Source organism: Strigops habroptila, chromosome 3 (assembly GCF_004027225.2).
Source record: "Strigops habroptila isolate Jane chromosome 3, bStrHab1.2.pri, whole genome shotgun sequence".
In the NCBI taxonomy this organism is placed as follows: domain Eukaryota; kingdom Metazoa; phylum Chordata; class Aves; order Psittaciformes; family Psittacidae; genus Strigops; species Strigops habroptila.
Window position 1 is genome coordinate 85,734,295 of NC_044279.2, and position 60,948 is coordinate 85,795,242.

At 44.1% G+C, this 60,948-nt stretch overlaps 1 long non-coding RNA gene across 3 annotated transcripts; it reads right to left on the bottom strand.

The window, feature by feature from the left end:
* Window positions 1–31,543: 31,543 nt before the first annotated feature.
* Window positions 31,544–60,590, bottom strand: LOC115605792. Of its 3 annotated transcripts, XR_003990729.1 has the most exons (6): window positions 59,837–60,590; window positions 53,639–53,893; window positions 53,303–53,441; window positions 50,554–50,677; window positions 36,862–36,972; window positions 31,544–31,668 (listed from the first exon to the last, which is right to left on the bottom strand). It is a non-coding gene; the product is annotated as an uncharacterized LOC115605792 (long non-coding RNA). The 3 variants fall into 3 exon arrangements; XR_003990727.1 differs by lacking the exon at window positions 50,554–50,677; XR_003990728.1 differs by lacking the exons at window positions 31,544–31,668; window positions 36,862–36,972 and having other exon boundaries at window positions 49,850–50,677.
* Window positions 60,591–60,948: the final 358 nt, after the last annotated feature.

A 60,948-nucleotide genomic window follows, 5' to 3' on the forward strand; every position in this document is an offset into this window, starting at 1 on the left:
GGTTATTGAAGTGAATGGACCATCTTTCAAGGGCCAGTTGCAAAGTGACACCATCACTTTGTCACTCCAGCTTCCCACTTCCAGCAGAGTCGGAAATTCTTCATAAAGAAGCATTCTGCAGATGGCAACATTTGCACATGATGTATATCACCTTTAGGGAATCTGAGAGGTTATACAGTGTTTAGATGTCCCTGGCACTGTCATCCATCACACTATCAAAGTGAGAAAGTCAAAAAGTAACCCTCCTTGGTGGTGAGTCACCCAAGCTCCCTGCGCTTTGCCTAGAGGTACAGAAAACCCTCTCACAGTGGGTGAGCCAAAGGCAGAGGCTGACTTTCAAGGCCTTACTTTGGATGGGAAGTCACATACGGATTAATCCATTAGTGGAAATTTACCCTATGTCTGACTAGCCCAGAAGTAAAGCTTTACAATTCAAGACTGAACTATAGTCTGCCATAAGCAGCAGCACAGTGGGTACACCGAAGAACAGACACAGGTTACAAAGTTGGCCAAGCTCACTTTCCTCCCTTACTGCCACAGAGCACTGATCCTAAGGCAGCAGGATTTACCCCCTCAGCCTTCCTTCAGGTAAATAACTCCTCCTTTTGTGTTCTACTACAGCTTCTTCCTCTTTCAGCTCCTTGTTCTCCCTTCCTTCCCTCCTCCCAGTCAGCCCATGCAGTATAAAAAAAAGGAATAATCATCTTTCCATCCCTCCTGCAAGCATGTGTTTATCTCTTTATTTTTAAATGTTACAGCTTCCCAACATCTGTCTCTGTGTGGTATAATCTTACTGATGAAATATTTCATGTTTTCCTTGAGCTCTCATCAATATGCCTCTGTGTTATCAGCTTAGCAGATGGAGACCCAGAAGGAATAACCTCAGCTTACCTGGCTGATTTCTTCTTAAATACATACTTACTGTACTCCAGGACAAGAATCATCATAATTTTAGCAATGCAACACAACATCTCTCTGTAGCAAACTGAATTCTCTCCTCTTAAGTCACATATGCCTATTTCATTGCAATTTTCCCCTTGGATTCTCCAAGTTGTTCTCACCCAACACTAATATTTCCAACCACATTTCACACATACTGCAAAAGCTCAGGCAGATACCAAGGCCATTGGAAAAGCCACTGGCATTGCCAGGAATTGAACATCATTTTCCCTGTACTAAACCACACCTGTACTGTCCACCTTCTTCTTGCCTCATGTGTTAACTGTGCAAAAGCATGCAACAAACAGTCACTGTGGTCAGGGAAAGAGCTTTGGCTACCCGGAGCTCTACTGATGATGTGAGAAGCAAAAGAAAGCACAGACATTTCCTTCTCAGCCTTGTAAAGGATGCCTGCAGAGCTTGGCTGGTTAAACAGGCTCATGGCTACCACCCCTGCATGCTTCTGAAACATCTCCCCTTACACATTCAGACAGTGCAAGTCATACTAAGACTTCTCCAGTTGTTACTACAAAGCAACTTGATAAAAATAATAATAATTAGTAAAAAATTGACCATGAAATCAACACTTTTCCCACTTCATATTTTGGAGGTTCCTCTCCATTTAAACATTCCAGCAATTATAAAGAGCAAAGAGGTTTCCTTAAGGTTTTCTCACCACTGCTGAATGCCTGCCTTCCTTTTGGCACAGTAGGATTTTGTGTTTGCCCTTCAACAAAGACACTTGACCATGACCTTACATAGCAACAGCTCCCCTGGATGTGACTAATACAAGAAGGCAGGTGTAGGTCTCTTTTCTTTACCTCTTCCCCTCCCCTACAGCACAGAAACACTGCTCTGCACGCAGAAAAGACAAGCAAGTAATAACATGAGGAACCATTCTGGCCATCATTTACTGACCACTGACACAGGTAACAGCCCAAGGCAACGTTTACAGCTATCAAGGTTCTGTCAAAAAAAAGCCATTCCTTGTATTCAGCTGAACAGAGCTTTTGGCCAAGTCACCAAGAACACATCAGCTGATTCTAATTCTTTGTCTTGGAGTTGCACTCAGAATCGAAATAACACGTGCCTCCTATAAAGCCAAGTAAAGGAGGTACACTTAGGAGTAGCCTCACACCCAGCACATGCTGGCCTACCTCTCTGCAACCTCCCCTGACATTTAAACCACGTCCTCCCTATGCCATGCCTGGATCAAGGAACCAACAGAGAGTAAGTGAGAATTCAGCCCAGGGTACTGCAGTGCTCATCCTAACACATCAGAGGATGATTACTGAACTGAAGGTTATTCGTTGTATGTTAGGGCATGTTGGGGGGGGTGGGGGAAGGTTTTTTATTCATTTGGTTTATAATCCTATCTGAATAAAGGTAAACACATAGGGATTATAAATGAAATGAATCTGAAGCAGAATAGAATGGGGGTGGTACAAAAAAAAAACCTCAAGAGGGTCAGGAGATAATGAAGATTATACCTCAATATTGGGATTATGATGTTAGTTCTTTATTTCAATAAAACTGGATAGAGATCTTTTATATCAGGGACAGAGCTTAGCTGTAAGGACAAAGTAATCTTCTGGGAATTATGCATACAGGCTCGACATCATTTTTATTGGATGGCTGATGAACTGGAAAACTCTAGGATAGCCTGGTTTTAATTTGTAATCTTAATTTTCATATAAATCGGTACAGTTGGAGGAAGGGGGGCAAATATAGAGGGACTCTGATGTCGTGCTAATATTGCAGCATTAAAAGACAGCACTTGCATTAAGGCTACAACTGTAACTCATGTAGTATCTGATCCCGTCTTTTTGTCTATCCATCTGTCTCCTATCAAGCGTTTCACCACCAAAATATCTCAACAGTGACCCAAGAGCAAAACACACACAGTCAGTGTAACGTTGCATTCACCAAGAACCACCTCCATGTGCCCAGTTGCTCATCAGGAAGCAGCAGTGTGGAAGAAGCAGCTTCAGACAAGACCCATTTTCGGGATCAACTCCATCCTGACCCTCTGGTCCAAAATAAACCACCAACAAGCCATGAGACTGAATGTTCTGTTTGTGATTTTAATTGTCAGGTCACCTACACATGTCTTCTGAGCCCCATGGGTACTGCAGCCCTGACCATCCAATGGTGCTAGCCTGTGGTGCTATCCACAACTTCTGATGCTAGCCTGTTCAGAAAATGACAGAATGGTTTGGGTTGGAAAGGACCTTAAGATCATCCAGTTCCAACTCCCTGCCATGGGCAGCAACGCCTCACACTAGACCATGTCGCCCAAGGCTCTGTCCAACCTGGCCTTGAAAACTGCCAGGGATGGAGCATTCACCACTTCTCTGGGCAACCTGTGCCAGTGCCTCCCCACCCTCACAGGAAAGAACTTCTTCCTTATGTCCAGCCTTAACTTCCCCTGTCGAAGTTTGAACCCATCACCCCTTGTCCCTTCTCTACTCCCTGACAAACAGTCCCTCTCCAGCATCCTTGTAGACCCCCTTCAGATACTGGAAGGCTGCTATGAGGTCTCCACACAGCTTCTCTTCTCCAGACTGAACAACCTCAATTTTCTCCCTGTCTTCATATGAGAAGTGCTCCAGCCCCTGATCATCCTTGTGGCCCCCTCTGGACTTGCTTCAACAAGAATATCAAGTACAGTATAGAGACTACTCCTGCCTGCACAACTGATGGTCTTAATGAAGCAGGACACATAAAAGATAGCCAGGGAGGCACCTCAGGGGATGGGTCTTTTTTAAGGTCATGCAACAGGGTACTTGCCACTTACACTGCTTGGACTGGTCTACTAAACACTCACATCAAATTCCTGTCCTCTGAGACACGGGCTTCACATCCACTACCTTCAAAAAGTAATTAACAGTCCCAAGCTGCACAACCATCAGGAATGAGTTATGGCCCCGGAGATGAATTATTTCCTCAGTAACACTCCGTGGAACAAGCAACGGATTGAAGTAACCAGGCTATCGCCCCAATCACCCCTATCCCTCTACCTTCTTGATAAGCAACAAAATCCACAGCATTGATAGAACAGCTGCTTTCATAAGGGCAGCAATAACCAGAGAAGCTCCCAGAATTCCCTAGCATTTGAGCATCAAAACAAGATTTCCAGGGAGAAAATTGAAATGCCAGAAAGATTTATATTTACTTATGCAGATATCCTGCAATCCTAGCCTTTAAAACATGGCCTATTATATTGGTGCTAAGGAAGAGAAGAAAAAAGAACCAAACTTACCATTCCATTTCCCAAATATACAGCCACTGTAAAATGCAGAGAATGGGCAAAGCTATTTTTCAAAAGCTACGTGATACCAAAATGGGGAGAGTGAATGACAGAAGAGAATCTGATCTACTTGGACATAATCTTCAAGTGTAAATTTCTTCATTTTATCACTGTCGGAAACGCCTTAAATCAATTCCCACTCTTGCTTTTGTTTCCGAGATGACATCGTGATGTGCTGACAGAAATACTGTGCAAGCAAGCTGCATAGAGGACTCCATTCCCTTTTCCTGTGCCTGCTCTTCCCCTGCCACATACATCTCTCTGCAAGTTCTTCGCTTACCTCAATCCTCCACTCCAGGAGAGCCAACAAGTCACTACAAGGAGCGAGCATAACCATCAGCAGCAGTCACAGCAGCACAATAAATCATCTATGAGCCTGGGTAGAGAGTGGAAAATCATGCCAGATAATGGGATTTCATCAAAATAGAAGATGAAGACGTATGTGATGACATTTTATTTTGGACTTCCAAAAAGCCTCCAAGTGCCGCATAAGACCTTCCAGGAGAATTAAGAAGTTGTGCACAGACATTTTGGCTGCAAGTTAGTCAGAGGGATGAACGGAGGGGCAGAGAGAGATTAGGATCAAATGGTCAATTAATAAAATGGCTCAAGATTAACAAGGAGGTGCCCCAAGACACTAAGACCAGAGTTATTTACAGTTGTTAGACATGATTTAGGAAAGAGGCTGAGAAATGAGGTGGTGACCTATGTAGATAATACCAAATCATCTGGATTAGTCAGATCTAGAGAAGCCTGCAGGGACCACAGAGGAGATGAAAGACAGAACCATCACAGCAGTGAAGAAGAAAGGTAATGAGCATTGGAACAAATAACAGGAATACTCTGGTGCCAAATACTAGGCAGAGACTATTGCAAATCTGAAAAGCCAGCCAGTTTTTTTGACAACTGGACAAGAAACTTCACTCCTGTATCCAGCTCGGATAAAGGAGAACAGAAAAGTGTACTGTAAGAATCTAGGTATGGAAGCAGCTCCAGAATGAGCACTGCAAATGGTCACAGGTTCCCTGTAAAGGGCCTAGATTTGTTTTTTTCCAGTCATTACACATGATCATTTCAGAAAGTGACAGACAAAAAACAAACCCAGGGAAATCTGAACAAACCAACTATAAATGTATAACTACATAATCTGAAGAGACGATTACACTCAGTGAGACTGAAAGGCAGCCACACTAAAATTCAAGATGAACATCCTTTTGGGGTTTTGTTTGGTTTTCTGGTTTTTTTTGGGTTTTTTTTGCTGTTTATGCCTGTACTCAACTTTTTTTTTTTTTATTTTTTTATTTTTTTTAAGTAAAACCAGGACAATTACACATTTGTCTCTATCAGATAGTTGCTTAAGTAAAACTTCCTATTTAAGTTTAAACCCAACCATCTATACCATCATGCGTCAAACATGCTCTCACTTGTTTTTACTACTCAGCCTCTGTCATTTTGCAACTGCCCACTCTGGAATTGCTTTTTACCTTTTTAAGTTTCCCCCAGAATAGCGAGTCTGCTCATCAGCAGCAAGAAGATACAGGATAACCATATCATTCAGTGTAATGTTCTGATGTTCCTGCTGCATTACCTTATGACAGCATGAGTATGCAAAATGCAGGTGACTTTTACGAGATGTGAATTTTATCACCATGCTATATCCAGGTGCCCACAGATCACCAGTGACGTTGAATTAACAAGTTAAAAAAGCATGTCTTAACTAAAAAGCAGGCAGTGAAATTCAGGTGGAGAAGTCAAACTCCTTCCAAAAAGACTATTAGTCTCTATAATCTGGAGATACAAGTGAAAACTACTTAGCAGTGAGAAAAGATCCATTTTTATGCAGTATCTTACAGCCTCCTGGTGTTCCTGTTGCTTACAATAGTTTCGGAACTTCTCACCAAGTTAAGAAATAATACAACAGAAAAATACATCCTGGCTACTCCACCTGCCCTTCTTCTGAGCCCATCACACCATTTGCCAGCTGTGACCAGGACCTGATATCCACCTTTAGTGACATCCCAGAGCCCAAGAGACCCAGCACATGCTCCAGCAAGGCAACAACGCAAACGCTGGCACAGCACCCGGGAGCATGCCCTGGGGACAGGCAGGAGGTACATCGACATCTCCAGGTCACTTGAGCCTCCTTGCAACCTGGCTGGAAGTTTGTTTTGACCTCACAAAACTCTTCAGAAAGAACAGAAGTTCAAGGAGAAACAATGGACCTTCTGATTGCACTTGCCTGCAGATAAACAGAGTTGAACACATCCTGCGCTAGCCATCTACCTTGGTGTGTGTCACAGAGCAGCTCGTAATGACGTATGTGCACACACACCTCTACATAAAGGATGGGGTTTCTGACAATTTCTAACTCGAAGGAGATACACAGGAGCTTAATTGCATTTCTTTAAAAGACTCCCAGTGCAGCATGAGCCAGCTTCTGGAGTCTCTGTTCTAAAATGAGGATAACATCCTTCTTACATTTCTCTCCACTCATACTCATGCTTACACTGCGTTTTCTTTTGTGTTTGCAGAGAGCCCTGCTCACTGTGCAGAGCCTTCCCCAGGCTTGGTTACATCCAGGCAGTGCTTCTATCAAATCCACAAGGACAGGTTGCCCAAAAAAGTGGTAAATGCTCCATTCCCTGCCAGTGTTTAAGGCCAGGTTGGACAGAGCCTTGGGCAACATGGTCTAGTGTGAGGCATCCCTGCACATGGCAGGGGGTTGGAACTGGATAATCTTAAGGTCCTTTCCAACCCAAACCAGTCTGTGATTCTGTGATTCCATGACTAAGACAATATGAACAACCATTTCTCTTACAACCTGTATCACAGTTTATCAGGATTTGGTACCCAGGGTTTCCAGCACAGCATAGGTTTGGTTTTGTCTTTTTCTTCCCCTAACTATTAGAGCCTTCTGCCACGCAGGCTTAGTACACCACATATAGTCTCAATTACAGTCAGAAATATGGTGCACCGCCTCTTCCTGGTCTTATTTCCTGTTAAATTCCCATCAATGGCAAGTAGAAGCAACTAAAAAGCTCCTTTGGGTTCCAGCTGTCATCTTCCCTCCTTGTGCCATCTTTTCTTGCAATTTCAGGCTTGCTCATTCCAAATGCGCTTAGATAAAAGCTCTTCTTTTGGCTCTCAGGGCAAAGACTTGAGTACTAAGTAGCTTTCCCACTGTTCCTGTCTAATCTTCCTATTTACCAACCTGGAGATTCCTCAGCTTTGCTAATCTTTCCTGAGAGCACATAATCCTGAAAGTGATTTCCTAAGCAAGAGAGAGTTAAACAAACTGCTTGCTAATTGCCATTTGGAACTTCTGGTCTTCTTTTGCACATTAAGCTCCAAACCAACCAGGACTATATTGTTTGATACAACACAACTGCAGCATGCCTTTAATTCCCATTCTTTCACGTATTTAATGGGACCATGTCTTTTTTTACCCAAGATAACAGGTATTTTTCTCATAGGAAAACTATCCATCACATCCCTTTTCTCAATAAGCTGATCACCAGGTAAAGCAGCTGTTCTTACTGCTGCGCTAAGCAGGGAAGCTAAGGGAATTCTCACAAGGAAATTCAGAAGTAAAAAAAATTTCTGCCTTCCACATTTCCAAATTTCTCTGCTCTGTTAACATACTGCCAGGGAAATAGCTTACATTTTTGCCTTCTTCCAAGCAAGAAGAGACACACGACTAGGCAAGAATTTAAACACACACCCCCATCTCTGTATAATATCTTTTTAATCAAGAATCCCAGCTTAATCCCAGCTTTCAATGTAAAATAATCATAGAACATTTAATATACTACTCTCATTCCAGAAGTGGACATGAAAATACCTAATCCTGTAAAACTACACAAATTTCTGATCAAAGTATAGCAGGTAAATCAAACCTGAAATGAAAGGATTAGACAAGGTTACTGTAATTCTTTTCTATTAAGTAACACAGGAGCAGATTTCACTGAATCTTGCTATGTAATTCCCATCTGGAAAAGCAGCACTGGAGGATTGAACAGGTTTGATAAATGCATTTTTACGACATCTGTAAAGTAAAAGCCAGCAATTGGAGCCCATCATAATCCTTCGCCCAGCAGCAGGTACTGCGAGAGCACTGATCAAAACCCAGTTGGTTTTATACTTGGGACAGCCACAGTGATTCAGACAGGTTGTGCTCTTCCCCCACCTCTGCCTATAAGCTTTCCAACCTCTCTAATCCAGCTGAGAGCCAGTTGTGTAATTAGAGAAAGGCTTCCTCCTCCTCCTCATGCTCTTCACTCTCTTTGGCACCCACCCACAGCACTGTGCAGCGCTATTGTAGCTTGTGATGCTTGCTAGGCTAACAGGAAAACATGAACAAGTTGCTGCTGGGGGATCCTCACCCAAGGGCCAGCTCCACCTCTTCCACTACCCCTTTTTCATGCACACTTACTTACGAAATGAAGACACATCACTGGAACCTCAAGGAATGCTTGGGAACATGGCATGGATAGGAACTATGCATCCGTCTAGTTCTAAGGCACCAAAAGACAAACCCTGAAAGTTTTCCTCTTCTTTACAGATAATCCAATACTGTCGAAAGCCAAGAGACCACCCTTCACTCGCTTCAGCAGGATCTGAAGAATCCCCAGATGGTCAGCTCACCACTGCAAAACATCCCACAGCAGCTAAGGAAGTCTTCCCCTGCTATGTGTGAAGATACAGCATGCAGAAGTTATTTCTCCTGCTTTTCCTTGACCCCATACAGTTAATGGCCAATTATTTCCCCACATCCCACCTTCTTCTGGTGGAGAATTAACCCACAGAGCCTGGGAGAACTAACTCATATGCCAAGAAAAGGACAAATAGCTTAGTGTACTCCTCTGCTGCCCATTTCCAATACTTTCATCCATACTAACAGTTCTTCTCAACTTCTGAACTACAACTTCAGAAATAACCAGATTTACACCATTCCAAGAGCAGCCTGTAATCATCCTTCCTACTGGAAGGGTTAAAACAGATCCTTTGCCCCAAAGATTCTGGGTTTTTTTTTGGCTTCTTATTTTTTCTGGAGCCCATGAAAAATTGTAAATAAAAATGACCCATTCAAAAATGGAAAGCTAAGGATTTTCTATTATCCCTACTTTTGGTTTTGTTCAATGGTCCTCATTTAGCCCCAACTGTGAAAATCAAGTGCGATTTTGTGATTCAGAAGCCACAAGAAGCCACAATGAGTTTGCTGTAGTTTACAAAGAAGAATAAAGACCACCTAAAAGATTCCAGCTCTAGTTGCTTCAACAATACACCTCAGAGGTCACCCAAGAGCCAAAAAAGCTTCCCTGCGCAAAACACTTCATTGTCATTAGAATCAACTAGGTTGGAAAAGACCTTTAAGATCATCAAGTCCAACCATTACCCCAGCACTGCCAAGGCCACCACTAAACCATGTCACTGAGGGCCTCATCTGTAGATGAGGTTCGTGAACACTTCCAGGAATGGTGACTCTGCCACTACCCTGGGCAGCCTGCTCCAATGCCTGACCACCCTTTTGGGGAATAAATTGTTCCTAATATCCAGCCTAAACCTCCCTTCATGCAGCTTGAGGCTGTTACCTCTTGTCTTATAGCTTGTTACTTGGGAGAAGAGATCAACCCCACCTCACTACAACCTCTCTTCAGGTAGTTGTAGAGAGCGACAAGGTCCCCCCTGAGCCTTCTCTTCTCCAGACTAAACCCCTTCAGTTCCCGCAGCTGTTCCTCATCAGACTTGCACTCCAGGCCCTTCACCAGCTCTGTTGCCCTTCTCTGGACCTGCTCCAGCACCTCAGTGTCTGTCTTGTAGTGAGGGGCCCAGAACTGAACACAGGATTCAAGGTGCAATTAGTCACTGTTTGTTGTCAGGGTCTTCTGAACTTTGGGCATTTCTTGGAGAAGCCTTACTGACAGATCCTGAGCTGTTCTGTCTCTGTTGGTCTTCCCCCTTCTCAAGTGCCTCCAAACCAACCACCTCATCCCAGCTGTGGGCAAGCTCCAAGATCTGGGCATACAGGCTTGCCTGAGGCATCAGCGATACGTGCAGTTCCCTCAAACCATGGCAGAATGGTACCTCAGTACAGCACTCCATCACGGCTTGATCTTGAGTTACAGCCCCAGAAGCCCTCAAAGCTCAAGGCTCCTAACTATCCCGTTACCTGAAGACTGAACAGGGAGGTGTTAAGTGCCTTGCTTCTCTCTGCATAACCAAAACCAGCAATTTCTCTCGGCTTTTCCTGTGAGTCAAGCACAGGTACAGGCTCATTCTACTGTGCTTCACCTCTTGTTCTTCACAGCTCAGTACTAATCATCAGTCCATAACGCAGTGCCGAATTGCCAGCCCCATCCTGATGATGTAGTTATTTCCAATTGGCACTTGGGAGCAGTGAAGATGGGAGGCATTACTCATCGCCAAGAGTACAGATGTTTCTAATTGCTTTCCATTACCAAGAATAACAGCTGTTTACATCTATCAGCAAATAACTCACAAGAGCTCCAGACTATTAAGATAACACACCCCACCTGGTCACCATCACAAGTTGTCAATGCCAAGGTAGTGGCTGCCAGAAACCCCCTTCTGCATCTCTGTTCATCAAATGACTGCATGTGTCACCTTCAGATATCCTTATGCTACCCCACAAGCCCGGTTTCTTGGTGGCCTGACAGATCAAATGGACATATGGATTCTTCATGGCTTCGCAGTAAATGTTTTATGGTTATACTGCAGCCAAGAGCAAATGACAGAGGAGCAAGGGACTTGCAAATAACCCACTGAAAGAAATACCCACACTTTTAATAAATTAGTTAGCAAAAAAAGTGTGCCTCTGCAGCTGTGCGCAGAACAGCCTTTAAAATACACCAAGTAGCTGATGAAATTGTTGGTTCTTCAGCTCTCTTGTGCGCTGCCCAGGGATCAGGAAGGGAGCCTGCAGAAAATGGTCAGCAAGGGAACTCTGCTGCTCACTTCAGTGCTCAAGTTCTCTTTTCTCAGACTACCACTGATGTCACTGTGGTCCCCCACCACACCAGGCTGTCAGCACTGTCCTCTTCACAGCCCTTCTCAGCTTGGGGCCCAGGTCTATGGCAAAGGCTCCCCACCACTTCTGCAGTACAAACAGATAGCAGCCAATTAAAATTAATCATTAGGAAACAGGCAGCGTAACACCCTCCAAGCGCCTGGTATCTATATAAGTTCTTCACTATTAACCATTTCCCAATCATCAAAGCTGCATTTTCATTTGCCTTACAGAGCTCTGTACATTCACATGTCTGTGAACAACAAACTCGACAACACAAATCAAAGCCCATTACTACCACAGATTGAGCCAACTGGACTGACCTGATGAGAAACAAAGGAGAGAGGGAAGAACAACAGTAAGGTCTCCATCAGATGTTTTGGTCCACACATAAACCCTTTCTCCAGCCATCCTCTGGGAAACCTTTTTCTCATGTATAAATCCAGACTAGCTGTCTCTGGAAACAGTAGGGGTACACCAGGATCTTCTCTTAACAGTACTTTACTAAACTGTTTCCACTTAAGATATCTTTCTTGATTACTATTTTATGCCCTAATAACTATATCCTTAAAATACTGACAAAAGACATGACCCTACTTCCTTTGGGGCCATGACAAGCAGCTTATACTGCTTTAATTAGATTAGCACAGATGTGGCACAAACCCTTCCAAGTGTTAGTGTGCAGTTCCTATGAGTTCCATACACCAAAAGGGAAGATGATTTTGAGAAAGTACATCATTTGGAAGCTGCTCCCGATTCAGATGTGTCACCTGTGGTCCCCTCACCCCCTGCCACATCCTTTATGCTTTAAGTTACAAAAGGCTCTTTCCTGCAATTACAAAGGTAGTACAGGTACATCCCTTTAATCTACTTTGGAAAACTTCATTTAGGAATGCATCTCTTTGGTTAGTCCACTACTTTCTTTTTGCCTTGGGAACATCAAGACAATTAATTCACATTTCTTTTGCAAGTTCATTTCAGCATAGTGATCCCAAAAACGGAATTACTCAAATCCCTCCATGATTTTTTGGTCTCCCAGAGCTGTCTAGCTATTGTTGTTCTCATCATTTCTGCTATTTCAGGGCAGTGTCTCCTGCCCAGGGATTCCTGCCAACAAGAGCAGAATGCCATTATGAGAGAAGGCTGCTGTGAGCTGCCACCATCACAGGGAATTTATCACTGTAAGCCACAAGCATAATGGACTCCTTCACCAAATGACTTTGGATGCACAGGGCTTTGGCACCAAATCTGCCATCCACACACAATTATTAAACTGAAAACGCATGTAATAGGAGCAGGGGACAGGGACATCACATCAGTGCAGGCAGCAATCTCTCACAAGCTCTGCATGCAGAAGCAGAGGAATTCACTCCAAAAGTCCAGACTGCCTGACAGGAGGACAGGAAAAAACCGAAAGAGACAAAAAAAAAAAAAAAGAAAAGGAAAGGAACTCCAGAGGTTTGCTAAATCCAGCAGCCTGGGAAGGGTGTTAATATTGAACGCTTTTGGCTGGGAGAATGGGCTTAGCCAGAAAACTCAAGCTGCAGAAGCTGCAGCATTATTCGCAAACCTTTGATGCCCCAACTTTTCATCCTTCCCTACCCTCTGCTGGATTATGTATCATTACATGAACTCTATTAAGCACAAGGGGAGCTTCCCCAATATTCATTCCCTAATCAGGCAACTAATTAAGTGGTTGATTTTCCAAAGTGTTCAGCAGCTCAAAACTCTCACAGTACTCAAAGAACAAACTTTTCCCTACGTGTGGCCTTGTGATCCTTCTAGGCCAGGATAGTTAAAGAAAACCTCATAGCTGTGAATGCAGAAAGACAGTTGGATATACAAAATGGAACAGCAGAGCACAACTAGAGAATTCACTGAAGTGTCATCTCGTGCCCACAAGCCATAGGCTTTCACAGCTTTGCTGGGAGCTCCCAGTTCTTCCAAAATGGTTACTACCACCTCTTATGATTATCTCATTTCTCCTTCAAGCACATGTCTCTCAGACCGCCTCACTCACAAAATAACCTAGGTATTTTCATTTCCTTTAGGCCTGTATGGAATTTCCCTGTCTTAGAAACTCAACTAGCCAGCTACCAGAGACACATGCAGAGGCATGAGCACAAGGAGTATATCACTAACCACACAACTAGGGTCTTGTGCTGTCTTCCTTCTCTCACCCTCAAGTCCCCATAGGTTCTCCCACTGCTGTTCTTTAGTTCCTGACACAGACTTGGATTCTTAAAACGCTGAACTAGGAGCAAGAGGTGCTGCTATAAGTAGCTTCAGCCCCCACTCACACCATTCCGGCCCCTGTGTAGTTTCCTAGAGCCTTATGGACCTGTCAGATTCTCACACACTTAACAGAGGAGAAGATAAGATCTGGATTTTGGATGCCTGGCTTCTTAGGTTATTTCTGTTGCTGAGGTGCTAAGCAATCTCAGATCAGCCATTGAATGAGAGCTGCCACGATGCAAACCACAGGTCAGGGGTTGAATCCCAAGTCATCTGATCACTCATTTCCTATTTCAAGTCCCTCTTATTTTCCCCAATGTTTTTACCTTCCTCCTTTGCTTTTTCTTACTCTTTATTCTGCCTCTGCCAGCCGCTGGCCCTTGCTGCCACTTGTCACTTGTTCTCCCAATTCCCTGCCTTTACAAAACTGTACAGTCAGGGTACAGGAGGCACAGAATGTCCATACATGCACACACTGCAGCAAGGCTTCTCTGCTTCAGTGCACGGCAACCAACATGACAGGAAGCTGTGTTTCCAAGTATCTGTGCCTCTGCAGAGTGGTGTGTAACATTCAGAGCTCACAGGCAGCTTCTCACTGCACAGGCCAAGTGTCCCAAGAAGGGGGATGTATACATAGAATCATAGAATGGTTTGGGAAAGGACCTTAAGATCATCTAGTTCTAACCCCCCGGCATGGGTAGGGATGCCTCACATTGTATGTTTATATAGGCAAACACAACCAGCAAGCCTGTCCATACAGATCTTTTGACAGCTAATCAATTATTCAGATAGCCCTAGGAGCACAAGGAATATGGAATACAATGCATTGGCCCTTCCTTAATCTCTTCACTCCTCTGGGAATTGCCACTGGCTGGTGACCAGATTAGCTTCTTCACTTACTATTATCCATGCAATGTGTTCGTGTACCTTCCCCTCAGCCTTCTCTCTCCTTTGTCATATCTTTCTGTACAAAATACATTCCTCTCAGGCACCGGTCCCTTTTTCTCTCCACCTTTCGCTGTTTCCAGTGTACCTCAACACCCTACTCCAACTCATACCAAAACGCTCCATCTACAGATTTCTTGCTGAAAGGAACTAGCAGAATTCTTGGTGCCTTCAATATCCTTCTCCACTCCTCAACAGACTCATGAGTTTCATGCCACCCACAACTGTGCCATATGTATCAGCTTCTACACTGCCCAACATCACTAAAACACAAACAAACAACAACAAAAGCCAAACAAACATCAAGGTACTCATTCTCCCAGTGGCAGCTTCTTAAAAAGCTTCAAAACCCCTGCACTTTTAGAAACTCAAGAAGCAAATTCTGGTGTAGGCTTTTTCTCCCCACTCCTTATTACCGATGTTTGAAAGCCTCAGGATTTCTGCAGCACTAGGCTCCTAGTTCTGCATGCTTGAAGCTGCCACCTGCTGTGAGTGTTGGGAAAGCAGAAAGCTGGAAGTGTAGAGATTGAAGAAAAGCCCAGTAACAGTAGCCAGGAATGCAGCAGAGGAGTTCCTGCCCACGACTAATGCTCCTGGGGGTTCCTATGCTGTGCTGGAAACCACTGTGTCCTGGTAACAGGAGATGCAGAAGACAGTCAAAGCCTCCATCTATCCATAAGGAACTGTTTAATTTACCTGTATGTTTTTGGACTTGAGCATACACTATAGTTGATGTGGAAGATGATAGAGAGATAAACCTAGAATGTTGAGTCCTGAAAGCTGCCAGCACAATTCGAACCAATTAATCTTCCCAGAGTGGATGTGCTCTAATAGGATGCCCAGGCACACACCATTCATCAAGCCACGTCTATCTATCATGAAGCACCAGATACTGAGCTTGGCAGCGCTGCTGCATGACAGTGCACCTCTGAACCAGCATAGCGTAGTTTCTTTACATAGTTACTTCTATTTGTCCTGAGAAAGAGAAGCCAAAACCTCTCACAAAACACTACTTATTTCTTATGAAGACATCAAAAGAAAAACAAATCTTCTTGACACAACTTGCCTGACAAAACAAGCAGCTCATTTGCAGTAAGCTTTTTAATATCTCTTTCTTTTTGAGGATGGGCTGCCCCAAAGAGATGCCACAGGGATGAGTGACTGTACTTCCAAACTGTATATAAATAGCAACTGTTATGTCACCCCAAGCAGTGTTCCTACATCTGATGGTAAAGCAGCTCCTCTCAATTTCTACTTGTTCTCATAGCACTCAACATAGCAGAAGTAAGAGATCCTGGTAAGAGACACATGTATCAATATAGGTATATAGGAAAGGAAATAAGGCACTGCTTATGCCTATCACAACAGTTCTCTAAGGAAAAGGGCAAATGCCATCCTCCAGGAGAGATTTCCATTGAGCAAAGTGGATCACATAACCCAAGACAAAACAAAGCACCCGTCACCTTTTTCTGCAAAGGACTTTCTGAACTCTCTTGTCCACCTCAATTCTACTTTTATAGACCGGCCATTTTAATTCATAAGAAAGTTATATAAAGGTAACATAAAGGAACCACATACTCCCATTTTACACTCCATTTAAGCTAATAGTGAAAAAAAAAAAAGCAGCATAAACCCTCAGATTACTGGGGATGGCTGAAACAAACTGAAGTGACGGAAAAGATTCTTTGTTAAGAAAGACTAAACGTTTATTCATGCTTTAATCAGGAACACAGAAATTAAGTGACCCAGATGAACAAGTTATTCTTAGTTGTTTGACATGTACTGGAACAACCAAAGAGAAAAAAAATCACTACTTCAGCTAACTAAAACAAACTTCTTCCCACCACATTGCTATTTAAACTGCAAAACTCACCACTCTTTTCTTTCCCTTTACCATCATGCAAGGCATTTCCTTTAACTGCTCTATGCAGCAAAATCAGCTTCCCAAAACCATGCAGAATTTTCATGCAAGCACAACACAAACTGTAGCTCTGATGCCTTCTTTTAACTGACAAAGGGAATTTGTTCAGATAGGAAATTATTTTCCTCCATGGAACAGGCCTCCTTCACCAAGGTGACAGCAGCCAACTCAGCAACAACTTCCACTTGAGCAGGCTATTCAACACCAGAACAGCCCTTCTCTCGCGCTCCTTGGGAATTATCTGGCGCTGACTCTCACCACAAAAACCAGGGCCATAGGACAGCATCTTGAAGAGAAAAGAATGAAGAGCAAACAGCATTAGGTCGAGCCTGAGTTTCAAATGGCATTCTTCCTTGTTAAGAATTACCAAATCGTGTCTTTCTTTTACCTACACTGCTGCCTCAGACCATGCTGAAACATGTGTTTTTTCAGCCCAAGCACACATTATCCCTGCACTCTGAGCCATGGAAAGCAGCTATGGAAACATCTGAACTCATATTAACCATGGCTGTGCACTGTGCTGCTGCTTCACCAAGCCTCTGACAGCTTTCCCACATGCTTTCCCACCTAAACCTAACAGCCTGTTGGCACATTTTTACAAGGGAACTTCAAAGGCATCATTCCCTGGTGCATTCCCAAGTGGAAACTCCAATGCATCTCTCCCTGTCCAAGTGACTACCATTTTTTGTTTGAGGCTATATGAAAAGGCAGCCTAGCTAATAGGAGCACAATACGCAAGGTGCCAGAGCAGCTCTGTGATTTACAGCATGTCTAATGAGCAAATCCAATGATGAGGTTTGTTGTCTACCATAAAACCAGACGAATGTAAGCAGTGATTAGAAGCAATTAGCTCCATGCAGCACTAAATAACTTTCCATTGTTAAAGTATTCTTTTCTCCACACCATTAGAGGTACACAGGCAAATATATGAAATAAGGCATACTCCATCTGAACCTCACCTATTCATATGCTTGGGTCAGGTGGAGGGTAATGGGTAAGCAAGAAAAAACAAGAGGATGGAACTAGTTCACATTTCAAAGCATACACACATGTAGCTGAGTGACTTGGAACTCCCAAGCCATCTCTACCCACCTTCTTCACTGAACTAGAGCACTGCTCGCAGCAGTAACAGTGTAACCAAGCCACCCCATGTTTGCAGCTCCCTGAAAATTACGGATGTGTTGATCAGATTGTCCAAAGAAGCAGCAGCTGGTCAAGTAAACACACACATCTGTTTTAGACAGGGAATTATTCACTGAAGTTTTGACCATGGCCAGGAATGAAGATCCCAGCAGCACCCCAGGTCCCTGTTCAAATGCCTGAACACACTCCCAGGGAATTTGTTTTTCCCTGACATCTAGTTGGAATTTCCTGTGTTCCATTTCATCCTGCTCACCTCCCAGGAGAGTCTGGCTGTGCCTTCTCTGCACTCTCCCATTTGGCAGCTGTAGACAGTAGCAAGATCTCCCCTACTCAACATCTCAATAAGGTCTTCTGATACCCTAAGTGTACCCATCCCCAAGAGGTTATGGTTAAGAGCGTCCCTTGTCAGACTGAGGAGTTCAGTTGCCTGCACCTCTTTTCCTACCCTACACTCCCAAACACTCATATGATACTGTATTAGCAGAGTGGACCAAAGCTTCTGGTAGCACAGTGTGGCCGAGTGCCTGTCTGGGCCAGCCGCCTTGTCTCAAAAAGACCACTTAGAGAGCCTGCAGGAAGACTTCCTGGAGAGCTTAGTCTTTCTGAAGTGCTGCTCATGACAAGGATTTCTGCAGTCCCAGATTCCCTGCCTTTCCCCTCCTTCCCTTCTGAAAAGCCACAGAGAAAAGGCAAGGGGGAGATGGAGCAAAAAGCTGGCGTGTGGCGGTTTGAAATGAGCAAGATGTTAACTAATTTTACTTTTAATCTTCCTTTTTGCTGCAAAGTGAGCCATTCAGGCATCACATCTTCTGCATTTTTCCTTGCCTCTTTCAGATAAGCATATTGGGGCAGAACTTGCCAGCTGTCTGCCTCCTTCGCCTTCTGCTACCATTATCCTGAGGTACCACCCCACCTTCTGGCCCTCCAGCTTGTGGGGGGGTGGGGAAGGGAAAGGGAAGAGGGAGGAGGATGGGGAACACATACTTATCCTTACAACACATCACATGGGGGAGAACCAGAATGAACCCACATCAATATCCCAATAGGACACAGCAGATACGGAGAGCCAGAGCTTTTCCAAACAGTTTACACCTGCCCTCATCTACAGGCACGCACCCACACAAGCACAGCAAGAGCCCTGCAGCTTTTGCTGTAGCTTGCCTTGCAACTTCATCAAACCTTCCCCATTCAGAACCAGAAACCCCTTTCCCCCCACGCCTTGGAAGTACTTGCTAACACTAACGCTCAGCCAAATCAGTCGAGTCAGGCTTGGAATTACTGCAGTTTCACACTTGCAGGCTCTATGTACGTACAGCATCCTGAGAATCAAAGCCCTGATGCCTCATCTTGTCAGTGAGTAGGTGTAGCTGTTTGCAAAATACGCAGCATACAGACCTGATGTGTGGCAACAGCTCTATATTTACAGATGGATTCCAGTGATGTGGAGCATGAGCATGTAACATCAGTGTATAATTTTCCCTAGACTAACCCACCATACATGAAAACGTGAAAAAGAGGAAATAAAGGAGTGTTTACGTATCCACTTAGAATCACAGAATTACAGAATGGTTTGAGTTGGAAAGGACCTTAAGATCATCCAGTTCCAACCCCCTGCCATGGGCAGGGACGCCTCACACTAGACCATGTCGCCCAAGGCTCTGTCCAGCCTGGCCTTGAGCACTGACAGGGATGGGGCATTCACCACTTCTTTGGGCAGCCTGTTCCAGTGCCTCACCACCCTCATAGGTAAGAACTTCTTCCTTACATCTAACCTCAACTTCCCCTGTTTCAGTTTGAACCCATCACCCCTTGTCCTATTGCTAGAGTCCCTGATGAAGAGTCCCTCTTCAGCATCCTTGTAGGCCCCCTTCAGATACTGGAAGGCTACTCTGAGGTCTCCACGCAGCTTCTCTTCTCCAGGCTGAACGGCCCCAACTTTCTCGGCCTGACTTCACACAGGAGGTGCTCCAGCCCCCTGATCATCCTTGTGGCCTCCTCTGGACTTGCTCCAACAGCTCCACGTCCTTCTTACATTGAGGACACCAGAACTGCACACAGTGCTCCAAGCGGGGTCTCACAAGAGCAGATCAGAGGGGCAGGATCACCTCCTTCAGTTGCACTTCTTATGAAGCAGCAGCAGAACACCACCAAAGCAGACTATCCCACAGATCAGGCTATTGACCAGTGCAGAAACCCGGGATGCTCCACGAACAAGTATGAGATTGAGAGACAAGATTTATGCGGCTTCCCCTAAATTCATTTGCTCACGTGCTTTCTCTTGTCATACATTAGTACTCATTCTAACTGACACAGCATGCAAATTTCTCCATTGATTTCACTTGTGTAGTCAAAGGAAATAGTAGACTTTTGTATTTTGATGCTGCTAATCTTCATACAATCCTTTGTGCCTACATTCTCACACGTTTAAGGACACCATATTACTCAAGTGCTCCACAAGTTCCAGAACTGAGCTGTAGTTAGGTCTGCCATAACTTATCTATTCAATCTAGTCCAAATCTAGTCTAAAACTTACAGAAAAAAATCATTAACAAGATCAGACAGTTGATGACAAAATACAGTGAGGTGTAGGCAAATAATAATGTAAAACTCTCATCTAAATTATCAAGATCCTCACACATTGGTATAATTCTATCCCTCTGGAAGAAACGGAGCTTTGGTTTTCAAGTCCTGAAGACTTCCTCAATCAATAAGCAACCTCTCTGATATACCACAAAGCATCTAGCAAATGAAAAGCAGGATTTCTGCTAACTAAATCAAGCTTTCCAGCCAGAATTAGCAGCCATCTCTGACACTTCCTTCAGGACAAAAATGCTCCAAATAGACTGATAAATCTCAGGAATTACAGCAGTGAAGAAACTCAAAAGGCCTTTAAAACTGCGAATCCTGAGTCTTGTGAGCAAAATACAGTTTTGTTTTCTTTGCGCAATTATAAATCTGCTCCCAAAATAATTCCCAGTGGGGCTTCCCATTGTTTCTCCACCTTTGTTCATACATACCAAGCTATTCCTACAGCACTGAAGCAAACCGCAGTGTAATGGCATTGCTACTAGGAACAGGCCAAGGCAGGAAGGCCAACATAGTTAAAATGTTAGCTATGCATGGTTCAATGCTCACAGAGATAAAACACAGCTCTCTGGGATGAGGTGTGCAGTAAAGTACCTCCCCTCAGACGACCCAAACAGCACAAAATCTTAGCGTTGAGACCTGAACTGCAGCATCAGCTAAAGCCACATCTGAAACTGGATTAGAACCAATGCCTCTAGATTCATTTACAGCAATAAGCAGAGGACCTAAATCCACTGACAGCAAGCTCAGATTAAAAATCGCAGGAAAATGGTTTAAATGCTTCTACCAAAAGAATGCATAGGGATACTGACTGCCCTTCCACGTAAATGGCAGGCAGAGCTCTCACCCTTTTCCTCTGTGCTGCTCTGCTTTAAAAATCGATTCTTGAGAGACTGTGTAATTGCAGACAAGTTGTGCAGGATAAATAAACTATTATGCTAAGGAGCAAAACTCTTAAGAGTTTTCACATTGCTTTGTTTTAAGCTAAATTAGAGACTTGTTTCCTGCCAGTAGAGTATCTCGTAACTTTCTTGTGCTTTTAGAGATCTTTTTTTTTGAGCTATTTAGCCATCTGGCCAAACACACATTGGCCTCAAGTCAAAGTCTGCCTTAAATATCATGAGATAACAGCAACACAGAACTACACGCAACTGAATATGAACATTTCCTTTCTGTTACATGCCTTCCAAGACACCTCCTCTGCTTGATTTAGTGGATGATATGCCACTGAAATCCATGAGGTGGCATCCATTTATACTGACAGTTTGAATAACTACTCAGTATTGGTTTCAGAAGCTGCAGAACATGCTCCTGATATTTCCTGTGTATTTCAGGTATAAATAGGGCACCAGTGGCCGATCCAATTCCAACCAAGACTAAGACACTTGCTTACCTACTGAGCCTGCAACTAGGCTGCCCTAATTTGAGAGAGGGCAAGGAAGTAGTAACCGCTGCAGCCATCCTGTACTTGCAGCCATGGTAGTAATAGTAGAAATAACATCAGCAACCTGTATTTTCTATGTTATGACAGTGAAGATGATAAACACAAAAAAATAGTCATCCTTCTTTTCTTGAGCCGTTCTTCTGTGCAGCTTCTGCCCTTGGTATTTTTCTGGTTTTCCAATATGCCTTTCTACAGGCCTTTGAGAACAGCAATTCTTTGAACACTTCACTTGTGAGGCCCTTTTATTCTGAACTGCTATTAAGCAAAGCAACCCAGGAGACATTTCATGCACACAGCTGAGTGCTGCAAATCAGAACTGAAGGTTTAGAGCTGGCCTGGCTGTGAGGAAAGCTTTAGCACTGCTGATGCTAAGGGGGAGCGACAACCTTTAGTGTTCCTTTCTAGTTAGTCTGATGACTTACTATTACAGCAGACAACATGGAATCTTTTTTACACTGTTAAAATTAGGCTCCCACTGATGAGAAAAATGAAGAATCCTTTATTCCCACTGCAGTGAAAAACCTCTATTTTAAAGTGCCTGCAAAGAATTTTGGAGTTTCACATCTGGACTCTATTATTTAAAAACCTCCCTTACATTTTTCACAGCAATAAACCCCTCTGTTTATGCATCAACAGAACTGCCACCGTTCCCTTTTCTCAGCATGACATACTGCCCATACCTAAATTCAGGCCTGGCCTTCCTATAACTCTAATTTTGGTTTTGAGATATCGTCACTGTCCATTCACAACTGCACTACCACTCACTAGAGGTGTTTGTACAAGCCAGCAAACCTCATTGACCTTCAACACCTCATTTGCACATGGAAACACATGGGTTGAAGGCAATTCCTGGGAACGCATCTAAAGTGACAGAGCAGTTTCTTTCATGCTGTTAACACATTTTCAGAGTGACCTCCTATTTCAGGCATTTTAGTTTCTCCATTTTTCCTCTCTGGATGAATTTAAGAACCTTGATTTCAAGGCACTCCACGCAACTTAAAATTAGCTCTCCTTGTGGTGGAATTGCAGCACTTGGCATTTCATCAAATACAATCAATTCTTTCTGTGTGAATTACCAGAGAATCATAGAATGGTTTGGGTTGGAAGAGACCTTTAAAGATGCTGCCAGGGACAGGGACACTTTCCACTAGACCACATTGCCCCAAGCTCTGTCCAACCTGGCCTTGAACACTGCCAGGGATGGGGCAGCCACAGCTTCTCTGGGCAGCCTGTGCCAGTGCTGGAAACACTCACCACCCTCATAGTAAAGAGTTTCTTCCTAATGTCTAAGCTAAATTTATCCTCTTTCAGTTTAAAGCCATTCCCTCTTGTCCATTCCCTATGTGCCCTTGTCAAAAGTCCCTCTCCGGTTTTCCCGTTTTCCACCTTTAGATATTGTAAGGCTACTCTAACGTCTCCCCAGAGCCTTCTCTTCTTCAGGCTGAACAAGCCTGTCTTTGTCTAGAGAAAAAAGAAAGTAATAGTCAAGATCTTAAGGAGGTTTACCCTACCTGGCTCACATGCCAGAAAACACCTAGTGCAAGTTGCAGAACTAACTCTAATACTTCCCATTGCAATGTTGCAATGGAATAAGCTGATCTTTTTAAATGGCCACCTTCACATTCAGCACAAAGGAAACTACCACTGGGAAGCAGCCTGGGACACACTGCACTCCATGCCTTGGCCACTGTTCATAAAAACTCTATCCATTTTACACTTGAGGCATTGCCTGGCTGAACATTAAAGTTATGCTGATGGAATAGTACAAACCAGATTTTCCTAAATGCTGCCATCTCTTAATTCCTTATTTGTCTTAACAAAATGATGTGTTGTTGCATGGCTCCCCTTTAATGTCTGTGCACTGAGTTATTAAATAAACGATTGTGTGCAATGGCAGTGGCCCATGACACGCAGCTATTTCATACTCACAATGCAAATTCAGCTGGATGGATGAAGCTGTCACACTGCATCCTCGGTAGGATATTTGTTAGCCTCATTTTGCTGCTGTCACGGGCTATATATGTTACTCTGGCCTACTCTCATGCCAAGTAAGAGTTCACAACTCGCTGCCGGAAAAACTAAGCGTGGAAAGCAGCACAGAAAATGAATTCTCAGTTTTTCAATATGGCTTTCAGAAGAAAACAGAGAATTTGTATTACAATGTAGAGAAAATGCAGGTCCAGAATCAAACATGTTCAAGAAGCACAAGTGTCTCACACTAGATTTTGAAGCTGAATGTCAAAATGCTTTTGCAATTCCATAACAGAGTTCTGAACATCATCTGTTCTGGTGCATATCCAATATATACCGATAGTGGATATAATTAGCAGATGAAGGATACAGGAATGAGTATTTACCCTTCCAACTGACAAAAATGGAAGATGAGTGAAGCCAAAGAGAAGCTAATGTGACTGAGCACCTCCATGACACCACCATCAAACAGGACCCCACTCTAACACCAAGCAGCACAGAGAACCACCTGCTATTCAGCCAGATGCTGGGCATTCCATCAGTGCTATTAAACCCAGCACTGAGTTTTGAGGCAGGTACTTGCATACTCAAAACAGTAGCAACACGACCAAAGCCACTTAAGGAATGCTACTGGAAGCTGGCAGCTTTTAAACAGGAGAACAATGTGGATAGGACTTGAGTGCCTCTTAGAGAAGCCAGGATTAGTCATTGTATTCCTCATGGTAATGCAATCCTCCCAAAATAACTGGTTTTGTGCATTCAAGTTCCTGCAATCTCACCCAGTAAGTAGCGCCCTAATGATCTACATGCAGTCACACACAACCACACCACCATGTACACACATACACACATGCATATACAGATTCTAAAAGCCAAAATAACTTTGGCACAACACAAAGAGGTGGTTGTCAACAAAAACAGATGGTCAAAGAATTGGGCAAACACTCAGAGTTCCAGAAATGAAGCTTTTGCTTTCATTCTAAATGCCACACTTCCTTACCCAGCTCCAGACAAGAGGATACATGAAGCCAGTCAAAAGCTAGCTTCCTGCCAGGCTTCTCTGTTTTCATGACAAAATTAAGAGTCCACAGATGGAATAACTCAAAGCTAATTTTTACACAGGTTGGTTTCCCCTCTCTCCCTCCTCCCCATGATTCCAAACAACAAGAATAACATATTGTAGGAAATCGAAGCAACAACTACAAGGAGGGGGGAGTAAAGTTGCAGTGTGAGGTCATTTTGTTGCTATGACTTCGGCATGAAGAGACCTCTGTTTATTTCAAGAAGTTATTTCTTTCACACTGTGACCCAGGAAGCCTGTTTTAGCTAAAAGCCTGACAATATTAGGCTCCAGCATTCCAAGTTCTTGTTCTTTTTTCCTCCCACAGACTGAAGACAACTACTTACTCTTGCTCTGGCCAGTGATCCAACTCCCACCAAACTTAAGCCAGCACAAGCTTTCTCCCAGTCCTCTTACTGTCACTGTTCCTTCTCTCCTACCATTCCATGGAATCAAGCACAGCCCAGTGGAAAGCAGACCAGGTAGAATCCTGCCTGGCCTGCAGCACAGTAAATCACAAGTACTTGACTTTAAAGCACTGGACACTCCTCTGAAACTGTTCCTACAGGGAGCTAAGTTCAAAGAAGGAAACCAAATACAGTATTAAAAGCAAAATATGGGTTTATCTTTACTTCTTAAAGAAGTAAAGTTTAGAATTATCCCAGTAGCGCATTGAATTGTCTGCCATTTGCGTTCAAATGAGCACTCCCAAGTAGTTGCCAAGAACAGAAGCATTCAGATACGCAGACAGGATTAAGAGTTAACAGCTCAAAGAGCTGTCATTTGCCAGCATCGCTGCCCTGTCATCTATTACTTAAACCAGAAGAACAGAACTGGGCTAGAGCATATCTAAAAACCTTTATAGAACAAGGCAAAACCATGGGTTTGTTAGGACATAGGAAAAAAAGAAATGTTTTAAAGGATGTGTAAAAACACCCAAACTTCTTTTGTGAAGATCCTCCTGGCACTTACCATTGGCTTCATCCCAGTTTTTTGTTGCTCGTATTTGCAAAAGTGAAATTCCATCTACCACACCCAAACCTCAGTGCAATTTTGATTTTTAAATCACACACGTATCCTGCATATAGCTGCTAAAGGAGCCTTACACAGTATTACACTATTGCAATAAACACTTTATTTTTACTTTATTAAGCACATATGAAAAGTAGTAAGTTATTTTAAGCATCACCTACCAGCTAGATATTCCTAACATGATGAAATAATCTATCTTTTACAGCACTGCCTCTTACATTGCTGCACTGGGAAGGACAAGCACTGATGTTCCAATGAGTATTAGGGCCTTTGTAACTCTTTGTACCTTGTATTTAAAAAGCAGTATTCCCAGTTTAACTTACACAGGTTTTTACGGTGCTGAACTCTGACCCCTCTGTTCAACAGTCTCTACAAAAGCCACCTGGCTCTAGCACGTTAGTTTTCATCCAGCACCGCTACAGGGCAAAGCCAGTTTCACCACACACACACAGTAACTGCACAACAAGGATTTACTCATCATGTAACTGAGCTAAGTGCTCATTAGCCACAGCGAATGCTACACAGCGCCAAGGTTAGCTGCCTGAGACTGACCTTTCTGAATATCATGCCTCCAAAATAAACTGCACCATCTACAGTGTTTGATGTTCTGGTTAATTGGAACTTCTTTCTCTTACATTTTGTCAAATGCAGTAAATGTCACTGCAAATTTTAAGTGACAAGAACTTGGAAGACACATTTAATTTCCCAGTGGCATGCGACAAACTAAAGCACTGTTTGCACTATGCTTGTTAGAGCTGATCTCAAAGGTCCGATACGTAATGAGGATGTGTGGAATGTTCATTTGCACATGAACTCCTGCCCTCTGACCTCAGCAGTAGCTTCATTTATGAAGATGTGTAATGGGTGACTGCAAAATTAGCTGCGTAGAGCAATAAAGGCAAAAACAGTGAGTTGAAAACTCATGACCAGCAGCAGACTCTGCTCCTTTCTGGTTGTTTTACCTCAAAGAGCCCAGGCCAGGTCAAAACCCTGAAGCCAAAGCGACCTGTGTCAACCCCGTGAGCTGAACGGAAACTGACGTGTGATCAGGTTGGGGCGTATTCACATACAGCTCATGGTTTTGACCCCTACCTTTCCCTTCCCATCTAAGTAACTTTAGATATAAGAGCATTGAATCCTGTCCTACAGAAAAATAACTGCAGATCTTTACATGGATCAGGATCTTCATTGCTACCCTGAATCTCACATTTGGGGTCTCTAGGAGCTTCTAGAGTATCTACAAGCTAGAGCTTCTGAAGTACTCTTCCGTATTCAAAATGCCTTGGACTAAAAACTCTCTTTTCTATCTTGGACTAAGAGTTCATCTCCTTCCTTACACACTATACTTACCACGGTCCAGTAGACTACAACAATAATTAAAAAATATCGAAAGGAAAACGCATCTTAGCACAGATGATATTTAGGCAACCCACTTTTTTGCTACTTTATTAGTTATTTTCCACACTCTGTTACCTCTCCACGACCCTGCTCAGTTTCCTCTTTAAGCTTTCCATAATTTAATACACGTGGTCTCTTTGAGTATACATAGTTATTTACAGCAGCATACACTCACTTAAATGTCAAAAGGTAAGTTTTAGCATTAGCTGATTGCTATTAACCCTTGTCTTAAATCTCAGTACACCTTTCCAACACAGAGATCTCGCGTAGAAAATAAATCCCACATGTCCTTAGGAAGATTAAACATATTTTAAGTAAGCTTTACCATGAGCACCTTTTCACAGTCTCAGATGACAGAAAATATGACTTCACATCCATGATCGATGTCTCCTCCTTACTGGATTTAGCGCCTGTCATTTAGGGTACGATTTTCCTTTCTCCTGGCTGCATGCTACAAAATCATCACATCCTGGGTTTGGTTATTTTGACAGCACCATGGGGGTAGGTTGCACACAAGGTTTCACACACAAAAGGGAGATCAAGTCCTAACCCAGGTATTAAAGTCTCATGTAGATCTTAGAAAAACAATGAAAACTAAGGATGGCAGATACATCTGTATCAACCCAGGACTACCCATTGCTTTCTCATCTGCCCCCACAGCCAACAATTAATGCAGCCTTCTCCCCAGAGATTTCAAGGGTCTATCAGGTTGGACAAATGAGCATTCAGGCAAAAAGGAAAAGGCAAAGCCACAGGCATTATACCCCCACAATCCTTGCGCAAACTATATTACGCTTGTTCCAGAGTAGAACTCTGTGGACACACCTGTCCATACCTCCTCCTCTGTAGTTAGTGCGGCTACAAATAGGCTATTCTGGGAAAAAGAAAAGGCAACTTATAGAAGAGTAAATATGGATTTCTAATTCTGCTCTGTCCTTTTCACAGTAAGTGTCGTGGTTTAATCCCAGCCGGTAACTCAGAACCACGCAGCTGCTCGCTCACTCTCCCCCTTCTTCTCCCCCTCCCCCCTCCCAGGTGGATGGGGAGGAGAATCGAAGGAATGTAAATCCCATGGGTTGAGATAGGAACAGTCCAATAACTAAGGTACAATACAAAATTACTACTGCTACCACCAATGATAATAATGATAAGGGAAATAACAAGGGGAGAGAATATAAAACTAAAAGGTGAAAGGAAAAGAAAACCATAAACACAAGTGATGCACAATACAATGCTCACCACCTGCCAACTGATACCCAGCTCGACCCAAGCAGCGATCTGGGCCTTCCAGGTAACTCCCCCCAGTTTATATACTGGGCATGATGTGCTGTGGGATGGAATACCCCTTTGGCTAGTTTGGGTCAGGTGCCCTGTCTCTGCTTCCTCCCAGCTTTCTGTGCCCCTCCTCACTGGCAGAGCATGGGAGACTGAAAAGTCCTTGATCGGAGTAAGCATCACTTAGCAACAACTAAAAACATCGGTGTGTTATCAGCATTGTTCTCAGACTGAAGTTGAAAACACAGCACTGCACCAGCTACTAAGAAGGAGAAAAATAACTGTTACAGCTGAACCCAGGACAGTAAGAAATAACACAGCGATTGACAGTACAACAGCCAACATTCTTGTCTTACACCTGAGGCAACTCTCCTTCCTCTACTGAGCACAGAGCTTATTTTGCCACCTAGGTTCCTGATCTTAGCACCCTGCAGTCAGTGCCACAAAGCCACAGGCTGTCATTTAACAAAGCATTAGCCTTTCACCAATTCAGAAGAAACCTTATGATATACTCATTCCAGGATGATCTCATCTGCCCCCATTCTCCACAACCTCACCCCAGACCAAGATCACAACTTTCTCTCATTTCTTTCAACAACCAGTAAAATTTAGCTAAGTCAGTAAGAAGTTATGGATGTATTTTGTAAGCATTCAGGGCTCTTTTAGTCTTAAATTATCTCCACAGTAGTTTTCTCCAGAAGAACATCTGCTGTGGCTCACACCAAAGAACCACCTAGCCCAGCATGCTGTGACAGAGGCAGACACCTTGCAAAGGTACAGGAATAAAGCAGGCACATGGGGACACTTATTCAGAACACACTCCCTGTCCCTAACAACTTGCAGCTCTGGGACTTCTTGAGCTCAGGATGGCTTTTTTGTGTTTAACAACTCCCTGTGGGTTTCTCTTCCAAGCACTCATATAGACGTCTCTCATGTGTGACAGTCCATCACTCACTCACTCAAACCTATCTGCAAACCTGTATTTTGCTCCCTGGAGACCTCGATGGCTGCCCCTTGCTGCTCAGCCACACCTTCCATCTCCAGCACATAAAGTTATCTGTGTATATCAATGCAGACAGCTCGTCTAAAGATCCTCTGCCATCCAAACAAAGGTCCCTGTCCCCTCAACGCATAAAAGATGGACAGCAGACATAGGACAGAGAAACCTTCATCCTTAGGCACAGTTCTACACTTGGAAGCCACTGTGGCATTGGAAGATGCTGGCCAAACATTGGTAAGGCAGCTACCTTGGATGGTTCCCAGCTGCATCTTCTCACAGTAATCCTGAGGTCCTCGCCCAGGCATCTGCCGTCTGCACAGTGTTTAAGGCATGTAGTGTGACTAAAGGCACCACTGGGACTCTTGTCCTTGGCCTGTGTTCAGAAAGGACACCAAATTGCACTTAGTCTGGTGAAGATTCAGCCTGTGCCTTAGAAAAGCTGGAAATAAGTTTTCCCTTTGGTGGTGGCCTACAGGTCATAAATTATTTGTTTTCTATAACCCTTCTGTTACCGTCTTCTACAGAGCCTCAGGTCCCTCAACTGGGAGCATCCCACATGGAACCACTGGTAGTAGACACGAATCTAAGCCAAAGCAGACACAACATGATCAAGAGAAACCCCAAGAGAGCTATTCCCTTCGTTGCTGCATTTATAGCTCCATTTAGAGCATAGAGAAAACCAAGTTTCTTTCTCATTCCTGCCACCCAATGGGGAGAACGCCTCCCCTAAACGGAACGAGCCTGCAGCCCTCCTTGACCGTGTACATAGGAAGAGTGATTAGTTCTTCATCTCTTTCTGTACAACAGTAGCATCTCCGAGCACGGGCCAATTCTTATTGCATCGAGCTCCCAGCACTATGGGTTCCAAGCACTTTGACACATGGCTCTGATGCTGTACATCGTCTCCTGAAACAAGCATACCCTGTTCAGGAGTACCCCTTCCTCCCATCCAGCTCTGATCAATCCTAAAACCATTTCTGACAAACCTCCTTACCATTCCTGTCCTCATACTTCCTCCACCTCTCTCCACAGAGCAATGCTGTGTCTTAAGAATTTAATTCCTATAGGAGCTCTCTGGAGCCAAGCATCTTTATTGCTCTGCAAGAAGATAAAAAGCAAAAAGCAAGGAAAAAGGAGAGGTGGAAAGTACTTATATATCCTCACTGCAAGGTCAGTCACTAATATGCTATGAAACTATTAACAAAGAAACTTAAATTTAATATGTCCCTTGGGGGAGATCATGTACATTGCTTATACTCTCTGTCTCCTTTCTCAATCTGTCCCTTCATCTCTGTGCTGGCTCCTGACAGGACAGACCTACTGAGAGAGGTCTGAGAAAGTCTGCCCAACTGGGAATGCTATATGGGAATTCAGCAAACATCTGATCAACACTCCACTGACCCTCCCTCCTTCTCCTTTGCTCCATCTCTGTTTGGATCTGGGTTCCATTTTCACCCTACTGAGTAGATGACCTGCGTTCATTGCATCCCTCCTCTAGGCAGCTTCTTACATTATTCTAGGCACTCAGTAGCTGGTACCTTTCCTTTTCTACAGAAAATGAGGACCACAAACACACTGCTTCCAGTTGTAGAGACTGCTCAGCCTGCAGCGAGCCTTGGTGTTCAAGCACCAGGATCAACTACCTGGCATTTCAACTACCTGCTTCCTCCATTCAGACTCCATACAGGCTTTGCCACACAGCTTGCCTTGCACTCCCATTTCTTCCGCACCCAATAGCACAAGGCCTGGGCTCTGACTGCTGGACACACAAGCAACAGATAGAAAAACACTAATTCATTTCATAGACTCCCTCTTTCATGTACAAGTTGGCAACAATCTCCTCAGTCACATGTATACCAGCAGTTTTTTGCTATAGCAGGGGAACTCTACTTCCCTTACTAAGCTGCCTTACAGAACAAAATCCTGCACATCTCTAGCCATTGTGTTTACTCAGACATCATTTATTTTAAGCCTGCCCTTTCTCCATTCTGCCTCAGGCCTAGATCAGGTCAAGTAGACCAACCCTAACCAGAAGCAAGAGCTCGCTAAAACCTCTATTAGCCAAGTGGAGGCTTTTGAACAACTGAGAGAAAGCCTCTCTAATGAGAGCTTTCCCTCCAGCTCTTCGAATAAGCGCAGTGGCCAGAACAGCAAAAGTGACAGAAATGCTCTTACATTTAGCCTGTGTAGCCAGCCAAAACAACCGCTGCTGAACATGCACTACATGATGTAAGATAGAAACCTCGGAATGGGCAGGCAGAACTCTGCACCACGGTGCTGCCCATTTTTTACAGCAGTTACCACTGAAATGCTGTATGTACAGTCTACAGAACATTGTGGCCAGAGCTTCTGGCTTTGAGGTCTGTATCGCAGATGGTTTATCTGAAGAAAAATGGTAGCAGGATAGAACTGTACACATTTCCTTTGTTAAGGGGAGCAAAGAAAGGAAGGGAAAAGATGTACACAGAGTAATGAAAATATAGCAATAGAAGCAACTGCAAATAAAATACAACTCTGGGTGAAAGCTGAGGTGATTACCATGTACTTAATGTTAAGGATTTTTAGGAGTCAGCATAACGGGCAGCAGGAGAAGGGTTCAAACTGTGTGGTTTCTGAGATCAGCAAGTGGAAGGTTCCTTTATACCAAAACAAATCATAAAATCACAGAATGGTTTGGGTTGGAAAGGATCTTAAGATCATCCAGTTCCAACCTCCTGTCATGGGCAGGGACGCCTCACACTAGACCATGCCACCCAAGGCTCTGTCCAGCCTGGCCTTGAACACTGCCAGGGGTGGAGCATTCACCACTTCTCTGGGCAACCTGTGCCAGTTCCTCACCACCCTCACAGGAAAGAACTTCTTCCATCACAACAGCACTCTTCTGGAAGAGACAAGTGGTAGAAGCCTGGGATCCCTGGAATCTCAAAGAAGCTCTTGGAATTCCCTCTACACACCCTAGTGCCATGGCAAATGCAGCACCTGACACTCCTGAGCTACAACAGTCAGTGGTATATACTGGATACCTAGCTGCCTCTTCTTTTAACAGACTCTACTGTCTTCAAGCATAAAAGGCATTACTTCTCAGTAGTGTTAGCTTTCCCTAAAGGAGCTGAATCCTTTGTAGCAGTCTATGAGTTCAAATAATCTACAGAATTTTGACAGATTCTGTAATTCACTAAGAACTTTGCAAAGTAACAACACAGTTCAAACAAAATGCAATCTTAGGACACGGGAAGGCTCTGCTCCCAAGTCTGTCACCAACTTGTGTGGACCTGCTAAAGCACAGCCCAGTCATATTCAGTTATTTTCTGTGGAGAGACCTTATAGCAGCTTCCAGTACCTAACAACGGGGACCTACAAGAAATCTGGAGAGGGACTTTTTACCAAAGATTGTAGTGACAGGACAAGTGGAAATGGCTTTAAACTGACACAGGGGAGATTTAGATTAGATATTAGGAAAAAATTCTTCACTATGAGCATGGTGAGATACTGGAGCAGGTTGAATTCTCCCATACTTGAGCAGGGCACATCCAGTAAGCATTACCACTTAGAGCACATACATCCTACTGAACCCAAACTCAAATACCTCACCTAGCAGAGATATTAATGATTTAATTATCCAAGGAAAATTATTCAAGGAAATAGCTTCCTTTTTGACAAAGCTTCTGGAAGCCAGAGCCCACTTAAATCAATGTAAGGCATTAGATTCATCCATAATGTTCTGCAGACATGCACTGCTACACCTCACTCTGAAAGCTGAGACTGTGTTCAATAGCCAGTGCTGGAACACAAGTAGTTAGACAAGTTGAAACAAGAGCTAAATACTCACTGTGAACAGCCACTTCTGTCTTCTCCAAACCATCTATAGTCAGAGAGTTAATGTGTACACTCTGCACCTATAAAAATGGACTTGAATATAAGATTTTGCTGTCTTTGTGCTGTCAGCTAGGATAATTTTTTAAGTCATCCACTGCTGTATGTTACACATAATCGAAAAAATGATTTTGGATAGACATTACAATGCTCCAGTGACATTTCTTTCACTTGACCAGCATTATCTGTAACAACATTCATCTTCCCCAAGATTTGGAACTGTAGATATTGTCCTACCCAAAGAAATGCCCACAGCAGTAGACAGTTTGCCTTGCCTTTATTTTCTCCACCAAGGTTTCCCAAAGAAGTAGTAAATGCTCCATCCCTGGTAGCGTTCAAGGCCAGGCTGGACAGAGCCTTGGGCGACATGGTCTAGTGTGAGGCATCCCTGCCCATGGCAGGAGGGTTGGAACTTAGATGATCTTAAGATCCTTTCCAACTCAAACCACTCTATGATTCTATCAAACATTCCTCAGGGAAGCAGAACTTCCCTCTGTACTAGGCTCTTACGTCTTTCCTACTGCTAGTGTATGTATGTAAAAAGATCCATCAGCTATTTCTTCCGCCGAGAGAACAGCCACCTCATGTTTTCCTGAAATTATCATACAGATTGCTTAGAGTGACTAATACCATTTTCCTTATTTAGAAATCAACAGATGTTTAATACTGTATGTTCTGTTTAGCCTGATTTGTGTCACGCTCAAGGTGTCAAAGCCGACAGGCTAGCCACAGGAACTGCTGATGCTCCTGTATTGGTACCACAGGGCACCCAACAGCCACACACCACAGCAAGTTGAGACATTAACAACGAGGCATATTCTAATTCCCAGCTAGGAGCTCTTGTGGAAACCAAGGCAACACAGGAGGGCTGAAATCCAAAACTTCATTTCGCTTGTTAAGTTCTAGCTAGCTTGTCCGCAGGAGAACCTAGGCAAGGCCAGCTAACTGAAAAACAGCCCAACAAGAGGAATAACACTGCAAAACCATCACAGAACACACCCCGCACTCCCCCCACCAGTTTGTTCTGGAATCCCAGTGAACTGGCACCTTCTTACACATCTAAACCAAAGCTGCAGAACAGACCGGTCAAATGTCAATCCTTGAGCATAGTCAGCGTAAGGCTGATGAGAGTAACCTACTTTATTACACATGAAATCAAACTCCACTTTCCCTGGCCTAAACATTTATGACTGAAGATACACAATAAAGTTATTAGCCCAGAGATACCAGAGGTGGTTAACCCAAGTCTAAGCCCTTGAAAGAAGACTCCCTGACACGCAGCTACCAGACCAGTTTGGAGCAATGTAAAAATCTCTGTGGGTCCGTATGGCAAAGAGCAGCACCTAGGATTTGAAAATAAAGAAGGAAAGGTTTAAGGAACATTTACTCTCCACGTTGCCTAAAACCACATTTCCAAAAGTTCCACTGCCTTTCACTGTTAATCATCTACCTCTCTGCACAGATACCACATTTCCAGAGACATTAGCCAGAAACTAACGTCCCTCTGTATCCATCATGATGTATCCTGGCCCGAAGCACTGAAGAACATAGTTAATCACCTGCTCAGAATTAGGCCAGTACCGGAGTCTTTTCTCTCACCACAACTGTGTTTTCCTTCCTTCTGTCACATTTCCCAGGACAGCTAAATGAATACAATAAGCCACATAAAGATGTGGCTCTACAACCTCGGAGACTGAATTCCTGGCATTCTACAAGTTAAAGCCTCCTCTATCTTCCTATCTCTTAAAGCCTAATAAAAATTATTTACAGTCTCTCCGGGATATCTGGTTTAAGCCTCTCCAGCTCAAGTATGACGCTTCCTGGGACACTATTAGGTTTCTTACAGTGCTCTGACTAGCAATCACATCTGTACCTGACTGCCAGGGGACACTCTTGGCTGAGCTGGCCACCTTGGTCTATTGCTGAGAGCTCTGAAATTTCTCAATTGAAACATTTGAAAGTTAATGAACCCTTCTGATACAAAGCTCCCACAGCTCAAGAGCTCTTTTATGAGCCCGACGCATGGTGGATGCAGAGGAAAACCTGATTTCAGGCAGGCCGCTCTTTTCAAAACACACCAAGGCAAGAGGCTGGGCTGATAATCAAGAGCAAAAGGCATGATCTGCAGGTCTGCATGGCTCCACCATATTATACAATACTCAAGGCCACAGCAAGTGCCAGTAGCTTTGCTACAGTTAAAGCTATTGCTTTAATTCATGAATTGTAGCAAGAAAAAAAGACATCTCACTGAAGAGCTATTACTCGAAAGCAGCTTTGAAGGCACTTGTACACAGGCTCAGGATTTACCAGGATACTGTAAGCATATGACAAAGCACACATAATGTTTTTCCCCTCTCATTGTAATGAAAACCTCCATTGCCCCTGGGGTAGGGTGGATTTTTCCCACCTCTCACAGAGAGAAATGCAGTGTTTTCAACAGGGCCGGCAATAAATCACAGGTACTCACTGGATGAATGCATGGCTGTTACAAATGCTAAACCTCTCTCTGGAAACAGACATCAAGTCACAGCCACTGTCCAAACACAAACAAATAGCAATAGAAAACCCCCTAACTCTCAAGCCAGCTACAAAGAAATGTCATAGGGGAAAATAAGCTTTTCAAAGTAACAATCTACTGAAGTGAATTTTCATTTGAACCTTTGTTCGTGTTTCAGGGACACCTTTTTGCCTTGCAGAACTTGCACCTGCAAGTAGCGGCATCTAGAAGTAAAGCCTGGCTACTGTGCTCTCTGCAATGCCTCTATCCCAGAAGCACAACCTGCTTCCATGTTGTGCTCATTTCAGTTACCCATTCCCCTCGCCCGGTACCGCACATCTTGCCCGACTGACACCACTAGGTCCAGTGATACCACTGCACTGGACTGGGACCAGATTGGTACATTCCCCCCCCAAACACACACACACATGCAAAGTGCAGGGCAGGCTGGGCTGTCACTGCAGTGGAAGAGCAAGGGACTGGCTTTTGTCTTTTGGGTTTGGGGGTTTCTTTTTTCCCCCTCTTTTTAATCACTAAGCCTGTAATTGGGGTTGAGAACAGGGAGGGGGAAGGGAAGAGAATCTGGTGAACAGCTGGGGCCCATCACTTCTCATTGCAGGTCTTGGAGAGATGTGGTTGACAGAGTGATGCACAGAGGCTGTCCCAGTTAATGACTTCACCATTCTCCATCATTATCCCCATCATTAGGAAATTAGGAGGACAGAAGGTATTTACTGTAAACCTGCCACCTCCCAAGGAGAGATAAATAGAAACTGATAAATGGGATCTTCTGGTGCTGTTCGTCTATTAACCTTCTGCTTCCCAGTTTAGGCATATGCATGCTATCCTGCCATTAATATCCAGTAATTGGCATACCAGTGGGCAACACAACCTTACCTTTGCATACGAACATCTCCTGTGCCACATGCAAGTGCACAACTACACCTCCAACACAGCTCTGCTAACCAGGCCAGCACAGAGCTCCCCTGCAGTTGCTTGCACTTTAGCTCTCAGGTCAGAACTACCAGTGAGACCTGGTGGGTCTTATGATGAGGCATCAGTCTGGTCATGGGGTGGGGTTAGGAGAAGGAGAGATGGGAAGAGAGGACTGTGTGTGCATGACCTCCCCTCCACAGAGGTCAACACAACAGCAAGTAGATATGTTTGCACCTCCAGCTGAGCTGTGATCAGTTCTGTCAGCTTACCTCTAAATACAGCTCACGAACGCCTCCAGGGAAGAAGAGAGTCCCACTTCACTGCTCTCAGTCAACACCAAGGGAAGAAGGATTTTCCTCACTAGCTTGAAGCAAACTGTTCTGCAAAGTGTTAAAAACAAAAGCAGCTTCAGAGAGCTCAGTATTTATGAACTTACTTTCTGTGTCAAAAAGTAGCCAATGTCTCAGTGACTTCTTTGACTAATATTTGTGCAGCTCTCGCTCACTGCAGGTGAGGAGCTCTCTTCCACCTAGAAGATCACAGCTCTACCCAGGAAAACCTCACCCCGCTGCTGCTTTCTCCCATGTACTACTTGAGATTCTGAATTGCTTTTACTTACCCTACCTTTAGGCATTTCCCTTTCAACCACTATTAGTTCTCAGTTCACATGATGTGCAGGTAGCTACAACTCAGAGACAATACTACCTGCACTTCTGATGATGAACAAGTTAAGCCACAAGCTTCCATCAACTCTGACACAAGCCTTAAAAGACTCCCACATTATTATGGTAATGTTAAACAACATCTAAACTTTTCCAGAAGCTCAGGAAAAACAGAGGGCCTGTTCCTGCATGCACCATCCTAGCAAGCAGGTGATCTGTTCTATGCTCAATGATACAGCTCCAGTATCTTAGAAAGCAAGTATTTCTCTCATTTCTGTCTTCTAAGCTGTGGTAACATCTGCAGCTGCACACTCGTGTCCAGAAAACATTTTTCAGGACAGAAGCTGACAGTCCTAGTCTCAATTCATTTAAGCACAGAAAAAGAAGTACTTGCTCATTTCAAATATTTTGTGCACATACAGAAAAAGAAAGAAAAGAAAAATAAAAATGCCAAAAACTCTACTGCTGCTTCCTGATGGAGGCCTTAGGTGCCACTGGCTGGTGTGCAGGTAGGAGTTGTGTTTGCTCCTTCTGAACACACTATCTTGTACACATCAATTTAGTGCAGGAGCCTAATGAAAATGTGACTGTGATAGTGAGCTCTAATGGTAACACAAGTATTAATTTCCATCTGTCTAAGCAACTGGCAGTGTCCATCAATTATGGCTATAGCCAACTAACAGTTGCAGCTGCAAAATTAAAAAAAGCAAAATTAAAATTTCAAGTTACTGTCATTCACCTGAATTTTTTACAGTTGTAATTAGCAAGCTGCAGAAGCTGTCAACAATCAACATCAGCCAATCTGTCTGCACCAGGAACCCGACTGCCTGCCAGAAATTGTCTTGGACAGGGGTTTTTTTTTCTCCCCTTGCTTCCCCCCATTAATTTTTTTTCCTTCAAGCCTCCCTAACACTCTCATCTTCTTTACCACCAGTCACTAGAGTTGAATGTGTCAAAACAGAGGCAGACAGTACGACTGACACGTAACTGATAAACTCATAATTATTTCCTTTCTTGAAATCCCAGTACAAATATGTGCTGCCACCTCTTTCCCCATGACTCTGCTTCCCTGTCAGTATAGGAAGAGTACTGCAAGCCCTTCAAGATGATCAGGGGCTGGAGCACCTCCTATATGAAGACAGTCTGAGAAAATTGGGGCTGTTCAGCCGGAGAAGAGAAGCTGCGTGGAGACCTCAGAGCAGCTTCCAGTATCTGAAGGGGGCCTACAAGGATGCTGGAGAGGGACTCTTCATCAGGGACTCTAGCAATAGGACAAGGGGTGATGGGTTCAAACTGAAAGAGAGGAAGTTCAGGTTAGATATAAGGAAGAAGTTCTTTCCTGTGAGGGTGGTGAGGCACTGGCACAGGCTGCCCAAAGAAGTGGTGAATGCTCCATCCCTGGCAGTGTTCAAGGCCAGGGTGGACAGAGCCTTGGGGGACATGGTCTAGTGTGAGGTGTCCCTGCAAATGGCAGGGGGCTGGAACTGGATGGTCTTAAGGTCCTTTCCAACCCAAACTATTCTATAATTCTATGATTTTAAGTGGATACATAAACACTCTAGTGTGAGGCGTCCCTGCCCATGGAAGGGACCCATGGAACTGAATGATTTTAAGGTCTTTTCCAACCCAAACCATTCTGTGATTCTATGATTCCTGAAATCTGCTCAGGCAGGATGTGCTCTTCCCATCAAGGATGCTAAGCAGAGACAAGACCTTAATAAAAGTGGCCTTCTACGAGTAAAAGCACTGGGAGATCTTTCTCTTTCCTCTGAAACAAGAAACACCGTGTTTTGTGGGAAGTATAAAAGCACACTCACAAACACACCATGGTAGTAGTCTTTAGACTTATCCTGGTCTTGCAGACTGACAAAATGAAATTCCACGGCTTGCATCTTGATTAAAGGAATCACAGAATCAACCATGTTAGAAAAGACCTTTAAGATCATCAAGTCCAACCATTACCCTAAAGGTTTGGATCTGCTGAATACATTTCAGAGAAAAACAGCATTTTGATGAATGCTGTCCACCTTTAAAAGCAAAAATAAACATGGTATTGGAAAAATAGACTTGGGGGGTAAAAACAGGTCTTCAGGATTTTCATTGAGATAAATGTTAAAATGCTTTTATTCTAAAATGGCACAAGCAAAAGCTTCAAGCCATTTCTAACGCACACGCCGTGGACAACGTACATACGACAGCCACATTTGCTTTGAACTCAGTGGTTTGTCTTGCAGCTCTCGCTCATGGGACGCCGTTCCTCACCCACCAAAGGCCTCAGCCCGCAAAGGCTCCCACAATACCTCACCGCCACACAGCACCTCTGCGATATCTCAGGGCCGCCTCACTGCTACTCGGCGCCTCCCTACCCGTCTGTGCTTAGCGCCTCTGCATGCAGTTTCGTCCCTCAGGAGCATTTAAGCTACCTGCACCCGCCTCGGGCAGGCTCGACCCAGCAGGGGAGGGACAGCTCACCCATCCCCTACTAAGAGAAGCAAACCCAAGCAGTTCAGGACAGGTTCAGGACTACTTCAGCAAGAAAAGCAGGTTCTGTCCTTTGGGTCCAGTACGAAATGCAATGAAGAAACCTAAAATAAAAAGATGTTAAAATAGAGGATTTTTTTTCCCCCTCTTGCATGTGAGTCCTTTCAATTGCTTTTACACCCGAGCACTGTATGCTGTCACAGCCACAACACTGGGACACTGGGGAAGGGAACAGGCCGGTTATATGGGAATTACAACACTCTGGCCTATTCAAGGACATGGTAATAACTTCAGTGAAAAAATACCTTCAGGAAAAAAAAAAGTAAAAAAAGTAACAAGTGAAAAAATAAGTTGTAGAACTGGAAGTCAGAATTTAACAGATCATAGATAATTTAATTCAAAACACTTAAGAGTACCCTTTAAACATAAAAGGAACATTTTTACTCTAAACTACTATGTTAGGTTTTGGGGGCTTCTTTTGTTTAATGCCTGTATACTTTTCATTCTTTATAGTATTTTGTAAAGGAAGAGGTTTGGGTTAAGTTAAATTTCAGCAGGGGCTTGTGGGGTGTTCCACCTTCAGAATTATCCAGGATTTTTCTGAAATAACAGAAGCAAAATGATGAATTCCATTTATTGAAATCAGTAGAATTAGGATCAAGACTCAAGCACTAAGCCTGTATGATGTAGTTTCATCTGTGCAGTCAAGACACTCAAATGCCCACTGCCTAATCCTTTCCAAACGTGAGGAAAAATAATCAAAATGTCAATTTTACATGAATTCATATTTAATTCGAACAACGATTTTGTTCTTTAACAGTACAATTAAATAGGTACTCAAAGCAGGATTTGGAAAATCATGAAAATCTTCAAGTCCTGTGATTCTCCTGACTTACAAATGTGACTCATGTCCATCATATTTGAAAACTGTCCATCATATTTGAAAAATCCTGGCAGTCAGGTGAAGTTCTTGATGACTGGAAGAAGGGTAATATAACCCCCATTTTCAAGAAGGGGAAGGTGGAAGACCCGGGGAACTACAGACCAGTCAGTCTCACCTCTGGGCCTGGCAAAATATTGGAGCAGATTCACCTGGAAAGCATGCTAAGGCGCATGAAAAACAATGAGGTGGTCAGTGACAGCCAACATGGTTTTACTAAGGGGAAATCCTGCCTGACCAATTTGGTGGCCTTCTATGATGGGGCTACAGAGCTGATGGACAGCAGCAGAGCAGTTGACATCATCTACCTGGACTTGTGCAAAGCCTTCGACACTGTCCCGCATGACATCCTTGTCTCTAAATTGGAGAGACATCAATTCGATAGATGGACCACTCGGTGGATAAAGAACTGGCGCGAGGGCCGCATGCAAAGAGTTGTGATAAATGGTTCGATGTCCAGTTGGAAACCTGTAACGAGTGGTGTCCCTCAGGGATCGGTGTTGGGACCGGTCCTGTTCAACATCTTTGTCGGCGACATGGACAGTGGGATTGAGTGCGCCCTCAGCAAGTTTGCTGATGACACCAAGCTGTGTTGTTCGGTTGATACGCTGGAGGGAAGGGATGCCATCCAGAGGGACCTTGACACGCTTGTGAGGTGGGCCGATGCCAGCCTTATGAAGTTTAACCTACATCTGGGTCAAGGCAATCCCAGGCACAGCTACAGGTTGGGCAGAGAAGAGATTCAGAGCAGCCCTGCGGAGAAGGACTTGGGGGTGTTGGTTGACGACAAGCTTAACATGAGCCGGCTTCAGTGTGCGCTTGCAGCCCAGAAACCAACCGTATCCTGGGCTGCATCAAAAGAAGCATGACCAGCAGGTCAAAGGAGGTGATCCTGCCCCTCTACTCTGCTCTCGTGAGACCCCACTTGGAGTATTGTGTACAGTTCTGGTGTCCTCAACATAAAAAGGACATGGAGCTGTTGGAGCAAGTCCAGAGGAGGCCACGAGGATGATAAGAGGGCTGGAGCACCTCCTGTATGAAGATAGGCTGAGAGAGTTGGGGCTGTACAGCCTGGAGGAGAGAAGGCTGCGTGGAGACCTCATAGCAGCCTTCCAGTATCTGAAGGGGGACTATAAGGATGCTGGGGAGGGACTCTTCCTTAGGGACTGTAGTGGTAGGACAAGGGGTAATGGCTTCAAACTTAAACAGGGGAAGTTTAGATTATATATAAAGAAGAAGTTCTTTACAGTGAGGGTTGTGAGGCACTGGAATGGGTTGCCCAAGGAAGTTGTGAATGCTCCATCCCTGGCAGTGTTCAAGGCCAGGCTGGACAGAGCCTTGGGCCACATGCTCTAGTGTGAGGTGTCCCTGCCCATGGCAGGGGGGTTGGAACTAGATGATCTTAAGGTCCTTTCCAACCCAAATCATTCTGTGATTCTATGATTCTAAAATGAATCCTGTCAAGAGACCACTCACAGAGCAGGGCTTTTTGGAGCCAGGCACTTGTATGGAATTAGACACGAGATTCTTTGGAAATTTTTCAAAAGCACCCATGGAATTTGTTACTGTAACCCCCACGAAAATCAGCAAGATCTGTTCTATAAAGTGTCTGCCTTTTTGCAGATCCCTCAACATTTCACAGGAGTTGCTTTTTTCTTGGTTTTGGAGGGGTCTTCTCCCATGGAAAATGACAGCTTTTTCTTTCTGTTCAGCCTGAATTTATTGATTTTTTTACAAATGGCACTTACCTAGAGCCCCAGTCCTGTTCTCAGTGTGATTACAAAACCCAGAGCACATTCTGCAGCAGCCTGGAGCTGTAGTAAGCTGGCTCCTTGGTACCACTTTGCTATGAACACACATTTCAGCAGTCCCAGCCCCTTGCTTCCTCACACCAGTTTCTCCCTTGCTTGGCCTGGTGCATAGTGAAGAAAGAGACTCACTCTCGTGAACTGTTCAGTCCTTTTTCTCTCCAGCTTGCACTGTACAGGGAACTCTAAGTGCGTTTTTCACAGAGGCTGTGTTTGCACTTTGCTGTCAAGGGTAAGGGCAGGTAAGAGCAAGTGTAGACAAAACATATCCCCTGAGACAACCAAGGCTGGCTGGAGTCTATGAGGAAGATAGTCCACTGAAAGGAATGCCATCTGATGGCTAGGGGGTACCAAAGAGTGCCAATCTGCAGAGAAGGATGACAGAAATCATTGCTTTTGCCCAAACTGCCACCTTCCTGGATTAAAAACCATGAAAATGCAGTTCTAGAGCAACTTCACTGAACCTCTGCAAAAACACCAACAGCATTTGTCCTGAAGTCAGACTGCGAGCAGCATCACGTCACGCAAGATGACCATGGATCTGGTTCTGTCCATACTGAGAACAGCAGGGGGATAACAAGCACAGCTATTGCTTTCCCTAACAGTAATTTCAGAACTGTTTCTGGGAAACCTTAAGGGTTCCTAGATTTTTCCATCCCCAAGTGAAACAGTAAATGTTTGTCTTTTTCTTCGGTGTAATTCAATTCTTGCCAGGCAAATAGGACACAAGAGCAACCTATAAAAGAACAATCCTGGGGAAGAGGGTCTGACTCATACTCACTCTCTCCTGCGTAGCAGCTGGGGTTTAATTGCTTTATTGGGTAGTGAGCATAAAAACTAGAGAGAGATCAAATTTCTGATCAAGCATTCAAAATTAATGTAAATAAGACAATAATAAATACGAAGTATAAACTGGTGCCAAGCCATTTTAAAGAATCAAAAATAGGTATGGAAACTGAGCAAAGAGAAAACATTGCTATATACTGCTCTCCTGTCTTAGATACAGTTTCAAGGGATGCTGCTCATTATAGCTCCTGCTCTCCTAAGGGGTGTATCATCCCTTGCTCCCCCTGCACTGGCCACTGGTGAGGCCACACCTCAAATCCTGTGTTCAGTTCTGGGATCCTCACTACAAGAGAGACATTGAGGTGCTGGAGCAGGTCCAGAGAAGGGCAATGAAGCTGGTGAAGGGCCTGGAGCACAAGTATGATGGGGAATGGCTGAGGGAACTGGGGGGGTTTAGTCTGGAGAAGGCTCAGGGTGACCTTGTTGCTCTCTACAACTACCTGAAGAGAGGTTGTAGTGAGGTGGGGTTGGTCTCTTCTCCCAAGTAACGACCAACAGAACAAGAAGATGTGGCCTCAAGCTGCACCAGGGGAGGTTTAGACTGGATATTAGGAACAATTTCTTCACACAGAAGGTGGTCAAACATTGGAACAGGCTGCCCAGGGAATGGTGGAATCACCATCCCTGGAAGTGTTCGCAAACCTCATCTACAGATGAGGCCCTCAGTGACATGGTTTAGTGGTGGCCTCGGCAGTGCTGAGGTAATGGTTGGACTTGATGATCTTAAAGGTCTTTTCCAACCTAGCAGATTCTATGATTCTATTTCAATTGGGAATGAGAGATTATGAAACTCGAGCGATGGAAAAAATGATTTATGACCCAGCAGGGTATTGCCTGAAAGGGCCCTGCCCTAAGCAGCATGTTTTGTGTCTCACTTCTGCATCTGTGCTTTGGTGGGTAGAGAGACCTGCTTCTCACCAAGGGCCTCTAGATGTCAAGACACAAAATGGTTCTTGAACTCGACACAACTGGCCGTCTAGTGGGAAAGAGGGAAAACTACCAGACGGTTCCAGGCATTTCCCCCTTTTAAACTCTTGCCTGAAGTCCAGTTAAGGAAAACACAGGCAAAAGCTTCTTAAACCCTGTGAAGTCTGAAAACAATACTCTTCTCATCTGACCAACAGCCAAATGCAGTCTAGAGTGTTCAAGATAAACCAGAAACAATCGTGATTAATTTAAAGAAAATCAAGTTGTGCTTAAAATTTTGTGGTGACTCTGGAGTATCTGCAGCGCCGCAGGTGTGCTGAGCACTACAGGAACACTGCAGGCTCCTTTCTCCACAGAAAACTGTCATAACAGAGAAGGCAAGTCATGCTGGAGCAGGAGTAATTTGCCTAAGGTCGATCCCCTCACCAATGTCCTTTTCCAAGAGGAAAACACACAGCTCCCACCTTTCTCTTGCATATTTTCAGCCTGTCCTATGAGCTACATACCAGAAGCTAGAGGATGCACTCCAGCTTCTATGGACTCCTTGAAGTGTCATGAAGCAGGACCAAATGGACTAACTGAAAATCAGTTTTCCACTGTTGGGACTTCTTCAACATCACGGAAGGAATCAGAGGAAAGGGCCATGTTCAGCTACTACCAAACCATCTTGGAACGTTTTACAACCTAAAGGGACTAGAAAAGAAAGCAAACAGGCACTGTTACTGCTAGTCCTGTTTACTGGCACTAAGCCTCACCACTGGACAAGGTCCACGTGTCATCAAGACCATGACAAATCACATTAACTTGCTTGACAGCATTTGTGATGGTGCCTCTGCTTTAAGCTAATTTAAACACCTCCCACACAAACATTGGAGAACAGAGCCATAAGAAACCATGTTTGACAAATCAACATGATCAGCAAACAGTGGTGTTCTCGTGATTGTACTGTTTAGTGCAGAGACAAACTCTTGTCAATATTGGTTCTGTTTCCCCTGCAGTAACTGCTCAGCTGCATCATGATGCCAGCAACCAGCTGTAACAGAATTTGCTGCATTTACCTCTGTTCATTTCCAGTGTTTCTGCTCTTCCCAGGCCAAGGCAGTGCAGGTACTAAGGACGAGACCAGTTTAGAGAGTAGAGAATATTCCAGGGAAGTGCCTGTGTTCAAACACTGGTGAACTCATATCCTAATCACCAATATTTATAAGACTTTGCCCCAAGCTATTCTAGCACACCACGCTTGCAGGGAATGGCACTGCAAAGCCTCAAGATGCTTTCCCTTTGTTTGACAGGGAAAAAGGTGATGAGCATTTAGTAGAAGTGAAAGGAGTGCTTAGTCAGAAATGGAGCCTGGAGCCTGAAAGGGGCAGGAGGCACAGCATCCTGTCTGTGCTACCTGCCACTGCAGTGCTCACCCTCCTGGTGTGTGGAATTCAGTCACTTACCCATTTGAGCTTCATCATCTGTTGTGGAAGCTGCCAGCAAGTGTTTCAAAGATGGTAGTAAGACAATAGTCATTTTGGTCAAGATGACTGCATTCACCGAGAAAACACTATCTTCTTCACTTTCCCTTTGCAGTTCCACTGCTTTTTAAGATCTAAAGGAGAAATAAGAGGAACAAACTTCAAGCCCAAAATCACATCAAGATCCAGCTCCAAGCTACTGAGATCCCCAACATGACTTGCACACTACATTACTAATCAGGGCCTATAGCCCTAGCAGTGTGTCAGGGAGTTCTCCAAACCCCCTCTTTGTCTCTCATGGTAACTGACAGGTTCTTAAACACTTTATGTGCAAAGCATCAGTGGTACCAGACCTCCATGGTGTTTACCATTACCTTTTAAATCACATGTAAGTCTAAGTAAGCAAGCAGAAGAAAGTGCCTTGGACGTGTTCATTTCAGGACAAGTCACTAAGCACATTCTGCCTAATTAAATACACCTCATTCCCCATGGAACAGCAGATCTCTCGATGCTAAAGAAATGGTATAATTTCTCTTCAGGGAGACAAAAATGTCAATTAATTCTTGTGGGGAAGAAGAGAGGCCTGGCAAAGAGCGCTGTCTGGCATGATGAGCAACCCTTGCTGTCTCACATTCGTTTTCTGAAAAAAAAAAAAATCTGATGTGGCAGCTTGTTTAAAACTTGTTTATTGGGAAGAGGTCATAAGCTGAGCACTGCTCAGAATAGGTCAGGCATCTGATTAAACGTTGAATAAACTGAAACGCTTCACATGAATCTCCGAGACAGAAGCTTGATGAGGAGAGAGAGCTTGTCTTAGAAAAACGTTGCCAACCACCCAACATTGCAGGCAGGCAGCAGACTTCAGTGCTGCTTAAAGGAGCAGGAAGATCAAACAATTCTGCTTGTGGGCATTAACAAATAGTAGTATTCTTCCGCACCTCAGGACAGACTCTAGCTGGAAGAAAGTCCTTCTGTAAAAGGAATGTAGCAAGAGATCCTGCCAGCCTCAAAGAACTGATAGTCAAAACAGATGGGAGAAAAAAGAACATCATGAAATGATGTGCAAAGGAGAAGGAAAAAGGAATAAATCAGCTGCTTATCCCAGGTCTCTTATCACCTGGGTGAGAAAGAAGAGAGCAGAATTCATGTCTCCTGAGACTCAGCCCAGTGCTCCCTCAAAGGCCTTCCTTCAACTTCTGTGCTTTGCACAGTATTTGTGCAAAAGGAAAAGCAATTTGGAGGGTTTGCTATGTTACATGTTGCCGCTGTTGCTGTTACACAGCTCCAATGCGATCATTTGTGCTGTGCTTACCAAACCTTTAGAAACTGGAGCCTAAAGTCTGGTGAAGTTAACAGGCTGATCTCACTACTGCTGAATTGAAGCTGTAATGCACTCCAAAGGAGCAAGACAAACAGCAATACACTTCCTTTCCTCCTCCTCTTCTTCCCACTTCTCCCTCCAGCTTCATCATGAAGCTATGACAGAGAGCAGCCTGAAACGGAAAAATTTCCTGTTTCCTCCATGTCTTTTCCCAGTCAAGACCTGCCGCATCCTGCCAGGCAGGCTTAGAGTTATTTGCATCTGGGATGAAATAGCCAAACCCAATTCACAGCCTCCTCGTTGTAAACTCTGAAGTACCTGCTAGTTGGAAAAAGAAATACCTGCCAGATTTTACAAGAGTAAGAAAATGCTTAGGAAATAGAGTGGGGAGGCATGAAATAGAACGTGAGAAGTTCTCTGATGGGCAGGAAACTCCATTAAAAAAAAGAAAGTGGGATTGATTTTTCAGGAATGATTTCCTAATCAACAGCTGTACAGAGAAGGAATGGCCCAATTTATCAAGGGCAAGCACTTGGTCCTTGATCGGCACCAGATCTCCAGCTCTGAGCATTCTAGGTCTCATCACTGACAGCATCTGACCTCAGCACCATGTACAGTGTTGCAACGCCAGGGTAATTATTGAGTCAGCAAAGATCTTACAGGAGCTCTGACCCTTAATTTCTCAAGGCTTTCTCATTCTTCAGAGCATTAAGTCCCTCTAACCTATAGAGCACCAAATCAATCTCACAAATCATTAATTCCAGGCAGGCTTTTGCCAAGAGTTCCCTGGAGCATAAGGTGCCTCCATCCCTTGGATAGTACAAAACCCTCCGCTGCACCAACCTGACCACTCCAGGGCTTAGGGCCCAGAGCTGACAGCAGGGACTTCTCGAGTCCTTCTCCTGACCTGCAGAGATGACTGGAATGAGCCACCAAACCTGTTGTGCTCTGATTTGTCCAGTTATACAATAGGAGCTGGTAGATAGCATTTATGCCACTTAAAGCACAGCTGTGATACTGGGCCTGGCTTCCAGCATGCAACACACTGGGAGTACAGTGAGTTTTTAGCAGATGATACTTAAAATTCCTCACGTGAGGCATTTATGATTAAGAAGCCAGAAAGTTATGAGAAGCCCAAGTGAGGCAATAATGATGCTTCTGACACATGTTTTGTGCCATGACACACATGGTACATGTTTTGCCCACAACCGTCAATACAGTGGTTCTGAAAAAACCCCAACCACTGCACCAGCACAGCTCCTCACCTCTTACCATTCTAAACATAGTCTGTCTGCGCCAAGGGGAATGCATTTCTGGCCTGAGCAGCACCCTAAATTTAGAGACAACACAGCCTGAACAGTTTTTTTCTTTTTGCAGTGTTGGGTGCAGAAATATAAACAGTCCTAAAGCAGAATCATCTTTTAAAAAGAGAGAAAAAAGTGGTCTGCTATAAAAGAGTGCAAAGGACTGGAAGAATGGCCTTTTTTCTTCTGCTCTTTAGATCCACTTGTAGGATTTTCTCCTCCTCCCCCCCACCCGTTAGGACAATTCGCTCTCATACATTCTCACACTCTCTCTGCCTCTTCATTGTAGTCTCTGGCAAAATGTCAGAGGGAAGGAAAAGTGACAAGCTTATAAGAAAACGAATACCTCATTCTGTTTGAATATTGCATTAACCCCCAAGCTCCGCTGCTTCATTTGTCAGCTTTTCCAGCGCTCTCCATCTCGCAGCACCCCTGACCTGGTTGGTCTGATTAGGAATGATCAATGCGCACATTTGCAGAGGAGCTCTTTGCACGCTGCTAGACCCTCGGCCTTCAGTCACTCATGCAGATAATAACGGCAGTTCGAGTCACTTGCCCATAACTCCAAGCTTCATTAAACAGGGGGGATGTCACCGAAAGTCCCTTTAACTGTCTTTTCGTTTCTCTGCAAGGGAAAAAAATTGACAGTGCTGAGAAATGGGATTTGGGATACAAATAAAGCCCTGGTTTGTCTATTGCACTGGCTGCCTGCAGTCAGCCTGTGCCCGTGCACAGCAGTCCCTGCACTCAGCGAGGCTGGGAGAGGCTGTGCTGAGCACCGAGCATCGCCTGGCAGGCAGCTTGCACAGAAACATGCCTGAGGTCAGGAACAGCTTCAAAAAGAATGGGCTCCTGAACAGAGCAGGCATTAGACAAGACCCCTGTCAATCACCACCTCTGCTGTGGCTGCCAGAGTAACGTACCAGAGGGGTTTTTGTCCCTCTAGGCCCACCTGTGGCATTGATAATAAAGAACAGAAATTTCTCCCTCTTCCATTTCAGATGCAGGCAAGTAAGGCAAAATTGCCAGTGTATGAGCCCCAGAAACACCAGGGCACTTATCATGGAGCCCTGAGGTGAAAGATTGTCTTGCCCTAGTCCACTGCTATCCAGTGTTCTCTTGGTCAGAGAACAGGTTTCACTTGCTGGAAATAGAAGGATCTGGCAAGGATCTATATTATCACAGCACACACAGCCCCAGGCAGCTCCAGGAACTCCCCGTCTGACCCAACACTTCAGCTCAGTAAAGTTACTACACACAAAAGATGATATTAACAGACATATGTGCTCCTAAGACCCAGGCCAGGCTTGCTCCTAGCTCTTCACAGCTTTCTAGGGTCAGATTTCAACCAATCCGAATGTTTAGGCATGTTTGGATTTCAGTTTTTAATCAAACTCCATCTTCAGCTTAAAAGAAATCCCACCATTGCTCTAGAATTATAGCCATGGTCTTCACCCAGAGGAAAAGTTCAAACACTTGCAAAGATTCAGGGTGCTGCGTTTTTTAAAAGCCATCTTCCTGCTCATTGCATTTAAACTTCCCACAGTAAATGCACTATTTCCACAGAAGAACAGCCTATGCTATTGCCCATCCTCCCTCAAAACGAAACTGAAGTCTCATGAAGCATCAAGGGAAAAAAACAAGCCTTTTGCAAGATCTTTTCCCATCAGAATGAAACCCCAAATCCACAACAACCCCAAACCAATCCTTTGCATGTTCCAAGCCATGTCAGATATTTCTCTGACAACTTCTTCACAGAGGTTTAAACCCTCAACTTCCTAAAGAGCACTGCACAAATCACCCCTCTGCTCACTCGGCGGGTCTGAGCAGGGCAACACTTTCCAGCAGAGCCTTAGGACACATTCTGCATCCTTTTCCTCCCCGTGAATTTCTCCAAGTAGTCCCTTCTATGTACTTCAGCCAAGTGTTGTGCTTGTCCTTTCAAGGATATTCCACGCACACAGAGAGGCTCCTGCTGATTTCAATGGACTTCAGAGCAGGCTCATGTTCTGTCATCTCTGCCAAGAGCAGTTACATATTCAGTGCAAACAGAAGCCACTTCCTTTGGGAGACTCCTGACCCCAGACAGAATTTCCCTTGCCTGGTACCACAGCCTGCAGAATGAGCCACTGTCCTTAAAACAAACACTCTAATGCTGTGCTTCTCATTAGCCCCAAGCTTTTGTGCCCTTATTCATGGGAAGCAGTACCTTGGCCATGGAGCAGTCCTTTCAGTGGTGCCTGACTGAACAGTGCCTCATTTAGATGTGCAGTGCCTGCCTGGCCTGCCGCTCCATTTGCCTCAATTCCAGCAAACTGGAAGAATTATTCCAGCTGAAACAAGACACAGAGAGCATCAGAATCAGGCCACAAAGACTTCAATGAAGGCAACAAGCACGTAATAAAGCCACATGACAACTGATCGTTACAAAAGGCTGTCCCTACAATCAGAGTGATGTATTGCAAGAGTTCTCATCACGGTTTTTCTCCCTGCTTTCTCCAAATTCAGTTACCTCTCGAGTTCAGCTGATTTCTGTGGTTTGCTGTAATTTTCTCCCTCTCTGCAGTACTGACCCCCAGCACCCTCAGCAGGAACACTTGTATGCTAAACCTGCCTCTCCTCATCCTGCTTTCAGGCCAGTGCAGATCACGGTAGACACTGACATTCACAGAATCGCATAGTGTGGTAACAGCTCCAAGATCAAAAGCGCATGAAACCCCTTGATTAGGCAAATGATTTTATCCTCTTTCTTTTAGGACAACTCCAGTCTTGGGTGGGAACCACAGCACTGCACAGCACCTGAAAATGTAACCCCTGCACGTAACCGTATCCCAGACCAGTTCCCAATTTCCTAAGAGCTCTCTGGGTGTCCCCAAGGGAGCCACGGCAGGTAACAGAGAGAGAAAAGGTGAGAGAAGAGCCCCAGCATCCAGCATCCACCACTGAAGCAAGAGAAGAAATCCAAACAAAGCTACTTCTGAGAGAACAGCGATATTTATACTAACATGGCCAGGTATTTTGTGCAGGCTCAACTAAGCCTGAGCCGAAAACCAGCCCTGCTGTCCAACAAGTCATAGCCTTCACCCCGACACCAGTCAGGCTGTGTCCCCAGAGATTTTTATCAAGGAACGTGCTACAGTTTGGCAATCTGGATCCCACCAGATGATTTATTGTCCAAGTTGCCCCCAAAGGCCATTGAACTTTTACAGAAAGAAGAGGGGAGGAGGAGGAAAGGAATGCTGGACACACACACACAGAGAAACAAAACAAAAAGGAAAAGGCCATAAATATAACATGCTGGTGCTGTTGAAGGGAAGGCAGCCTGAATACGCAACGGAAGTACAGCCTGAACCCCAACACCTGCTGGATGTAATGGACTCTAAAGTGTTGTTTCAGAATTAATCAAGTCACTTAAAATCATAGCTGTAGTCTCCATTCACTACTCCTGTGCATAAACGCGCTGATCCCGATACTAATCCATGTCGGGTGACTTGAGCAATATATCATCATAATTGCCATTTTAGGGCTGCAAATTGGAGCTAAAATAACCAGATGCAAAAGAGATGGCCATATCATACTCTCAAGATGGATCTTCAAAGTTCAAGGAGAGTTCAAGCATGGAAGAGGCAATAGAGAGGGGTCAAGTGTAAGGAGATTGTTCATGTTCAAGAGGAATTAACTTTACAAATATATTGTTTCTGAGGTGGTAATTGTGCCATCTTACAGCTATTCATACCTCATTGAATCTTTGCATTCTTCTCAGCCATTAGAGTGATTGTTCCTCATTGAAATAAATTTGATTTTGACAAAATAGTCTGTTTCAAAACAATTGCTTTAAGACAATTCTCTGTGAAACCACAGAGCCCAGACCCGGCTACAAGATCTTCAGACTGCTGGCTGGGGATCCACACACCAGGTCAAGGCACTCAGACTGCTGACTCATTTTATTACAATTAACAAAGACAGAGCTTGAGATCTCATCAAAAGGAGTGTGAAGAGTGCTATTCTCACTCAAAATAATGCAGTGGGTGTGTGGGAAGCTTCAAAATATCCAAACATTTCAGGTACCATGGATTTTAAGGTTACCAGCACGGAAATACCTTCTAGCATTCAAGGATATTATTTCCTGTATCACTTGACAAACGAAAGTTCACATAAACAGAAAAGTCAGTGGTTCTCTGAAGAAATCAACCAACAGACAAGGAGCATTCAAGGGACTGTAACAAATGGTACTGCTTCATTTTGCTGAGGCTTACAACAAGGTGTCTCTACAGCACAATAACCATACCTGCCATCAGCAAGCAACAGTCCTACCACACCTTTGCAGCCCTGTAAGATCAAACCTAAAGCATTTGAATAAGTTGTAGGGCAAGCCCATAAGCAAGTTTGAAGTTGCTCATCAGCGCTAGTTTAAGCAATGTCCTTATGTTTCCTCTTTAAGTCAGATGAAACCATTAATTACGTGTTCCTTTTCCTAGCTTCAAATTGTACTATTAAAGTACAGTTTCAGCTTATTGTTGAACTACCACCAGACCTAGGAATTACTGTTGGCATCTAATAAGTCATCTGCACAGGGAGAGAGAAAACACACCTACTATTTTTTCTATACAGCTGGGTCCTGAAAGTCTCCCTGCAAAGCTGTGATTTCAACTAGCTCCTGCTACAACTCCAGCAGACAAAGCGACAGCTTTTCAGCCAGTGTAAATCAGCACAGCACCATTGTGCTTTAGAGGGCGATGCTAATTCATCCTGGTGAGGATCTGGTGACCTGAGCACCTCTGAACAATGGCATTACAGAAAGCTAATGTGCTATGGGTTACTTGATAATTTCTGCAGCATAATTGGCCAACATGGAAACGTTAGAAATGATTTAAGTTCATAACTAATTGCAACCATTACCAAGACAGCATTATTTATGATCAACTGCATATAGTAGTCCTGATTCTGATTTCACTCACATCTCATTCCAGGCAGTTTTTTGACAGGCAGCTGCTGGTGCTTCCTGTGTTCTGGAAGGGGCCAGCCCTCACAGCTACAGCTGCGGTTTCAGCATATGAATTTCTACGTCACACTGAGAACATCTTCAGTGCTTGAACTCTAGGCTGAGTGGAAAAAAGGTTGTGTTTAAAGTGATTTCCCTGCGGGCAGAACTCTGCTAGCCCACCCACCGGGTCACTGACCCCCTGGTGCTTTAGGCAGCCCAGTAACTTGTCTGTTGACTCCCATATTTGCATGGCTGTCAGATAAGGTGGGGCTGCTGCAGCCTCATTTGACAGGTTCAGCGCTGCGATTACCTGTATTTCAAATACTCATGTGCTGCTTTGTACTGGAACAGAGCAAACTGCCTCTAAAAGCTTACACTGCATTTATAGTCCAAAATAAATGGCTTGAATTTCCAATATTCCTCTTACCGTAGGTCTTACCACTGAGTCACAATGGGAGTTTTTGAGAGCTGGTTTCTCTTGGAAGTCTGCTTTCAACTCAGCTTAGAAACCTGGCTGGCAGGAAGACAGCTCACAGCAGCATTACCTGAGTAACTTTGGAACATCCTAAACAGAGAGAAAAATCAGTATGAATTCAACTTGTACTCCCCCGAACACAGACACAAGCACACACAAATATATACAGATATAAAATGTATGAAAATCAAGTCTCCCAAACAGTCCCCTGTGGTTGGACACACTCATTACGTTTGACACAGCCAAGCCAGAGCCTGGAATCTCTTCTGCAGAATGAGCAGTTCTATATCTTTATTTTCCTGAGAGCCCTTGTCTAAAAACAATCATCTGCAAATTGTAATTTTTCTCCACCTTTCATAAATATCAGCCATAGTGCAGCCCTCTCTCCCCCTCTCTTTTTCTTATTCAGGATATCAGGCAGATAAGAGTTATCAGTAAAGGTCATCCTCAATTTCTGTACAGAAATGATCTGTCTCCGGTATGTAATAAACATTTATCCATGCCTTTATTAGCTATATTGAATCTGACAGTTCTGTTAAACCATTTTCTTTCATTTTGCTAGGTCATGACGGTTAATGCTGCTAAAAAATCTCATCACTGCTTTTGATCACTGTATTGTCTTCTTGGTATTATCAAGATTTTGTAAAGGTAAGCACTGGCTGGAATGACCTATTAAAGTTACAGCCCGTTGAGTTCCTGGCTTTTCTCTCACCACAATAAAAAAGCAGAGGAGTGCAAAGCATAAATTCTACTTTCGGGGTTATATTTAGTTGTGCAGTTGTCATTTAGTAGAGCAGTCACTTTAAGCCCACTTTGTATCGGTTTCGCTCCATCTTTTTCACATCCTTGAGTTTCTGAAATGGGGCTGGAAGCCACACCATGGCAAATAAGCCCAATTAGTAGGACCAGGAGGTGATGTCCCAGTTAACTCCTACCCTGCCAGCAGCGCTTTAGGCATCTGCTGGGGATTCGAAAACAATTCCATGATTTACAAAGCAGACTCCACCTGCAGACTGAGAAACATTTAAGGCATTTCCATTCGCTCTCACATGCTCATAGAATCACAGAATCACAGAATGGTTTGGGTTGGACAGGACCTTAAGATCATCCAGTTCCAACCCCCTCCCATGGGCAAGGTTGCCTCACACTAGACCATGTCGCCCAAGGCTCTGTCCAGCCTGGCCTTGAGCACTGCCAGGGATGGAGCATTTACCACTTCATTGGGCAACCTGTGCCAGTGCCTCACCACCCTCACAGCAGCAGCACTCCAAACCCCACTGGAAGACACACGCAAACCTATGTCAGATTTGCTGCAATTCTCCTCTCTCTCCACCCAGCTCTATGTTTCAAGCACTAGGACAGATTTTCTTTCAGCTTAACGTGATTTGGTTGCATCTAAGCAACCAGGGTGCTTTTCTTCATCCTCTGCCCATTGCCTTCCCTTCATGCTTACACCAAATTCATGACTATGGTGCCTAAGTACATGGAATGTTTTTCAAACTCACTGTTGTCTAGAATTACTTGGGGGGGGGGAGGGGCGGAGAGAGAGATAAATCAAGCAGAAATCCCTTAGTAAGCCTTATTGAGTTCCTCTTGCATTCTCTCACTCCACAGTGAGATCAACCATCACAATTTTCATGGCTACGGTATCAAACCACTGGTCCCCTGACCCAAGAGACCAAGCTGTACCCCAATTTGCATGCTGTGAGCAGTATAAAGCACCAATTTAACATGGTCTTGTGCCCCTCATGAGTATACAGCAAGTTTTACTCTCAGAAGTCACTTGCATGGGAATGCAACTAACCTTCAACATACATGCACAAGTCTCATTTGCAATGCAACCCTGACAGTCTCCGTGTGGAGTTTAATACAAGTTTAACCTGCTCTTCTATGCTGTGAGGCTGTGGGAATTGGCAAGCCGGTGCTGAGCAGAGGTCCTTTCAGCCTGCTGTCCTGCCAGCCACAGTACCCAGAAACAGCAGGTTCAGAAGGTATCTGTTGTGGTGGTTTGCAAGAGAAACCTGCCTTCAGGAGGAATGCCTTCCTTATCCCCATCGAGCTGTGAACAGCTCACACAGAGTAAAATAAACAAACACATAAAAAGAACACTCTCCTGACCATAGCACTGCAGAACTGGGCAGTCTGGGGACACTGCAGACAGTCACAGTGACTTCCTTGGAGCAACGTTCAATATCCATAGCTAAAAATCGACTTTCTGCCTGAAGCCCTGTTTTCAGATACAGACTGTAACAAGGGGCTCGAGGTCAGTGGTATAAAAGGGCCTATTATCTCTTCCTGTAAGCAATACGCTGCTTTTCAATTTCCTCAAGCATTCCTTTCTTTGGCAGCAACAACCTACCCGCTTCTCCTCTTTTTCCAGCTGAACCTAGCTGTGCCTTCAGTGACTTCCAAAGGCAAACAGGGACGGGCAAACACGGCAACACACAAGAACAGGTTGCAAAATGTTTTCCTAGTCTGCATGACAACAAGCACATTGAAAAGATAAATCTCTCCAAGTGCTTCTCCACATGGTCTCCATCACCCCATGTCCTGCAAGCCCATGTTCACCACGGTCAGCGTGATCTACTCTTCTCACAAAGGTAGGAGAAGAGGTCCTACCTCTGTGATAAAAAAGAATGGCAACCTTGTAGACACAGAGGCTGGCGTCCCTGCTGCCAGAACACTGGTAAGCCCTGGGGAAATGCAGGAATTCCCTACCCTGGCTTTCTGCGTGCCAAAAATCCCACAACTTTGAATAAAAGAAGATCAAGGGTGCTAACCCCGATGCCCCAGCTAACTTAACCCAAACCTTGCTCCCAGTACCCACACTGGGAGAAAGAGGCCTTTCTTCCTTGTCTCTAAATGGCCACCCAGCATAAGTATCTCCCCATAATAATTCATGAACAGGCTTCAAATGGTGCAGGCTTGGAAGAGGAGGTTGCCTCAGACATGATAATCCTTTTCACCAGCCCAAGTTAGAAATGCAGACAATAGACACACAGACCAATAGATGCACTCTGACCTTGACGTTTCAGACCACCAGGCTGTTAAACAAGAGGCAGGACCCCTGTGGTCATGGGAATCTCCAGCATGTGCTTATAACTGTAACACTATATTTCTTGGTGAACTTTGCCTACTCTAATCTTTAACATTTTCCAGGTGCATATCTACTTGCAAAATGTTATGCACTCTGTATATGCACAGACATGCACACAAAGTATAAGGTGAGGAAGAGAAAGAGGCAACTCCCCATAACAGCTTTTAAATGACGAGCTAGTGGCAGCTACTGCCTTCAATTCTTCACTTATCATCCCTGCTCCTTTAGTTCAGTTGATCAATAAAAATTTGCTATTGAGCCTTCTGATACTCTAAACAGGTAAATCAATGCCCTACTGAAGACAGAAGTTTTGTCCCAGGGCTCTGTTTCCTCGGTATTCTACCTAAAAGCAACAAAGAGGTTTCTTAGAGCTGGAAGCAACTGAGCTGTTGCTTCATGTGCTACAGAGAATTCACCTCAAGCAGTCAGCTTTGCTGGGCTTAGCCCCCTCTCTGCACACTTCCTCCTCTGCACATCAGAACAGGACTCCAAGTGGATATAGAACAAATTAGTTTCAAAGGGCCTGTCTTCCAGGAAGATGGAAGTTCTGATGTCTGACTTCTGTAGGAGCTAGCACATTTGTACAAAGAAGCACAAACATCCATTAAAATCACCTAATTGACCAATTTTCCAAGTTATTTGTCTTTAAAATGAGACATTTAACATGTCCTGCTATATGCTGATGTATTTCAGTAGCCCAGAATAAACACTGCCTAAGAACTAAACCCCATATCCAGATAATGCAGCTGGGAGTTAATGATTACAATATGTGACACTTCAAATACACCAAGTCAATGACATTTAGCTGATCTGTCTTCCCTACTTTTCTCTAAGCAGGTTGGCAAAAGAAGAAAAATGGTTCATCTACTAACAAGTTTAACACAACCTTGAAATAAATTATATTCAAAAGCTCGAAGCCTGGCTCAGTTTAATAGTTAAATCATTTATTCCTAGGCTAAAAAAGAAATAAAATTAAAAAAACCCTGCCCTGAAGTCATTATCAGCATGATCCTGTATTTGAAGTCTTGCAAAATGTTCAAGGAACTGCCCTTGTGGTTTGGCCAAAAGGAAACAACATGCTCAGTGGCTCTCTGCAGGCCCAAGAACATGGAGACTCCCAGTATGAGAATATTAAATTATTATGGCTCCTGCAACAGGGAGCACAATTGTTAGTGGCCCCCTTCCTCTGATGGCCAAGCTCTCTTCCTCCCTGCTGGGAGCACTCATTGTCCTACCTAATATTTGCATGCTTTGATAATAAGAACATTGTCAAGATAATAGCAGGGAAGTTTCAGTTGAAACTCAATTTTCCAAAGCCAGCTGTGCACGGCCCCAGTCACGTTTTCTATGAAGATGATTTCAAAAAGCAAAATTAAGCCTTGCTCCTGAGGAAAAGAAAAAGAAATTATCCCCTTCCCCATAACAAGAAGAAGAAGAAGAAAGGAAAGAAGGGTTACTGGACAAGAGCAGGATGAAAATCACTTCCTGGAGAAATTATTTTTACATGAGTTTAAACTTCTTTTTGTTCCCCAAAGCATTTTGGTCAGTGCAAGCAAATAATACTGCAAACAGAAAAGCAGGCCTTAAATCACAGAATAATTACTTTTGTGAGCTTTATTGATTGCACTGATCTAGCTGAAAGAGTTTGGGGGCTTTCATCTCTCATCCACCTTCCTGCATGACACAACCATTCACCAGCTCAAATGAGGTGGGACATAATGTGATTTTTGGAAAGAATAGTACTATTGTTGAAGTTCGAAAAAAATCTGTATTTCTTTGGGTTTTGGCAAACTTGCTCCTTTGTCCACTCAAAATAATGGCTTAAAAAAAGAAAGGAAAAAGAAAAAAGTGCGCTCCCTCTCCCCTTTTGCCCTTTATCCCTATTTCAGACTATGTCATTCTGAGTTATCATGGCTGAGGGACTTTTAAACACTCGTGAAAAAGCTCTGCAAGGGCAAACGTCATGGGCCGAGCCCTTGTCGGACAAGAAGCTGTACCTCTGGCCATATGGCTACCCAGAACCTCAAAGACTGTGCTCTGTCTCCCCACCTCTCTTTAGTGCTTTTTGCTCACTTTGGCCTCGTTTTACACTTCAAATAGCTTTCTTTATAAAGGCATCTGAATTAAAGTATTTTTCCCGGTGCAATACACTCCTCCCCAGTTCAGTTGAGACATCACAGATATTTGCTTCTGAGTTCAGGAACTTTCTTTCTGTGAATGGACTGCACTTAGACATGCTGGTCTGCAGTAACATCAGCACCAAAGCCCTTTTCACTCAACAGAAGAGGATCAGAATCCAAACCAGCCTCCCACTAGGACACTGAGGAACAAAAACCCATCTCAAGCCAAGCCAGCTATCACCTTCCCTTGCTGACATTTCTGCAGTTCAAACAGGTCTGTACAGTCCTTTAGCATAACTAAATTCAGAGAGTGTACCTCAGGCAGTCCAAAACACAGATGATTGAATTCCACTGCACTTTAGGTCATTTGTACTGAGCAGGGAGTGCTCACAATGTCATCTGGATTCTGACCCTTTGTAGGCAAGAGAAGACCAACTTCAACTAGTGGGCCTGACAGCAGGAATCCATTCACTGAGCCCCTCAGATTTTTTTCCTACTGCACAGCAGAAAGCAGACTTTACAGGACAAGTGCCTGTAGTGCGCTCCATTCTTTGCACATGTCTCAACCATCAAGCAGCTGGTGGGGTGACCTACCCGGGAGGTTTTGGACACCACATGGCTTTATGTGTTTCTGGCCCCTGTAGGCTGCCAAGAGGGTCAGACGCAGTTAGAATGCAAGCACCGAAACCTATCTGCTTTTTTCACATGAAAAGGGGGATGTGTCTCTTCACTGCCTTGTGCCCTGTTGAGTTATTTATATAGCAAGAGTGAAATGAGCATAAATTACTAACAAGTGAAATGCCTTCACTGACTCACACTTGCAGTGCGGTGCTGTCTGAGCAGGAATAATCACAGGAGATGCAGCACAGAACAAGAGCAAAAGCATGCAGGATTGCTTAGGCAAAGCTGGAGCCTCAGGCAGAACCTACTGGAAAGGTATGTTCTAGAAGGCTGTTCCCCACAGCAGCGAGGAAGCTGCTGGGGGAGTGTCAATCTGTAAAAGAAATCAACAAAGAGCAGAGAGGTTAGCTGACCTGATACTCCTAAAGTAAGTACTAAAATAAGAATGGCAAGTCATGCCCTCACTTCTGCCAGTACCGCCTTCTTCACAGAAGTTTGAAGAACTGACCACAGTGCTCACCATTCATCCTTTCCTTCCACTGACCTACCTGGACAATGGCATCCCACCACCACCTCCCCTGTTAGAAGACAACAAAAAGACAACAAAACCATTTCTAAATGCTTTCAAGTACACCACATAATCCTTGCAGGATAGATACAGACATATACTTATGCAAACGTCTCAGCCACACAAAAAGGGCTAGTCCCAGGCAATCAGTTAGCTGCATGCCCACCTGTGTTTGACAGCAAGTGAACCTTCGTATGCCATACATAAAGTTATTTCTTTGTTTCATCTTCTGCTAAATTACCCATTTGCAGCAAAAGAAATTGGAAGCATGTCCAAAGAATATGTATGTGCAATACCAACAGCCCCACTGTGGCATCGCCCTCTTTCACTAAGCTGAACTGAGGTATGGCTCCAAAGGGCTGGGAATAAGGAGCTGACAGAAGGCAAAAGTATTGCACGTAGTTAGAAACACACACAAGTGCACATACATACAAACACCTATACATGCTGTGAAAGAAAAAGAATGTTCCAGAGTAGTCAGCTTACTTGCAATGGCAATTAAGCATCCACCACACACACAAATTAAAGGGAGACCTTTGTGGCCTGAAATTGGTGTTATTTCTGTATAATGCTGTCTCTGTTGTTTGGATTCTCTGGAGTGCCATCAGTGTAAAAGACAGCAGCAAAGCAGGTCTAGTTCACCATGTTTAACACAGTGAAACTTGTCAACATTGAACTTCTTTTATGCTGCATAAAGAGGGCCACTTGATTGGCTGTTTGCCTTGCCAGTGAGAAAGCT